This window comes from Theropithecus gelada, chromosome X (genome assembly GCF_003255815.1).
Source record: "Theropithecus gelada isolate Dixy chromosome X, Tgel_1.0, whole genome shotgun sequence".
Classification (NCBI taxonomy): domain Eukaryota; kingdom Metazoa; phylum Chordata; class Mammalia; order Primates; family Cercopithecidae; genus Theropithecus; species Theropithecus gelada.
Window position 1 is genome coordinate 3,508,692 of NC_037689.1, and position 69,565 is coordinate 3,578,256.

Here is a 69,565-nt window from a genome sequence, read left to right on the forward strand (position 1 = left end):
TGACAAGAGCAGCCAAAGAGGTGGGGGCAACTATGCTATCAAGAAAGGGAACAGAGTGTTCCAAAAAGAAGTGAGTGCTCAGTTGGCTGAATAGGAACAGCTACAGTCTGCAGCTCCCAGCGTGATCAATGCAGAAGATGGGTGATTTCTGCATTTCCAACTGAGGTATGTGGCTCATCTCATTGGGACTGGTTGGACAGTGGGTGCAGCCCAAGGACGGCAAGCCAAAGCAGGGCGGGACATCATCTCATCCGGGAAGCACAAGGGGTCGGGGGATTTCCCTTTCCTAGCCAAGGGAAACCGTGACAGACTGTACTGGGAAAATTGGGACACTCCCGCCTTAATACCACGCTTTTTCAATGGTCTTAACAAACAGCACATGAGGAGATTATTTCCCGCACCTGGCTTACCAGCTCCCATACCCACAGAGCCTTGCTCACTGCTAGTGCAGCAGTCCAAGATGGAACTGTGAGGTGGCAGCCTGGCTGTGGGAGGGGCATCTGCCATTGCTGAAGCTTGAGTAGGTAAAAAAAGTGGCTGGGAAGCTCGAACTGGGTGGACCCCATGGCAGCACAATGAGGCCTGCCTGCCTCTGTAGACTCCACCTCTGGGGGCAGGGCATAGCTGAACAAAAGGCAGCAGAAACTTCTGCAGACTTAAACGTCCCTGTCTGACAGCTCTGAAGAGAGCAGTGGTTATCCCAGCACAGTGTTTGAGCTCTGAGAATGGACAGACTGCCTCCTCAAGTGGGTCCCTGACCCCCGTGTAGCCTAACTGGGAGACACCTCCCAGTAGGGGCTGACAGACACCTCATACAACCAGGTGCCCCTCTCAGACAAAGCTTCCAGAGGAAGGATCAGGCAGCAATATTTGCTGTTCTTCAGCCTCCACTGGTGATACTCAGGCACACAGGGTCTACAGTGGACCTCCAGCAAACTCCAACAGACCTGCAGCAGAGGGACCTGACTGCTGGAAGGAAAACTAACAAACAGAAAGGAATAGCATCAACATCAACAAAAAGGTCATCCATACCAAAACCCTATCTGTAGGTCACCATCATCAAAGACCAAAGGTAGATACAACCACAAAGATGGGGAGAAATCAGAGCTGAAAATTCTAAAAACCAGAGAGCCTCTTCTCCTCCATAGCAGCTTCTTGGCAGCAACGGTAGCAGCTTCTTGGCAGCAACGGAAGAAAGCTGGACTGAGAATTACTTTGACGACTTGACAGAAGTAGGCTTCAGAAGGTCAGTAACAACAAACTTCTCTGAGCTAAAAGAGGATGTCCAAACCCATCGCAAGGAAGTTAAAAACCTTGAGAAAAGGTTAGACAATGGCTAACTAGAATAAACAGTGTACAGAGGACCTTAAATGACCAGATGGAACTGAAAACCATGGCACAAGAACTACATGACGCATACACAAGCTTCAGTAGCTGATTCAACCAAGTGGAAGAAAGGGTATCAATGACTGAAGATCAAATTAATGAAATGAAGTGAGAAGAGAAGTTTAGAGAAAAAAGAGTAAAAAGAAATGAACCAAAGCCTCCAAGAAATATGGGACTAGGTGAAAAGACCAAATCTACATTTGACTGGTGTACCTGAAAGTGACGGGGAGAATGGAACCAAGCTGGAAAACACTCTTCAGGATATTATCCAGGAGAACTTTCCCAACCTAGCAAGGCAGGCCACCATTCACATTCGGGAAATACAGAGAATACCACAAAGATACTTCTCGAGAAGAGCAACCCCAAGACACCTAATTGTCAGATTCACGAAGGTTGCAACAAAGGAAAAAATGTTAAGGGCAGCCAGAGAGAAAGGTCAGGTTACCCACAAAGGGAAGCCCGTCACACTAACAGCAGATCTCTTGGCAGAAACTCTCCAAACCAGAAGAGAGTGGGGGGTCAATATTCAACATTCTTAAAGAAAAGAATTTTAAACCCAGAATTTCATATCCAGCCAAACTAAGCTTCATAAGTGAAGGAGAAATAAAATCCTTTACAGACAAGCAAATGCTGAGAGATTTTGTCACCATCTGGCCTGCCTTACAAGAGCTCCTGAAGGAAGCACTAAACATGGAAAGGGACAAGCAGTACCAGCCACTGAAAAACTTGCCAAACTGTAAAGACTATCAATGCTAGGAAGAAACTGCATCAGCTAATGGGCAAAATAACCAGTTAACATTATAATGACAGGATAAAATTCACACATAACAATATTAACCTTAAATGTAAATGGGATAAATGCCCCAATTAGAAGACACAGACTGGTAAATTGGATAGTCAAGACCCATCAGTGTGCTGTATTCAGGAGACCCATCTCACGTGCAGAGACACACATAGGCTCAAAATAAAGGGATAGAGGAAGATCTATCAAGGAAATGGAAAGCAAAAAAAAAAAAGTAGGGATTGCAATCCCAGTCTATGATAAAACAGACTTTAAACCAACAAAGATCAAAAGAGACAAAGAAGGCCATTACATAATGGGAAAGGGATCAATTCAACAAGAAGAGCTAACTATCCTAAATATATATGCACCCAATATAGGAGCACCCAGATTCATAAAGCAAGTCCTCAGATACCTACAAAGAGACTTAGACTCTCACACAAAAATAATGGGAGACTTTAACACCTCACTGTCAATATTTGACAGATCAATGAGATAGAAGGTTAACAAGGATATCCAGGAACTGAACTCAGTTCAGCACCAAGCAGACCTAATGGACATCTATAGAACTCTCCACCCCAAATTAAAAGAATATATACATTCTTCTAAGCACGACATCACATTTATTCCAAAACTGACCATATAGTTGGAAGTAAAGTACTCCTCAGCAAATGTAAAAGAACAGAAATCACAACAAACTATCTCTCAGACCACAGTGCAATCAAATTAGAACTCAGGATTAAGAAACTCACTCAAAACCACACAACTACATGGAAACTGAACAACCTGCTCCAGAATGACTACTGGGTACATAAAGAAATGAAGGCCGAAATAAAGATGTTCTTTGAAACCAATGAGAACAAAGACACAACATACCAGAATCTCTGGGACACATTTAAAGCAGTGTGTAGAGGGAAATTTATAGCACTTAGTGTCCATAAGAGAAAGCAGGAAAGATCTAAAATCAACACCCTAACATTACAATTAAAAGAACTAGGGAAGCAAAAGCAAACAAATTCAAAAGCTAGCAGAAGGCAAGAAATAACTAAGAGCAGAACTGAAGGAGATAGAGACACAAAAAAACCCTTCAAAAAATCTATGAATCCAGAAGCTGGTTTTTTGAAAAGATCAACAAAATAGATAGACTGCTAGCAAGACTAATAACGAAGAAAAAAGAGAAGAATCAAATAGATGCAATAAAAAATGATAAAGGGGGTATCACAATTGATGCCACAGAAATACAAACTACCATCAGAGAATACTAACACCTCTGTGCAAATAAACTAGAAAATCTAGAAGAAATGGATGAATTCCTAGACACATACACCCTCCCAAGACTAAACCAGGAAGAAGTTGAATCCCTGAATAGACCAATAACAGGCTCTGAAGTTGAGGCAATAATTAATAGCCTACCAACCAAAAAAAGTCCAGGACCAGATGAATTCACAGCCAAACTCTAGCAGAGGTACAAAGAGGAGCTGATATCATTCCTTCTGAAACTATTCCAATCAACAGAAAAAGAGGGAATCCTCCCTAACTCATTTTACGAGGCCAGCATCATCCTGACACCAAAGCCTGGCAGAGACACAACAAAAAAAGAGAATTTTAGTCCAATATCCCTCATGAACATCAATCCAAAAATCCTCAATAAAATACTGGCAAACCAAATCCAGCAGCACATCAAAAAGCTTATCCACTATGATTAAGTTGGCTTCATCCCTGGGATGCAAGGCTGGTTCAACATATGCAAATCAATAAACAATGCATCATATAAACAGAACCAAAGACAAAAACCTTCCAACCCAAACGTCCATCAGTGACAGACTGGATTAAGAAAATGTGGCACATATACACCATGGAATACTATGCAGCCATAAAAAAGGATGAGTTTGTGTCCTTTGTAGGGACATGGATGCAGCTGGAAACCATCATTCTCAGCAAACTATCGCAAGAACAGAAAACCAAACACTGCATGTTCTCACTCATAGGTGGGAACTGAACAATGAGCTCACTTGGACTCGGGAAGGGGGACATCACACACCGGGGCCTATTATGGGGAGGGGGGAGCGGGGAGGGATTGCATTGGGAGTTATACCTGATGTAAAGGACGAGTTGATGGATGCTGACGAGTTGATGGGTGCAGCACACCAACATGGCACAAGTATATATATGTAACAAACCTGCATATTATGCACATGTACCTTAGAACTTAAAGTATAATAATAAAAAAAAAGACAAAAACCACCTGATTATCTCAATAGATGCAGAAAAGGCCTTTGACAAAATTCAACAGCCCTTCATGCTAAAAATTCTCAATGAACTAGGTAGTGATGGGACGTATCTCAAAATAATAAGAGCTATTTATGACAAACCCACAGCCAATATCATACTGAATGGGCAAAAACTGTAAGCATTCCCTTTGAAAACTGGCACAAGATAGGGATGCCCTCTCTCACCACTCCTATTCAACATAGTATTGGAAGTTCTGGCCAGGGCAATCAGGCAGAAGAAAGAAATAAAGGCTATTCAATCAGGAAAAGAGGAAGTTAAATTGTCCCTGTTTGCAGATGACGTGATTGTATATTTAGAAAATGCCATCATCTCAGCCCAAAATCTCCTTAAGCTGATAAGCAACTTCAACAAAGTCTCAGGATACAAAATCAATGTGCAAAAATCACAAGCATTCCTATACACCAGTAACAGACAAACAGAGAACCAAATCATGAGTGAACTCCCATTCACAATTGCTTCAAAGTGAATAAAATACCTAGGAATCCAACTTACAAGGGAAGTGAAGGACCTCTTCAAGGAGAACTACAAACCACTGCTTGACGAAATAAAAGAGGACACAAACAAATGGAAGAACATTCCATGCTCATGGATAGGAAGAATCCATGCTCATGGATAGGAAGAATCAATATTATGAAAACGGCCATATTGCCCAAGGTAATTTGTAGATTCAAAGCCATCCCCATCAAGCTGCCAATGACTTTCTTCATAGAATTGGAAACAACTATTTTAAAGTTCATATGGAACCAAAAAAGAGCCCACATTGTCAAGACAATCCTAAGCAACAAGAACAAAGCTGGAGGCAACATGCTACCTGACTTCAAACTATACTACAAGGCTATAGTAACCAAAACATCATGGTACTGGTACCAAAACAGAGATAGATACCAATGGGACAGAACAGAGGCCTCAGAAATAACACCACACATCTACAACCATCTGATCTTTGACAAATCTGACAAAAACAAGAAATGGGGAAAGGATTCCCTATTTAATAAATGGTGCTGGGAAAACTGGCTAGCCATATGTAGAAAGCTGCAACTGGATCCCTTCCTTACACCTTATACAAAAATTAATTTAAGATGGATTAAAGACTTAAATGTTAGACCTGAAACCATAAAAAATCCTAGAAGAAAACCTAGGTAATACCATTCAGGACATAGGCATGGGCAAGGACTTCATGACTAAAACACCAAAAGCAATGGCAACAAAAGAACAAAAGCCACAAATGAGATCTAATTAAACTGAAGAGCTTCTGCACAGCAAAAGAAACTGCCATCAGAGTGAACAGGCAACCTACAGAATGGGAGAAAGTTTTTGCGATCTACCCATTTGACAAAGGGCTAATATACAGAATCTACAAAGTACTTAAACAAATTTACAAGAAAAAACCAAACAACCCTATCAAAAAGTGGGCAAAGGATCTGAACAGACACTTCTCAAAAGAAGACATTTACATGGCCAACAAACGTGAAAAAAAGTTCATCATCATGGTCATCAGAGAAATGCAAATTAAAACCACAATGAGATACCATCTCACACCAGTTAGAATGGCAATCATTAAAAAGTCAGGAAACAACAGGTGCTGGAGAGGATGTGGAGAAATAGGAATGCTTTTACACTGTTGGTGGGAGTGTAAACTAGTTCAACCACTGTGTGTGGTGATTCCTCAAGGATCTACCACTAGAAATACCATTTGACCCTGCGATTCCATTACTGGGTATATACACAAAGGATTATAAATCATGCTACTATAAAGACACATGCACACGTATGTTTATTGTGGCACTATTCACAATAGTAAAGACTTGGAACCAACCCAAATGTCCATCAATGCTAGACTGGATTAAGAAAATGTCGCACATATACACCCTGGAATACTATGCAGCCATAAACAAGGATGAGTTCATGTCCTTTGCAGGGACATGGATGAAGTTGGAAATCATTCTGAGCATACAGAAACCAAACACCACATGTTCTCACTCATAGGTAGGAAATGAACAATGAGAACACTTGCACACGGGGTGGGGAACATCATACACTGGGGCCTTTCGTGGGTTGGGGGAATGGGGGAGGGATAGCATTAGCAGAAATACCTAATGTAAATGATGAATTAATGAGTACAGCATACCAACATGGCACATGTATATATATGTAACAAACTTGCATGTTGTGCACATGTACCCTACAAACTATAAAAAAAAACATTAAGAAAAAAAAGAAAAAGTGAATGCTCACCAGAGCCAGATATTGCTTTAATAGTCAAAGAAGATGAATACTAAAACGTGTCCATTGAATTTCATGGTATGGATGGCACTGGTGATCTTAACAAGAGCTATTTTGGTGGAATGGTGAGGACAGAAGCCAGAATGGAGTAGGTAGAGGAATGAATGAGAGTTGAGGAAACAGAATTGTTTTTTAATAAAACTATAAATAAGTTAGCAACTTAATAACGACGGCTTTTAAAAATAATTATGCAAGTTATCTTTTGATCTTTTTCAGTGTATACACTTAGGTGTAATTAGTACTTTCAACTCCCTGAAAGTCTAAGACTTAGTAACTGGTCATTTTCCTCTGGTACAAATTTGAATTATACAAAAGCAAGTCACCCTCCCCTCTTAAAAATAACCAGCATCCCTAACCTTTTTTTTTCTCTGTACTTGTTGTTATATAGGCAGCACTCTTATCAAGTGAGAAAAAGAATTCTTTGTGAAAAACAGTTATCAAGGAAACTTAACAAAATTGAAAGGGATTAACTTGTGTTGTGAGACAAAGCATAGGAAATACATAACTCAACAGAAATGATTCCAGAAAATAGCCAGGCACTTAAATCAACATTTTCACTTTTACAGTTCTAGAATTTTTAAGATCTCTGATGACACCCCCTCATAAATGCCAAGAGTCAGCTATGCGTATCTCCATTTATCAACTCAATCCATAGACATAATTATAAGCAGCCGCTTGTGGCAAAATCTATTTTCCTACAACAACATCCATTCTTCCCTTGCTCCTTAGTAACAAAACATTATTTCATTTGGGGAGGCAATGTACCTAACTAAAAGATGGCAGCCGGGCACAGCGGCTTACTCCTGTAATCCCAATACTCTGGGAAGCCGAGGCAGGTGGATCACTTGAAGTCAGGAGTTTGAGACCAGCCTGGCCAACATAGTGAAACCCCACCCCTACTAAAATACAAAAATTAGCTGGGTGTGGTGGCGCGTGCCTGTAGTCCCAGCTACTTCAGAGGCTGAGGCATGAGAATCACCTGAACCCAGGAGGTGAAGGTTGCAGTGAGCCGAGACTGCGCCACTGCACTCCAGCCTGGGCAACAGAGTGAGACTCCGTCTCAATAAATACATAAATAAAATAAAAGATGACATTTCTGAATCTCCCTTGTAAGTACATATGATTGTGTGACTAGATTCTGGACAGTGAGATATGAATGAGTGCTGTATGTGGTTTTCAGAAGTCTGCTAAAATATTCTGTTGGCTGAAATGTGGATGTGATGGCTAGAGTTTAAATAGCCATATTGGACCATGAGGTAACCTTTTAAAGATAACAAAGCAACAAGCTAGATGGAGCCTGAGTCTCTGATTTTACCATACAGCCAAGTCTTAGAGGATCTATCTCCAAACTTCTATTATTTGAGGAAAAAAAAAAAAAGTCTTATTTAAGCTACTCCATTTTGGGTTTAATCCTAGACAATATGATACTCTACTGTATTTCATTAAGTTGCTGCATCAGATGTACATCTTTAATCCACTGTTAGGTATTTGAAATGTTCCTATTGTTTGCTATTATTTATAATGCAGCATTAGTCATATTTTTAAAATTTTCCCTCTAAAACCACATATACTTTTGGTATTTTCTTAGGATATCTTGCCAAAAAGGAATCATCACCACATCAAAGGGTAAGAAAAATTTTGTAATACTATTTTTGCCAGATCTCTTGTCAGAAAGGACCGATTTGGAGCTTTCAGCAATATGCAAAGTATATTTCAGCAATATGCTGACAATAGCCCTGTCATTTTTTGCATTTGAATGGTACATAATAGTACCTTAAAATGTATTTTTGATAGCTGTACAGGCAATGCATTTTTTTTCTACTTCAGGATCTACTTTGTGTATCACCTCATGCATTCTCCCCTACTTGAAAGGAAGCTCCCTAATGAGGCTGAAGCAAAGCCAGTGCATCTTTGATTTCCCTAGTATATTAGTTTTTATTTCTGTGTAACAAATTACACTAAAACTGAATGGCTTAAAACAATAAGCATTTATCATTTCACAGTTTCTGCAGGTCAAGAAACTAGGTGAGGCTTAGCTGAGTGTCTCTGCCTCAAGGATTCAAGACCTTCCTGGCAATCAAGGTGTTGGCTGGGGCTCTGGTCTCATCTGAAGGTTATACTGAGGGAGGATCTGCTTCCAAGCTCACTTATGTGGTTATTGGAAGAATTCAACAACCTTGTGAGCTACTGGACCGGGGGTCTCAGCTTCTTGCTAGTTGTTGGTCAGAGGCCATCCTTAGTTCCTCAGTTCTTAATGCTGAACATGCAAGAAAAGGTAAGCTAGACAGAAGCCACAGTCTTTTTGTAACCTAATGTAAGTGACATCTCATCATTTTTGCAAAATTCTGTTTGTCAGAAGAGAGTCATTAATCCAGTCTACACTTAAGGGGAAGGGAAAATACAAATGCATGGAGACTGCCTATCACAACTACTGAGGGTCCTGGAGTAAGCATTTGTTTTAATTTGTAAACTGTCAAGTAAAATTTGGATATTAAACAGAGGTGATCATTTAGATTGTTTACCTACTCTAACTTTTACATGTGTCATACATTATTTGTCCTTTTGGTGTTTTTTTTCCTATATAAATTTATTTTAATAAATATATTAATTATATATTTTAAATAACCACTCTGTTATAACAATTTTAAGTTGAAATTTCTACTTGATGATCATGTGGAATACTTGCAATGTGTGGTTTGCCAAGTCTATTTAGAATGACTGATGTTCATAAGTTATGATCAGCCTGAAATTTTCATTTGTGGTAAAGTTATTTTGAGGTTTGGGGATCAAACCTTATTTGTCTCATCAAGCTAGACAGCACAGCATCCTTTTCTGTATTTTGAAATAGTACAATACAGGATTAACTCTTCTTGAAACAGTTGGAAAAAATTCATCAGGGTCTATTTGTGACACAAAGAAATGTGGAATTCCTTAGTAACATTTTCATATAATCTTCATTTGCTAATGATTATTCATATTCTTCAGCTGCAGTGTCCAACATGGCAGCCACTAGTCACATCTGGCTATATTAATTTAAATTTAATTAAAATTAAATAAAAAATTATTTGCTTAGTTTTGTTAGCCACATTTCAAGTGTTCAATAGCCACATGTGCTGAGTGGCTACCATAGTGAACAGCACAGATTAGGAAATTTCCATTTCCATCATCACAGAGACCTCTATTGGACAGTGCTGTCTTAGAGCAAGTTTGTATGGAAGGTATAGGTGAGGCTAGCTTGGAATCAGAACTGGGTTTAAGTGCCAACTACGCTCTTCACTAATTTGTGACACTGGATAAATCACAACCTTGTTGATGCTCAGTTGCCTTATCTATAAAACTGTGCTACTACCTTTCCTATCCATTTCACAAGATTCTTGGGAAGAACAAAAAAGACAACGTATGAGAAACTAATGTGAGAACTATAAAATATATTCACAAGACAGAATTATTATAAGTTTAGAGAGATTTTTGATTAAAGTACAAATTGGTCTCTTCATACAAAATAAAGAAATAACAATACCCATTTCATAGGGCTGCTGTGACAGTTAAGTGAGTGAATACATGTCACAACAATTAGATCCTATGCCTGGCACGTCTTAACAGATCAGTAAATATTATTTGCTATTCTTGTTGTAGGCATTCAGCCACTCAATATTAAGGACATATACAGGCCTGAAAGTAAGCTTAAGGAGTTACCCATTTCAATCCCTCACTTTTTCAGAAAATGACAATATAGTTTTGCATTGCTTAATGATGATATGTTCTGGGAAATGGGTCATTAGACAATTTTGTTATTGTGCAAACATCATAGAGTATACTTATACAAACCTAGGTGGTATAGCCTAGTACACACCTAGGCTATATAATATAGCCTATCACTCCTAGGCTACAAACCTGTACAGCATGTGACTGTACTCAATATTGTAGGCAATTATAACACAATGGCAGGTAATGTGTCATGCTACAATGTTAGATGGCTACAATGCCACTAGGCAATAGGAATTTTTCAGCTCCATTATAGTCTTAGGAAGCTACCATCATATATGTGATCTGTTTAACCAAAATGTCATTATGTGGCGCACAACTGTATATGTTCAAGAGTCTGAGATTCTACATCAGCTATCTATTCTAATGCTTGTGGCAAGCTATTTCCTCCTTTCTTTATAAATTTTAAATAACTATTTAATTATTTTCTTTATCTACACTCACCATTGAGTTGATCTCATCCAATGTCAAAACTAAATTTGAATCTGTAGCTCAACCTCTCCTCTGAGTTTGACACTCATGCATCATACTCATATTCATACTCATACTCAGCAACTCCATCTGTGTATTGCAGGTATCTCAAGCTTACCATACCATGTGCAAAACTCCCAAGCCTTGTTTTCTTCCTTAAGCCAGGTTCTCCCTCAACATTCTCAGTTTCAGGCAGCTTCATTAATCCAGTTGCTCTAGCCAAAAACGTTGAAGTTATCTGATTCCTCTTTCTCCTATACGTGTCATTAAGAAACCCTGTTGATGTGGCATTAGAAACTTAGCAAGAATCCTACCACTTCTCATCACTTCCTCTGGTACCATTCTGACCCAAGCCAAGCCACCATCATCTCTCACTTATTACTTTAATAGTTGTATTAGTCAAGGTTCTCCAGAGGGACAGAAACAACAGGAGATACACACACACACGTACTCCCCTGTGTATATGTGTATACACACATACATATGCTCCCTCATGTGTGTATATATGCTCCCCCCACACACGGGGGAGCACATTAGGGAAAATTGGCTCATACAGTTACAAGGTAAAGTCCCACAATAGGCTATCTGCAAGGTGGGGAAAGACAGAAGCCAGGAGCATGGCTCAGTCTAAGTCTGAAAGCCTCAAAACCAGGGAAGCTGACAGTGCAGCCCTCAGCCTAAGGCCAAAGGGTCAAGAGCCCCCTGGGAAGCCGCTGGTGCAAGTTCTAGAGTCCAAAGGCCAAAGAACCTGGAGTCTGATGTCCCAGGGCAGGAGGAAAGGAAGCCAAGCATCGGGCATTGCATGGGAAGCAAGAGAACAAGCAGATTCAGTAAACAAGCTGCTTTTATCCCCCTTCTTCTGCCTGCTTTGTTCTAGCAGTACTGGCAGCCGACTGGATGGTGCCCACCCACACTGAAGGTGTCTTCCTCTCCCAGTCCACTGACTCAAGTGTCAATCTCTCCTGGAAACACCCTCACAGACACACCCAGAAACAATACTTTAACAGATAGCTAGGCATCCCTCAATCCAGTCAAGTTGATACCTAATATTACGTATCACAATAGCTTCTTCACTGGTCTCCCTGCTTTTACTCTTATCTCCAAATTGTCTATTCTTTAGCTGTGATCTTTTTTAAAAAGTAAGTCTGATCACATCACCCCTCTGCTCATAACTTTCTAGTGGCTTTCCCATCTTACTGGTAGTAAATACAAACATCCTTACAATTGATTAAAGGGTCCTACACAGTCTTCTCTCCCACCCCATGTCTATCTAATTCCTCACCTTAATCTCCTATTCTTCTTACCACTCTTACCTCCACATTGGCCTTGCTGCTGCCTCTCTAAGATTCTGAGAATCCTCCCACCTCAGGGACTTTGTACTTGCTGTTTTCTCTGCCTAAAATGTTTTTTTTTTTTTTTTTTTTAACGTGCTATACACATGGCTCTCACATTTTATTCAGTTCTTTGTTCAGATGTCATCTCATGTTAGAGGCTATCTCTGATCTCCCTAACTAAATAAATCCCTGTTTTAGTTTCTCTGATGGTTAATTTTACATGTTGACTTGACTAGGCTGCAAGGTGCCCAGATTAAATATCTAGTGAAATATTATTTTAGGTGTGTCTGTCAGGGTGTTTTTAGATGAGACTAACATTTGAATGGGTAGACCGAGTAAAGCAATTGCCCTCTCTAATGTGGGTGGGCCTTATCCAGTCAGCTGAAGGCCTGAATAAACAAAAAGGCTGACTCTCCCATTAGTAAGAGGGAATTTCTCCTGCCTGACTGCCTTGAGCCAGGACATCAGTCTTTTCCTGCATTCAGACTTGAACTGAAACACTGGTTCCTTCTGAGTCTCAAGCCTGCCAGGTTTTGAACTGGAACTTATATTATCAGTTCTCCTGGTTCTCTGGCCATTGGACTCAGACTGTAACTACATCATTGGCTCTCCTGGGTCTTTAACTTGCTGACTGCAGATCTTTGGACTTCTCAGCCTCCAGAATCATGTCAGCCAATTTCTAATACATTTTTACACACACACACACACACACACACACACACACACACACACACACCCTATTGGTTCTGTTTCACTGGAGAACCCTGATTAATATAATTTCCTATTGCTTCTCTAACAAATTACCACAAACTTAGTGGCTTAAAACAATAAAAATTTATTATGTTATAGTTCTGGATATCAGAAGTCTGATGTGGGTTTCACTGGGCTAAAATGTAGACGTCAGCAGGGCTCTGTTTCTTTCTTGAGACTCTAGGTAAGAATCAGTTTCCTTGCCTTTTCCAGCTTCTAGTGTGATTGCTCACATTTCTTGGCTCATGGCCCCCTACCTCCATCTTCAAAGCAAAGAACAGCAAATTGAGTCTTTCTCACAGCAAGTCATTCTGACATTGACTCTCTTACCTCCCTCTCCCACATTTAAAGGGCCCTTATGATTACATTAGACCATTTGGATAAACCTGGATGATCTCCTTATGTTGGGGGCAGCTGATTAGTGGCCTAAATTCCATCTGCAACCTGACTTCCTCATTGCCATGCAACATATTCATAGGTCCAGGGATTAGGATGTAATCCTCCATGGGGCCATTATTCTGCCTGCCCCAGCCCCTTCCCACATTACTGCTTAAGTTTTCTTCATATATCTCTTTCCTAATATATTATGTTTACTTAATTGGTTGTCTGTCTCCTCTTCCTAGAATATGAACTCCATGAGTACAAGGGCTTTATTTTGTTCACTCTCATATCCTGGGCTTCAAAAACAGTGTCTGAAACATAGTAAGTATTGAAAAAATATCTTTTGACTAAATTAATGAGGCCAGAAATTTTGTTAGTGAGGGTTACAGGAGGGCCCTAACCACTTCTTGCTTTATAATGAAGAGTCAGGAATTTGAGCAGGAAATATTAAACTGGCCTATGCAAGGCACTGTTGGGAGAGACCTAAAAATGTTATAAAGTTACACACTTTCTCCCTCCTATTTTTATTAATAAATGGCCCCAGAGAAGTAGAGGCTATAACTGCTTACAGAAACCTAATTCAGGGACAAAACTTCTAAATATTAAAAAACTGTTTAGGTTTGACCTAAATCCTTCAAGCTGGAGGGGTTTTTGCTTTGTTTTCCTGGTGACTGCTTTGTACTGCCTACTGTGGTAAGGCTTCCTATGCTCCAGTAAAATCAGGAGTAAGATAGGTTCACGAGCATTTGCTTTACTATTTCAAAGTAGCCAAACAGTGGTAATCTCACAGTGAGGTACCACATCTGGGTGCACCTCATACTCTCCACTCTGAATAGGCCCTTACATTCAGGAAGGCCATATAACTTCAAGGTTAAGATTAAGTACATGAGCTCCGGAGTTACACTGAATTCAAATCCCAGCTTTGCCATTACTACAGTAACTATTAGCAAGTTTCTTATTCTCTCTGAGACCAGTTTCCCCATCTTCAAAATGGAGACAGTGAGTACTTATGCCATGGGGTTCTTGTGAAGATTAACTGAAATAATCCTTATAAAGCACTGACACTTGGTAAGTACTCAACTAAAGGATAGCACCGTTTTCATTTGGCAATCCACCTAACTCTTCTTGGTATCCTATTGAGTTAGCAAATAAAGCTGGATGAAACTGCAACAAGCTAGGTCGTCCCGATACAAATCAGTACCCATAGTCTCTTTATATTAGCAAGGGTTTCCACATGAACATATTACTTACGAAACACAAGCTTCCCAGGCATTGCTTTTGTCTACAACAGTGCTTCTCAAACTTACAGATCACTTTGAGAATCAGTGGTTTAAAACATATATATCATACTTGGTATAATGCCTTCACTTCATTATTGCCAAAGTGGTGAACACATGTTTTTCCCATACTTGTTTCCATGTCTACATTTCCTCTTTTCTTCCCTAAAGCAGTGGTTTCCAAAGTGTAGTCCCTGGACCAGCAGGATCAGCATCATCTGGCAACATGTGAGGAGTGTAGATTCATGAGCCTCACCCCAGACCTGCTGAATCTGACACTTTTGGGGTGGGGCAGCAATCTGTTTTAATAAGCCCCCCTCCAAGTGATTCTGATGCATGCTCAAGTTTGAGACCCACTGCCCTATCCTACTGACATAGTTAACACGGCCTATAAAAAGCATTATTTCATTGTATCATTTCATCTCTAATTTTGATTTCTATTCTCCATCTGTTTCTGTGTGCATGCCTTCACCATCCACCTGATTCCACTTCTGTTTCAAAGTGACTGCATCTTTGGATAAATAGATATCTCAAAACTCTTTTGCCTTCAGTGACAAAGACAGCTATCTGGCCATCACCATAAGAAGGATTAAGTCTAATCAGAACCTCATTTGTCTAAACTTTCAAAACATCCATGTCCAAGTTATAACTATAATCTGAGCAGGGATTGAATGAACTAAGGGCAAATAGGATAAAGATATAACTTTATGATTTTTCTGGGCTCATCTAATTTAATGTCTCTATATGTATCAATATCTATCCACCTTAAAAAGAACACATTCAAGTAGTGTGAATGTCTGATTTAGAAGTGAATCCCACTTCATTACTAGTCACAGAATATACCCCTGTTCAATGACTCTTTTCACTTTCCTGAACTCTTTTCATTTTCCTAGATGCTAATAGGGTAAAGACTCTGGAATACTTAAATCTCTCCTTCTGCAGAAGATTAACACAGCTGTTGATAGAAATACTCCCATAAAATTGTTTTACAAGTTGAGAATTTTAGTCTACATAATGCAGGTCATGTAGCAAAAAAAACAAAAAAACAAAAAAACATGTTTTTTGCTGCTCAGTGAAAACTCTACTTATCCCTCAACTGGGACTATTAAACTAAGGTGAGAAAAGGTGAGAGACCAGTGGTTTAGAAGAAGTTCCTTTATGACATGGAGAAGGAGAAATGGGATGAGTCTACTGTCAACGGTGCTGTAGATTCCCTAAATGGTTCTGTCTTCTATTTTCCTGCAAATGGAAACTGAAAAGGTTATGGCTTTGTGATATCAAACTCCATTTCTCACAGTTCACCGTGCTTCATTTTTTCCTTAGGGGACAAAATTAAAGCCAACTGCCAGCTTGAAAAAGGTTTTAATACTGCTTGATAGAATAATGAAGGTACATCTCATTAAGTGTTATGGAAATTACACCTAATTAACCACTCCTGGACCTCATAAATCCTATTTCCCGCCCCCCCCCCAACTTTTTATGCATTCCTTCTCCAGCTGCATCCTGAATAGACTTTCAATACACTTCAGGCATGGATTACTACCAGAGTTTCCCCAGCTGCCATCAGTCAGTACATATGGTCTAGCTTAACTTTCTTTCAAAATTGCTTTCACATAATTCCCTTGCTCAAAGGCCCACAATGCTTTCCTATATCCTATCACATTTAGATGTCTTATATCTGAATTCTTCTGGCTCGCTTTAAGGCCATAATCTGGCTACATTCTTCCCATCCAACTTTATTTTGTGCCTTCCCAACCAGAAGGTCCCCTTCACCTAGGATAACTGTGAAATTCCTTTACTGTTTCTTAGGACAAAGTTGAAGAAACAGGGAAAAGAAAAACAGACACTGAAATCCCTAACAGCAAAAGTTTATTTACAATTGAAGTTAAGGAATATTTTTAATGCATGCTGAGAAAACAGTAATACTCCAAACTTACAGGTTACTTACTGTCTGATAAGGAATACAAGATGATGCTGAGAAAGGCTTTGGCAAACACAACTATTGGAACCAGGTTGCCAGTACATTTAAACACTATTAGAACCTTGTTATCAGAAAACTTACATATCACCTACTTTTATGTAACACCAACTTCATGAACAATTCATCTTCTAACTCCTCAATGGCTATTTAAGTTAATAGCATTCAAGGTTTAACATTAAGACTAGGGAGTAGAGAAGAAATACAGAAGCAATAAGCATCACAACATTTCAGAGCCTACATATATGAATACAACATTAATTAGGAAACTTTTAATTTTTGTGTGAAACAACATTCATCAATGTTTAGCGCATGAGAAGACACTGCTTTGGTCCATCCACTCTTTCCAGCTTTTCAAAGTGTTTCCTGGCATTGCGGATGTTGATCAGAGTAGCTGCAGAAGCTGAGGGTGGGGGCGGAAACACCCAACAGAATTAAGTATGGGCAGCCTAAGGAATGTCTGACTAGTAAAACAAATAAACAAAAGAGAGCCAAATCCCTCAATGTATGTCAGAGAACATACAGGAATAGGAGGTCCCAAGTTATCAAGGTTTAATTTTTCTGAATAAGCAGAAGATTTATTCATATTCTAAACACAAAATTTCCAAAATAAATTTCCAAAATCTTTTGGTTTGGAGCTAACAACATAAAACCCATAAATTTATGTTATATTTTAATATTAACTTAAAGTAGCAAAAGCCAATGGATGAGAAATTAATTTAAACTCTGGGACCATCCTGAAAAATACTGCAAGAACCTTTATTTCAATGGTTGTGATAGTCATGGTTATTATGGTATGGAAGCATCAAACACCCCTTCATGCCCATAACAGAAATATGAGAATATGGTACATAGGAATATGCAATGACATATAAAATAGTTTGTCATTTAATAGTTTAAGAGCTTAGATTGACTAGTCTTTTAAAAATCTATACCAGATGCAGCATAAATCATGTATTTGGGTTCTCTTTTCTTTAAAATTCTTGGATTTAGTGACTTGCTTTTTGAAGTTCCCATGAAGAAAAACGTAATACACTAGAGGGTAAATTATTTTTAAGCTTTAAAATATAAGTGTATTAAATAAAAACTATTTACCACTAGTACTAAAATAGTTTTTTTTATTGTGGTAAAGTATACATAACACAAAGTTTATCATTTAAATTATTTTTAAGCATACAGTTCATTGGGATTAAGTGCCCTCACATTGTTGTGCAATCATCTCCACTATAAAACAGCTTTTAAGTATCTAATAAGGTACTACCTCTGGGACAATTGTTTAAAGAATATGTGGCTTTGAAGCTAGGTCAGCTAAGTTTAAACTTACGAATGGATGGATCAGACATCACAACCATCACATAAGTGTTGGATGTAAAGATGTCAATGAAAGCAGCGAAGTTAGAGTTCCTGACTTCCATACTCTGGAAAGAGGCAGCCAGCTTGCTATAGGAAAAAGAAGAAAAGTGGTTAAAGAATGAAATAATAACACTGTAACAAGCTCTTATCATTTATGTTAAACATCTTTTTTATAGCATTATACCTCAATTCACCACTTCATTAAGATTGTTAATCACTAACTCTATTTTTTCCAAGGAAACTCTTATACTGAATTTAACATGTTTTGAAAAGTAACTGGGACAAAAGTGGGCTAGGACTTGATTTTTAAAAATTTTTCAATTTCAATTTATTTTTTATGAGTCAGAGTCTCGCTCTGTCACCCAGGCTGGAGTGCAGTGGTGCCATCATGGCTCACTGCAGCCTTGAAATCCTGGCTCAAGTCTTAGGCTCCTGCCTAAGCCTCCCAAGTAGCTGCGACTACAGAGGTGCATGCCACCAAGTGCTCTGCCTAAAGCACTTGAAACTGACTGTGAAATGAAAATTGGCTTAGACCTAGATCCATGTTTAAAATCATTTTCAGAAGATTTCTTCAACATTTAATAAGCATCTTAAGTTGATATTTCCTTATCATTGAGATTAAAGCCTACATCTTTTCAGTGTTACATTTAAATTCAAGAAATGACCTTTTTTCTTTGAAAACAAACAAGGCAACTATATTTGCTTGTCATTGGCTATTTCTTCTTCAAAATGTTAGCATAAACATTCCAGAAAGTCTCAAAGTGTGCTAAGGCATAGAGAGTAAGCTTACTCCTGCTGTTCTGGAATCAAACTTTTATCAGAGTAAGGATTTTGATTATTAAATCTTTGCTAAATTATGGTGTTCAGCCATTCCTTTTTCCTAGATTCGCAATGCTATGATTCAAATTTTATTTAACAATGGCTGACACAACATGATTAAACATTTCTAGACTGTCTTTTCTGTACCATTTCTGAATCAGTACTTCACTATTTTAATTCAGTTAAATACTAAATACTTAAAGTAGTAGTTTTAGACTAAATTTTGGTATTCAGTAAGGCAAATGCTCCTTCCTTCTTCTTTTTCAAAACTCTCTTGGATATTGTGTTTCTTCCCAAATAGTATCAATCATCTCAAAAAGATATTCTGTTTGGATATTTTTCATATGCTTCTGTACCAGCTGAGTTTGCATTAAAGGACAAGGACCTGCACTTCAGTCAACTGGAGGCCCCTTAGAATTTAGCTTTCTCTTTGATTGAAGGAACTATTCTGAATATAGAAGTACAGTTAACTATAGTTACTTGAACTTCTAAAAAATGACAATAATTTTTTCAAGAGATAAACAGATCATTCATACAAGATCTCTTACCTGCAGCTCAGCTTGAACTGCTTAATAATGTTGCTTATTTTCTCAAATCTATGGGCATCACGCTGCTCTTTACACTGATAGTGAGAAATTACCTATGAAAAAGAATATTGTCCTTTGAATCCATGCAAAATAGTCATATCATCCTCTGCTACTCCTCAAAGCAGACATTTGTCAGTCCCTTGGTCACTGGTTTTTAGGGTAGAGTAGACTTGGCACCTGGCTTATTGTCTCTTTTCCTCTGTCCTGTATCTTACCAACATTCTGTGTGATTTCAACGTCCATTCAGATGGCCCATCTAGTACCGTTTGGTTATAATTTTATTAAATCATTTACGTATTGCCTATTTTGGTTCACTGCTATTTTTTCTAACTTTAATCACTAAATATTCATTTTATTTCAATATTTCACATGATAGTCTTCGATTTTTAAAAAGTACAAATCAAAAAGAAAAACATAAAAATTCCTAGCTTTTCTTGAGGTATACTTCACGTGTTTAATTTTTAAAAAGCCCAAGCTAACCAAATAGCTTTTGGAATTATATTTTAAAAGCTTAACTGGTTGATTCCAATCCCTGAGGACTATTTACAAATGAACTTATGCAGGATGGACATCCACACCAGCTGAAAATACTTTTTCTAACTTTTTCAGATTTTAATAAAACCACACAAGTATTACCTATAGGCTGAATATACAGATGCAGAGTGTCTAGTAGGAAGCAAAACTGAGTCACTCACCAGAAGAAAACTCACAGGGAAATTCCATGAGACAATGTGAAAATTTCAAAACATAATTTCTATACCAGTGGAAGAACAAATCCCCCTTGCTTGACTTCACCCCGCTCAGTGAAAATGTTCAGTCACATCTAAACTTGGTCTCAAGAGAAACAAAAACTACCTGTTACTATTAGTGAGGAACAGGGAGCTTATATTAGGTTAACCTCTACAACCATGTGTGGCAGACATAGTAGGGGAATACTGCTGAAGCAGGTTTCGGTCCTGCCACGTACATCAAGACAGAATAGCTTTCTTGCTCATGGTTACTCACACTAGCAGGAAAAACAGGCTCAGGGTAGCACAATTCCAAGCAAGTGACCTCTGTCAGTGGGCTGAGACAGAAAGATACTCTAATTAGGACTCCTTGCCCCATCTATACCAGCTAGAAGGATGGCTCCCAAATACTCTCGGGGTTACAAATAATATTTCCACAAAGGAAGAGGGGAAAATTGTACTTTAGATTCTCTGCCCTGTTGCTATAGTAGCAAAAGGAATCAATATTTAATAGTTTGCCAGCTAAATGCCAAGGCTTGCTAGGTGCTCAATGTTCCTGTGTCCCATTTTCATCTGCACAATAAATCTACGATCTAGATATTTGTAGAAGGAAAACAAGCCCCTAGAGATTAAGTATTGTTTCTAACATCACCAAGCATTGGCAGGGCCCAGAAACAAATTATTTACTGGGAAAGGCTCTTAGAGTTACATTTACCAAGGCTAATTAGCAATTACTTATGCAGTGTGTTGTGACATCTTAAATTAGTTTCTGTTATTGCTATTTTTAAAATGTATTTACAAATACAATACTGGTTTTTGCATCCCCCTTTCAGGGTTATACAAACAGTAGGCTGTAATATAGTTGCTAAGCTCAATTTACAAGAAAAATAGAAATACCAACATGCTTCTTTCCCTCTCCACTTCTTCATGTGAACTCCTAATTATGTCACTGAGATGACCATAACGTTTCTTCTACATTAAAAGTTTTCAATGAGTCTTTTAGAGAAAAGGATAGGATGTGAGTTTTCTCAAAAGGAAAATATGCCACATTTCATAATAAAAGTCCACAGGAAATAGGAATCCTTTAACATAAATGAACAGTTATTAGCATAAATAATCTGAACTCTCTTTTTTTTTTTTTTTTTTTTTTTTTTTGAGACAGAGTTTCACTCTTGTTGCCCAGGCTGGAGTGCAATGGCACGATCTCGGCTCACCACAACCTCCATCCTACCTCAGCCTCCTGAATAGCTGGGATTATAGGCATGTGCCACCACACCTGGCTAATTTTGTATTTTTTAGTAGAGATGGGGTTTCTCCATGTTGGTCAGGCTGGTCTCAAAATCCTGACCTCAGGTGATCCACCCACCTCGGCCTCCCAAAGTGATGGGATTACAGGTGTGAGCCACCGCACCCAGCCAATAATCTGAACTCACTAATAAGAAATACCTGCAAAAATCTAATTTCATTAACTTCTAAAGAGCTACACACCAAAGGGCTTCCTTCTTTCAGGTCACTTGCTGACAATACTATTTTATAAATAAGGCTGTACATGCTGAAGTTGACAAGAGGGAAAAAGGTTCTTCGTGAAAGTAGTGACATGCTGTTCTCTGTTGCTGAAAACAAAGAAGGTACAGTGTGAAGTACATCTGCAAAGCAGAAAGTTCTTACCAGAAAAGTAGCTCTCTCAAACAGAAGTACTTCATCAGCTTCGATAATTTCAGCAAAGTTCCTTAGGTTCATTTCCAGCTGCTGAACATTGGGAATCAGCTGATAAACTATGCTGGACCAAGCCTAACAGAACAGAAACACAGTGTACTATTATTAACAGCTAGTCAGTCCCAGACCTTTGAAATTAGTAAGTACACTATAACATGTGGACAGCAAAATATGATGATAATCCAGTCCCAAACAAATACTGACATTAAATATGATATAACACAAATGAAATGAGAAAATGAAGCTAGCATCTGATTTTTATCCTTGAGTTGAATTTTTTTTTAAGTTCAAACACTTTTGTAAAATGCTGGAGAAACTTATTTCCATTGATAATTGAAAGCAAACAAATATTTAATGCCATCATGTTGCCTTAGGAAAAAAGTTGAAAAATATGATCTACTCTGTTAAAAAGCTCCTAATCTAGTCACAAATATTTAAGCCCAACAGTGTAGATTTCTCTAAAGATCAGAACCTAATTATGCTATATTTAACATATACCTAAGAATCAATTTAATGAAAATAGCAGAGCCACATAGACAAATGGCCCCTCCCCTCAATAGAATAATATACCATTAAAAGATAAACTAGTGGCATTATCATTCCCAAAGGTTTGTTGTTATCTGCATAAGTTATTGATCCAATTGAATTCAAAATGGTCTACTGTGTTTTTGCCTAAAACTGACTTCATCCAGGAGTATGACTAATGTAAGCAGTTGAAATTAACCACACTCTCCCTCTATTCTTATAGGCTCTTTTATTTGTATTTTCATTATAATACTTCCTTCACTCTGACTCCAATTTGTCTGGTAAAGTGTACTTTGTTCTTCTCTCCCCTACAAGAGGGCAGGAACCTGGTCTTAGTCATTTGTGTATCCAACAGCATCAAGCAGGTATGTAATGAGTGCTTGTTGAATAAAACTTAATATAAAAATTTAAGTCAGCTCTATGCAACATTGATGTAAGAGATAGAAGTGCCATGTCTCTGTTCCAATTAGTTTTATTACTTAGGCATGAGGGTTCAGGTTCCAAGTTCCCAGGTCGGTGTTAATGTCACTGCTGAATTTACCTTGGAGAAGGCACCAAAGCTAACCACAGCAGAGACATTGTCACTCACAGCAGTGTTGTGATTAGCCAATTGTCTTTGGTCGTGTTATGTATTGCCATCCTTCACACCGCAGTTGGTTCTTATCAGTGCGTCATGTCCATCCTTATTCACGGTTACCTGTTCTATGGGAATAAGGCTTTGAGAGAAATTCGGCCCATATTAATCTAGAACAGTATTTCCTAGACAGGTATCTCAAAATGATCTGTTATTAGAGTGAGGCTAGGTCAACATAATATTGGGGAAAATGAATTAGTTAAGAAAAAAAAGCAATGGCTATTTTAAAGTCCAATGGTTTTTCTCCTTGCCACGTCAGGTTTCTGTGCTTCTGGTTGTAGATACTTGTCAGATGCCGTTGATACTGAGGCTCTAGCTACCAGTGACAGAGAAGGGTGCTTTCCTACCCAGAGTCAGACTTGTCAATGGATACCAGAAGCAGTCTGAAGGAAAGGGCTAACTATAGGAGGATCCAAAAGGACCTAGTCCTTCAAATAACCAGATCAGTAGGAGAAAGGGAGGAATCAGAATAAGGAGCCTATGTGCCAATAAGGTAATTTCAGCTTCATCCATAACAAAGCTATTGTTGTAACCTCCATAATAAGTGTAAGCAGTGTGGTATCCATTCCAGAAATGGGAACAGTACTTCTGGTTGAAAGAATGCTCATCTCCAATTTGGCATGAAAGTTGAAGCTATTATACCATATGCTAGGCATAACATGTCTGATTCTAAGATTCCTTCTCCAATCTCTTTCCTAAATATTGTCATTTTATTGCCATCCAAACTTAGGCAGACTAACTTATATCATGTAGAAGTACCTGAATACTAGATACAACTCCAATCAGCATTGAGACCACAACAGGTCAAAATGGATGATGGCCAGTAAGTGAAACCTTTGCTATCACAAAGACCAGTACCAAATTAATCATCACCAAACTGGCTAATTCAGTGTGACTCAGTAGCTATGTCGACCCAATCTAAAATCAAAACCCAAGTCTCTTAAGTTTGATATTCTTCAAACAATTTGTTGCAGATTATTTTTCTTTTTAGTACAACAAATCTAGATGGCTATGAAATAGTTTAAAATCTTTCAGTTTTGTTAACATCCTTCTAGGTTTTTTTTCATGCTCTTAAAATGAGGGAACTCAGGGAGACATACACACCTTATAGAGGGTTTCATCCCAGATAGATGTTCGGAAACAAGAACATTCCAATGGGCGAGACAAACGCCTCAAATCTTCTTCTCGCTCTTTAAAAATCTAAATTAAAAAGCCCAACATACTGATCAACATATAATAGTTCTCATATTTCAAGCTAAGATGTAGTTATTTTATCATATTTTAACCAGGAGCTTTTTGTTCCTTTCTAAGAGGAATTTTAAGTATGTCTATTTCACAAACTAGGATGGCAGAAATTGTTTCAGGTCAGGTCTAAAAGTGCAATAGCTAGAATTCTTCAGGCCTATCCTGCTTATGCTGAATACTCACTATGAGCACTATGTTTATAAATAAAGGTTATCATACAGAAGAGTCTTAATAAAATACATCGAACACTCCAAATCACCAAATCTGGGTCATTTTAAGATAGTTATACACATACCAAGAATATATAAATGAAAATATTTTAACCCTTGTATATATTTTTCTCACATATATACATATGGAAAAATATCTATATAAACATATATACACTGATATTTTCCCAGGAGTCAGTGGATTATTGTTAAATATGTACATACACACTGGGATGGCTAATTTTATGTGTCAAGTTAGCTAGGCCATGATACCCAGACATTTGGTTAAACACCAATATGTATGTTGTTGCAAAGGCAGTTTTTAGTTAAGATTAACATTTGAATCAGTAGACTCTCAGTAAAGTAGTTCATTCTGTATAATGTGGGTGGGCCTCATCTAATCAGATGAAGGCCTTAAGAGAAAAAGCCTGACATTTCCCCAAGAAAAAAGAATTTTGCTTCCAGATTGCTTTCTAACCTGAACCACAAAATTAACTCCACATTAACTCTTCCACGGGTCTCCAGTCTGTCAGCCTGCCCTGCAAATTTTGAACTTGCTAGTCTCTACAATTAGTTGAGAAAGTTTCTTAAAATCAATCTCAGTCTTTCTCAATCTCTCTCCCTAAACACACACACACACACACGTACACACATATGTATGTATATGTATATTCACATATTCTATTAATTCTGTTATTCTGGAGAACCCTAACACAGACTTTAGTACTGAGAGTGATTCTAGAGAATAATCTTAAGGATGAGTTTTCTAAATTGGTTCTGGGGTTGGTTCTCTAATCTGATTAGATTTAAAGGCCCTAATGACTCTCTTTCCAGTAGAAAACAGAGTACTGATAATCTATAGTGTGATGTGGCAGCAGAGATACACAAAATACCACCACTGGATATTCCTAAAAAAATAGTTTTAAGAGGCAAGGTTCCGGGTGACCACATACAAAATTTTGAACATTTTTGTCAAAATAACAAATATGAGATTGGCTGGCTAATCCTAAGTGTGCTGAACAAAGGAGAGAAAGGATGAGCTCAGAGATCTGAATTATCAGTGTTTAAGTACTTTGTAAATGACCAGAAAGTTTCTATGACTGCCCTGAAAAAAACCTCTTAACCCCTATAGCTGCAGAGCTGAGACTGATGAAAACCAAACTCAGAATCTCATCCTTTAAGTGGATGAATTACAATGCAAACTGAATTCACAACCTCACAGGGCATCTGCTAATAAAGTGAGGGCATTGACCAAGAAGAAGTAGGATTCTAAATTTTGGAATGGAGGTTATTTGGGAAGATCCTAATGAAGCTGGCAAAATTGAACCCTTAAATTCTCAGTCTTCTTTGCCAGTAGAAGCAGCCACTCATCCATATCTTAGATTAACTCTATTTGGCCTGAGAAAACTGCAATGGTCTCCTCTGAGGTATCTGCCATGCAAGACACTACTGATTCACCCCCACTACCCCTCTTTGCTTCTAGACCTATAACTAGTTCAAGTCTCAGCAGGCTCCTAAAGGTGAGGTGTGAAGTATGACCCATGAGGAATTATGCTATAGTCCAAAGAACTACATAATTTCTCCAATTTACAGACAAAAACCAAGGAAATATGTATGGGAATAGGTATTAAAGGTATGGGATAACAGTGGAAAAAATATAAAGTTGAATCAGGCTAAATTTACCGATAGGAGCTCATTAAGCAGAGGTTCCACACTTAATGTTGCAGCCCATGGGGTAAGAAAGAGCTTTAACAGTTTGTTTGGACGGTTGGATGAAACATAGACCAAAAGGTGGCCTAAACGACATGAAGTTAAAATGCCAGAACTGATTTGGTATACTCTAGAAGAAGAGATCCATAAAAAAAGAGACTTTAGGGACACTGTAATGTTCAAGTATTAACAGATTTATTTAAGGCCTACTCACCAAACCTGTGAGGTTCCAGAAGACACACCTTTCTTTTATCATGACTATGAAAAATAAAGTTGTAAGGGCAGCCCCAGCTTCTTTCCCCAGTTATGTGATCATTCTTCTCTGCAGGCTAGAACTTTCAGTGGGAACTGCTGCCACTGAATTGGGAAACCTAAATGCAATGGGAATAGTTGGATCCTAGAATGGCAGGAACCAAGTGGGGGCACTTAATCACCAAAGACAAGGTGAGCATAGTACCATAACTGAAGCAGAGTCAAAGCATTAATCAGAATAGTCTGACTCGTAGAGACCTATGGTGTTGGCTAGTTATCATGATGTTCCTAGAAGTGAAATGGATGGGAAGTCTACTAAATTTTTACTTGATCTGTATACGTGGAAGAATTTTAGGTCAAGTGATAAAAAATTTAATTTGAATTATTAAATTGGAGAGTCACAGCTTCTCAATCAATACCCAGACTTGTACCAGTTTACAAACCCAGACCCCTTGAATGAAGGGGAGCCTGGGTCCCTTTGAGGAAGGACACTGCCAAGTATTTATACTGTTAATCTTCCTCCCAGCCTCCTGCAAATGGACCTATGTGGCCTTTTACTAGGGTGATTGTGCGTTAGGGAAAAGGAAATAATCTACTACTGAGCATTAGCTCTGAATTGACCCTAATTCCAGGGAGACCTAAAATGTAACTGTGATCCAGCAGTCAAAGTAGGGCCTTATAAAGATTAAGTAATCAATGGAGTTTTAGCTCAGGTCTGTCTCATGTAGGCCCAGTGGGTCCTTGCAACCTTCTTGTGGGTTATTTTTCCTATTCCAGAGTACATAATTGAAGCAGACATGCTCAACGACTGGCAGAATCCCTCATTGGTCTCTGGACCTGTGTAGTGTAGGCTGTTGTGGTGGAAAAGCCAGGTGGAACCCATTAGAATGGCCTCTACCTAGGTAAATGGTAACCAAAAGCAATATTGCATATTCTTGGAAGGATTGCAGAGGTTAGTGCCACCATCAGACTTGAAAGATGCAGAGCTGGTGATTACCACCACATCCTCCTTCAAATCTCCTATTCAGCCTGTGTAGAAGAAAGATGACTCCTGGACAGTGGATTGTCATAAACTTAACTAGATGGTGACTACAATTGTAGCTGCTGTGCCAAATGTGGTTTCATGGCTTGAGCAAATTAACATATCCCCTGGTACCTGTATGCAGCTGGTTTTCTAACAAATGCTCTTTTCTCCATACCTGTCTTTATTAAGGTCCACCATAAGTACACTGTAAGTTGTTTGCTTTCAGCAGGCAAGGCCAGCAATACACTTCACTGTCCTGCTGCAGGGGTATATCAGCTCTCTAGTCCTATGTCATAATTTGCTTCACAAGAATCTTGACCACCTTCACAAGAATCTTGACCACCCTTTTATAAGATATTAGGCAGGTCCATTACATTGATGACATTATGCTGATGGGACCTAATGAGCAAGAAGCAACAACTACATTAGACTTACTGGTAAGATAGCTGCACGTCAGGGGATGGGAAATCTGACAAAAATTCAGGGGCCTTCTACCTCAGTGAAATTTTGAGGGGTGCAGTGGTATGGAGAGATATCCCTCCTAAGGTGAAGGATAAGTTGTTGCATCTGGCCCCTCCTACAACCCAGAAAGAGGCACGACATCTAGTAAGCCTCTTTGAATTTTGGAGGCAACACAGTCTTCAATTGGCTGTGTTATTCTGGCCCGTTTACCAAGTGACCCAAAAACCTGATAGTTTTGAGTAGGTCCCAGAACAGAAGGTTCAGGCTGCTATTCAAGCTGCTTTCCACTTGGGTCATATGATCCAGCACATCCAATGGTGCTTGAAGTGTCAATGGCAGATAGGGATGCCATTTGGAGTCACTGGCAAGCCCTCATACGTGAATTGCAGCACATGCCTTCAGCATATTGAAGCAAACCCCAGCTATTGTTCACAGATAACTATACCCCTTTTGGGAAACAGTTCTTAGTTTGCTAGTAGGTCTTAGTATAGACTGAGCACTTAATCATGGGCCACTAAGTTACCATGAGACCTGAGCTACTGATCATGAACTGGGTATTACTTGACCTACCAAGCCATAAAGTTGTGCATACACAGTAGGACTCCATCACTAAATCAAAGTGGTATATATGAGATCAGGCTCAAGTAGGCCTTGGATGAACAAGTAAGGAACATGGCCACAGTCCCCATTCCTGCTATACTACTATTTTATTTATGTTATTTATTTTTTTATTTTATTTTATTTTATTTTATTTTATTTTATTTATTTTTTGAGTCACTCTGTCACTCAAGCTGGAGTGCAGTGGCACAGTCTCGGCTCACTGCAACTTCCACCTCCCAGGTTCAAGCGATTCTTGTGCCTCAGCCTCCTGAGTAGCTCAGACTACAGGCGCATGGCACACACCACCACACCTGGCTAATTAGTGTATTTTTAGTAGAGATGGGGTTTTGCCATGTTGGCCAGGCTGGTCTCGAATTTCTGACCTCAAGTGGTTTGCCCACCTCGGCCTCCCAAAAAGCTGGGATTACAGGCATGAGCCACCATGCCCGGCCTATACTACCCTCTCTTTTCCAGCCTGCAACTATGGCCTTATGGGGAGTTCCCCACAATCAGCTGACAGAGAAAGAAAACTCAGGACTGGTTTACAGATAGTTCTGCATGATACACAGGTGCCATCTGGAAGTGGACAACTGCAATACTACAGGCCCTTTATGGGACAGCCCTAAAAGAAAGTGGTAAAGGGAAATCCTCCCAATGGGCAGAACTTTGACCACCTGGTTGTTCATTTTGCTAGGAAGAAGAAATGGCCATACATACAATTAGTTACCAATTCATGAGCTATGGCCACTGGTTTGCTGGATGGTCAGGGACTTAGAAGGAACATGACTGGAAAATTGGTGACAAAAAGGTCTGTGGAAGAGGTATATAAACAGATCTTTCTCAATGGGTGAAAAATGTGAAGATATTTGTGTCTCATATGAATGCCACCAAAGAATGACTTCAGCAGAAGAGAATTTTAATAACCAAGTAGATAGGATGACCTGTTCAGCCTCTTTCTCCAACCATGCAGGTAACTGCCCAATGAGCTCATGAATAAAGTGGCCATGGTGGCAGGGTTGTTATGTATGGTCTCAGCATCATGGACTTCCACTCACCGAGGCTGATCTGACTACAGCCACGACTGAGCGTTCAATCTGTTAGCAACAGAGACCAACACTGAGTCCCTGATATGGCACTATCTCCCAAGCTGATCACCTAAGTACCTGGTGGCAGGTTGATTACACTCATCTGCTCCCATCATGGAAGGGACATGATTACTGAATTACACATTCTGGATAGGGATTTGCCTTCCCTGCATGCATTTCTTCTGCCAAAACTACCATACATGGATTTACAGAATGCCTCATCCACCATCACAGTATTGTACGCAGCATTGCTTCTGATCAAGGAACTCACTTCACAGCAAATAAAGTGAGGCTATGGGCTTATCCTCATGAAATTCACTGGTCTTACCATGTTCCCCACCATCCTAAAGCAGCTGGCTTGACAGAATGGCAGAATGGCCTTTTTGTTTTGTTTTAATTAGAGATGCATCTCACTATGTTCCTAGGCTGGATTTCAACGAGGCTACGCAACCCTTTTGCCTTACCCTCCCCCAAGGAGATAGGACTACAAGCATGAGCCATCATACCTGGTTTGAATGGCCTTTTGAAGATGCACAGTGCCAACTATGTTGCAATACTTTGCAGAGCTAGGCAAGGTTCTCTAGGAGGCTGTATGTGCTCTGAATCAGCGTTCAGTAAATGGTGCTTTTTATTTCATAGTGAGGATTCATGGGGTGGAAACTGTGCCACCACTCACTCCAGTGACCCACTAGCAAAATTTTTGTTTCTTGCCCCTGTGACCTTATGCTCTGCTAAACTAGAGGTCTCGGTTCCAAAGGCAGAAATGTGTATACCAGGAGACATAGTGATTCCACTGAACTGGAAGTTAAGACTACCAACCAGCCACCTTGGGTCCCTGAAGCCTCTGAATCAACAGGCAAAGAAAGAAGTTACTATGCTGACTGGACTGACTGATCCTGACTACCATGGGGAAGCTGGATTGCTCCTCCACAACAGAGGTAAGGAAGAAGAGTATTTCTGGAATATAGGAGAGCTCTTAGGATGTCTCTTAGTAATACCATGTTCTGTAATTAAACTCAATAGAAAACGACAATGCCCAATTCAGGAAGGTCCACTAATGGTCTTTGGGTCACCCCACCAGAGAATACAACAAGCTGAGGTGATTGCTGTGGGCAAAGGTAATAAGGAACTGAATAAGGCAGTTATAAATACCAGCTAAAAATCACATGACCAGATATACAAATGAGAATTGCAATTGTCAAGAGTACTTCATCTTGATTTTGTTATGAACATGTATCTATGTATATAAAGTAAATGTCTATTTTTTCCCTTTTAATCCCTTATCATGAACATATCATATGATATATAATATTTAAGTATTGTTAACTTTATATTATAATGTAAAAGAAGAGGAAACATTAGTCAATAACTTTGCATCCTCTTCTGGGAAAATGATTAGTGCATTTTTGGTTATATGCAGGATTACTGTATCATGTTAAGTGGAAGTATGACCTTGTTATTGTTTTTATTTGAAGATTAAGTATGGTTTCATAGATGTGTATGAGTGCCAAGTTGACAAGGGGTGTGACTGTAATATTTAGTTTTACGTGTTAACTTGGCTAGGCCACAGTATCCAGACATTTAGTCAAACAGCAGTCTAGATATCACTGTGAAGGTATTTTTCAGATGAGAGTAACATTGAAATCAGGAGACTTTGGGTAAAGATTACAACCTATAACGTAAGTGGGCCTTATTTAATCAGTTGAAGGTCTTAAAATAAATACCCCTCTCTCTGCATGTGTCTCTTCCTGTCTTTCTACGCATGGGTGCATGTGGGAGTGCAAGCGCACACATAAACACACATACACACACAATTAGTTCTGTTTCCCTGGAGAACCCTAAGATACACACATAGAAGAAAATAACTAGGTGCGGTTTTTGTATTGTTGAAATTTGCCATTTGACATTGGAATACATTCTTAAGTAAATGTGGTTATGTGAGACATCATTTTAATGTCCATTTCTCGCTTTATGTTTTTTTGCTAATGACTTATTACTTGCTGTTTATTTTATATTTATTTTAGACTATGGAAATGATGTTAGACAAAAAGCTAATTTGAGCGATTTTCTTATTCGAGTTCAAATGGGTCATAAAGCAGCGGAGACAACTCACAACATCAACAATGCATTTGGCTCAGGAACTGCTAACGAACCTATGGTGCAGTGGTGGTTCAAGATATTTTGCAAAGGAAACACGAGCCTTGAAGATGAAGAGCATAGTGCTAGCCATCAGAAGCTGACAACGATCAATTGAGAGCAATCATCAAACCTGATCATCTTACAACTACACGAGAAGTTGCCAAAGAAATCAACGTCGACCATTCTATGGTTGTTCAGCATTTGAAGCAAATTGGAAAGGTAAAAAAGCTCAACAGGTTTGCTCATGAGCTGAGCAAAAAAAAAAAAAAAAAAATCATTATTTTGAAGTGTTGTCTTCTCTTATTCCATGCAACAACAACAAATGATTCTCTCAGTTGGATTGCGGTGTGCACCAAAAAGTGGATTTTATATGACAACTGGTGACAATTGGCTCAGTGGATGGACTAAGAAGCTCCAAAGCACTTCCCAAAGCCAAACTTGCACAAAAAAACTCATGGTCACTGTTTGTTGGTCTGCTGCCGGTCTGATCCACTACAGCTTTCTGAATCGCGGGAGAACCATTACATATGATAAATACACTCAGCATATCAACGAGATGCACCAAAAACTGCAACACCTGCTGCCAGCACCAGTCACAGAAAGGGTACAATTCTCCAAGACAACACCCGACCGCACATTGCACAACCAACACTTCAAAAGTAGAAGGAATTGGGCATGAAGTTTTGCCTCATTCATCATATTCATCTTACCTCTTGCCAACCAACTACCACTTCAAGCATCTTGACAACCTTTTGCAGGGAAAACACTTCCACAGCCAGCAGGATGCAGAAAATGCTTTCCAAGAGTTTGTTGAATCCCGAAGCACGAATTTTTGTGCTACAGGAATAAACAAATGTGTTTCTTGTTGGCAAAAATGTGCTAATTGTAATGGTTCCTATTTTCATTAAGAAAGATGTGTTTGAGCCTAGTTATGATTTAAAATTCATGGTTCAAAATCACAATTATTTTTGCAGCAACCTTAGCTGAAATGGATATTTAGGGAAGTACACTAACCATTTTACCTAAAACTTCTAAGTCTATATTTTTAATAAAATAAAGAACATACTTTTCTTAACTAAGCTTAAAGTATCTTGAAGAATATTAATCTATCTTTGGAAATCTTTATATACGCATTTAGAAAATAATAAGATGATTAATCAAAATTACAAGTGATTTTTTTTTCCAAGATGATAGACTGAAGGCTTTGTTAGCGGGCCTCACCTGCTTGGAAACAGCAGAGTGGTGTGTAGAGATTCACAGTGTAAACTTTTATCCAAGAAGGAACACAGGAACTCAATAGAAAAACTGAAAGAAACTTCAGACACTTTGAAAGAAGTGGTGGGCAGCAACCTACACCATGAGCCAGGCAGACCACTGTGAGTCTCCAGAGCATGAAAGCGGGAGAGAATGTCTCCTTGATACACATTCCTACTGAGGAGTTGAGCAAGCCAGACCACAGGGGAGCACCTTAACCCTACCCAGCACTGGAGTTGATCTGGTGAGCAGTGGGAAGTATATGAAAAACAGCAGTACTTTGCATGTACCCTGAAACCCCAGTGGGGACAGAAGGAAACCATTCCTGATAGAGGAACCTTACAGCTAACTCAGGCAGTGGTCACAGGATGCGAGAAGCTCCCAACTGAGATGTGCACTCTAATCTCTCCAGTGGGGACAAACTCCCTTGGCCAGAACTGAGGGGCGAGTGGGAAGTATGCTCTTGCCACAGGAGCAGCAGCCAAGTGTCCCAGCTTTGTGAACAAACAGGGAGAAGTGAGGCCTGAAAGGCATGGTTTCTGTCTCAGGCAGCAGGAAGGCTTATGGCCTGGGGCAGTTCTGCATTCTGAACACAGACTGCCTGGGACCCAGCTAGCCGTTGCCAGCAGAAGACTGTGGGTGTGAGACCCACCTTGTCAAGAGTGTGGGAGTTGGGTGGGTCTCACTGACACCTGCTACTCCTTCTCCCAATGTGGATTCTTTTGTGCAGCAGAGTCAGTTGTGCTTCTCCCTGGAACATTACCCTAGTGGCCAGGGAACTGCCCTCCAAGCCCCATTGGGACCACTGCTTGTGCTTACACATGAGGAGCCAGAATGCAAATCTGTTTGACCCAGCCCAAACCTGGGTTTGCCCCTCCACCTGCCTTGGTAGCATAACACAACAGACAGGGACTTTTGGGAGTTTCATGGCCTTGCCCATCGCCTGAGACACAAGTACTTCCCCTGGGCATCATAAGTCAGGCACAAATCCCATGGCCACCATAGCAATTGGCTCTCTCCTGCAAACACCACCTCCTGGCTAGAGACCAATTGGTGCAGCCCATTACAACATCTGCTGACACAACAACACACCACTTGAGAAGGAGAAAACTTCTGCATGACCTCAGCTAACATCATTTACCCACACCATCCCAGCTAATCAGGAGGTCTTGAGCCTATTCATCTGCCCAGTACATTACTACTATAGCTGGGATTTGAGAAAGCCATCACAGTAATGCTATTTTTAGCCAGGGAAATCTTTCAGAGTCTATGTCATTCCCCTGCTACCCTTATCATAGCTTGTGCTTACACCTGCTGCTGGGAGACCAGAGGGCAGGGCAGCTTGGTCCAGATCCACCCAACACTGTCCCCCTCTGAAGCTCAGAGCAGAGCCTAAGCCACTGCACATCCTGCAGACCTGTCCACAGCCTGAGGCATCAGACAGCTTCTCCACTTGGCTAATAAGAAGCATCAGTGACCAATTCTCCTCAGAAGGAAGAACGAAAATTACAGGTGAATAATCGTAGCCCAAACGGAATGTTAAGCGGAGAGTGCTGGAGCTTATCAGAGAGTTCACTGGAAGAATCTGTGACACACCAAAAAAGAAAAAAGAAAGTAACAAGAAGCTGGCAGAGATCAAACCCTGAGAGACTTAGTAATCTGTGGACAGGGGAGATGGGAGTGCTCTTGGCCTCTCTGGCCCTTGCAGCAGACTGCTGGTATCCAAGCTCAAAGAGGGCTTCTCTGCACTCGTGAGCACAAGTACCAGAGTGAGCTGTGATTTATGGACTCCTCAAGGGCATTACCTTGCTAGCACAAGGTCCCTTCACTTTCCCTCTGGACCGGAGCTATAGCAGTGGGTGCCATGCTGGATGTGCACCCATTGTGAGACTTTGTTTTGCTCAGGGACCTTCAATCCTTGTGTCTTCACATCACTGGATGATTTGCACATATTCCCCCAGCAACAGCTTAGAGTGTGGAAGCCCCACAAGGTGGCTAGACCAGATGAGCAGCAGGATTCACAGCTGTCTGGCCCTCAGGGACTGCCACACCTATGGGAGCAGAGAGTGCACCACATCAAGGGAGCACCCTGTGGGACAAAAGAAACCAGACTGCAGGCCTTGAGTCCCAGAAGTTTCTACTTGTGGGAAGTTTCCTTCAGCAGAGGCACAGGTGCAAGGCCATGCTCAGTGGTGAAAAACTGCAGTTCTACCCCAGCAGTCAGGCAGCTCCAGGGCTCACGAAGGGACCTAGAGAAGGAAACTTCTCCCCCTTGCCCAGCACTTGCAGATACAGGTGGGGCTTCTCTTCCAGGAACTCAGCATGAGTGTGCCTATAGACAGTCTTTCTGGAGCACTTCAGGGTGACTACATCTCCACAAGAGGAGTGCCTTCTGGGTTCAGGCTTGCATAAGAAGTAAAGTCACAACTCCTCTTTACACGGAATGCCAGCATTCCTGCAGATGGACAGAGGTCCTTGTCTGATCTGAATATCCAGAACACTGGGACAAGGGCATGATGAGGAAGCAGATGGCTTTCCTGCTGGCCTGGGAGAGGAGCTGAGATGGCTCCCTTCTGTCCCCTTGCAAAGACCTCAGTACATTTCAGAGAGCTCCCCCAGCCAGCTCAGTCAAGGCTGGGCCTTCTGCCCACAAACGGGATATACCCACCTATATACCCTATATATATAAAACCTATATATGGGTAAACTGCATATACCCACCTGCTTCAGCTGCAGCTGGTTTTCACCTGTGGGTGCCTATACTAGCATGAAGGCTGAACTATTCAATGGCAGAGGTCTCATGAAGCTTATCTCATTCCCCAGTGGTATGCACTTTGTTATTTTTTCCCCAGTATACTTCTCACAAAAATAACAAAATGTACACCATGGGGAAATGAGATAAGCTTCATGAGACCTCTGCCATACTGGCCCATGGGAGACAGTAAGCCTTCTCACACACCCAGCACACTGCTACTATAACCAGCAGCTAAGAAAGCCATTGCACAAAGATTCTGTACAACCAAAGAGCTCATACACAGTCTTTGACACTGAAAGCACCCAGAGCCAAAGCTAGGTGACCATACACTACACCCATTAAAGTCACATCCTCAAGGAGAGAAAAAAATTTAAAAACCCAGTAAAATCAGAAATAAATTTAAAAATAATAAGAGGAAATTATCTACCCAAATGAGAAGGAACCAGAAAAATGATTCTGGCAACGTGCAAAAACAGAGCTCTACAACACCCCCAAAAAGATCACACGAACTCTCCAGTGATGGATCCAAACCAAAATGAAATATTTGAAATATCAGATAAAGAATTCAAAATGTTAATTATTAGGTTGCTAAATGATATCTAAGAGAAAGTTAAAAACCAACATAAAGAAATAACTGGACCAAGTAGAAGAAGAATTTCAGAGCTTGAAGACAAGGCTTTCAAATTAACACAATCAGATAAAATTTTTTAAAAAGGAATTAAAAGAAATGAACAAAGTCTCCAGTAAATATGGGTTTAGGTACAAAACATCCAAATCTAAGAATCACAGGTGTTCCTGAGGGAGAAGAAAAAGCAAAAAACTTGGAAAACCCATTTGAGGAAATATTTGAGGAAAATTTTCCTGGTCTTGCTAGAAATTTAGACATCCAAATACAAGCAGCTCAAAGAACTCACAGCAGATTCATTATAAAAAGGACATTACCAAATCATCAGGCTATCTAAAGTCAACATGAAGGAAAGAATTCTAAGAAGAGTGAGACAAAAGTATTGGATAACTTATAAAGGAAAAACTTATCAGACTAACAGCAGACTTCTCAGCAGAAATCTTACAAGCCAAAAGGGATTGAGTCCTATCTTTAGTCTCCTCAAATGGAATAACTGTCAGCCAAGAATTCTCTATCTATCAAAACCAAGTTTCATAAATGAAAGAGAAATGAAGTCTCTCCCAGACAAGCAAATGCTGATGGAATTTGTCTCCACTAGACCAGAACTATAAGAAATGCAAAAGGAGTTCTAAATATCAAAATGAAAGGTCATATGCACCAGTATGAAAACACTTGAATGCAAAAATTTCACAGGACTTATAAAACTGTAACACATTGAAGAAAATCAAGCAACTAGGTAGCAGCACGATGACTGCAACAGTACATCACATGTCAATATTAACATTGAATGTAAATGGTCTAAATGTGCCACTTAAAAGATACAGATGGACAGAATGGAAAAAAACACAAACCAAATATCTGCTGTCTGCAAGATACCCAGTTAACTTGTAAAGATGCTTATAGACTTAAGGTAAATGGGGAGGAAAAATATTCCATGTTAATGGAAACCAAAAGTGAGTGGGAATAACTATTCTTAGATAAAACAGACTTTAAATCAACAACAGTAAAAAAGACAAAAAATGTCACTATACAATGATAAAGAAATCAATTCAACAAGAAGATACAACAACCCAAAATATATGCACACCTAACTCCAGAGCTCCCAGATTAATAAAACAGAAACTACTATACCTAAGAAAAAGAGATAGAAAGCAATACAATTATAGTGGAGGACTACAACACCCTATGGACAGCACTGGATAGATCATTGTGACAGAAAGTCAACAAACAAACACTGGACTTAAACTGGACTCTAGAACAAGTGGATTTAACAGACATTTACAGAAAATTCTACCCAAAAACTGCAGAATAGACATTCTTATTGTCAGCACATGGGACTTTTTCAAGATAGACCATATGCCAGGCCACAAAACAAGACTTAATAAATTTTAAAAAATCAAAAGCATATCAAGTATCAAATCAACCCAAAGCAGAATAAAACCATAAATCATTTCCAAGAGGAACTCTCAAAACCATACAAATATATGGAAATTAAATAGTCTACTCTTGAATGATCTTTGGGTCAAAAATAAAATCAAGATGGAGATTAAAAATGTTTTTGAAATGAGTGAAAATACTGACACAAGTTATCAAAATTTCCGGGATATAGCAAAAGCAGTGCTAAGATCAAAGTTTATTGCACTAAATGCCTACATCAAAAGGACAAAAAGATCACAAATTTACAACCTAACATCACACCTCAATGAACTGGAGAAACAAGAACAAGCCAAACCCAAAGCTAGCAGAAGAAAAGAAACAAGAAATAACAAAGGTTAGAGTAGAACTCAAGAAAACTGAAAATAAATTTAAAAAATACAATGGTCAATGAAACAAAAAGTTGGTTCTTTGAAAAGATAAACTAAATTAATAAACCACTAGCTAGATAAAGTAAGAAAAGAAGATTCAAATAAGCTCTATCAGAAATGAAAATGGAAACATCATACTGATAACACAGAAATACAAAGGATGACTGAGACTACTATGAACACTTCTATGCACTCAAAGTACAAAATCTAGAGGAAATGGATAAATTCTTGGAAATACACAACCACACAAGCTTGAATCAGGAAAAAAAAAAAAAAATAGAAATCCTGAACAGAGCACTAACAATTAGTGAGACTGAATCAGTTAAAAAAAAAAAAAAAAAAAAAAAAGCCCAAAATCTCCCAACCAAAAAATCAAAACAAAACAAACAAACAAACGAAACACCCAGGACCAGATGGATTCACAGCCAAATTCTATGAGACAAAGAACTGATGCCAATCCAACTGAAACTGCCCCAAAAGATTGACAATAAGGGAATCCTCCTTAACTCATTCTACAAAGCCAGTGTCATCCTGATACCAAAGCCACAAAAGGACATAAAAAAAGAAAGCTACAAATCAATATACTAATGAACATAAATGCAAAAATCTTCAACTAAATATTAGCAAACCTAATCTACCAGCACATCAAAGAGATCATTCACCAAGATCAAGTCGGTTTCATCCCAGGGATGCAAGCATGGTTCAATATACACAAGTCAATAAATGTGATTCACTATATAAACAGAATTAGAAACAAAAACCATATGGTCATCTTAATAGATGCAGAAAAAGCATTCAATAAAACAGAGCATCCCTTTATGATGAAAAACCTCCAACAAACTAGGTACAGAAGAAACATACCTCAAAATATTAAGAGCCTTTTATGAGAAACCCACAGCCAACATCAAAATGAATGGAGAAAAGTTTAAAGCATTCCCCTTAAGAACTGGAAAAAGACAATTATACTCACTTTCACCACTTCTATTCAACATAGTACTAGAAGTCCTAGCCAGAGCAATCAGGCAAGACAAAGAAATAAAGGTGATCCAAATTGAAAAAAGGAAGTCAAACTATCTCTTGTTTATAACTCAGGAATGGAAAACCAAATACTGCACATTCTCGCTTGTAAGTGGGAGCTAAGCTATGGGTACACAAAGGCATACAGAGTAGTATAATGGACACTGGAGACACAGAAACGGGGAGGTTGTGGGGGGTGAGGGAAGAAAAATTATCTACTGGGTATAATGTACACTATTCAAGTGATGAATGCACTAAAAGCCCAGACTTGACCATAGTACAATTCATCCATGTAACCAAAAACCACACATAACCATAAAGCTACTGAAATAATAAAATAAATAAAAATACTAAAAAAAACACAAAATTACAAGTGAATAAAACACTTCTAAATGTTTAAAGGAGCTCATTTATTGGAATGCTGTAAATTTTTCTACTGCAATTTTGGCTAGGAAATAAAGTGATTCTTAAAAGCAAACGAGAACAAAACAGCAAGCGCAGTAACAAGGCCCTCACAAACTCAAGACCCAAGTTACACACATGATTTTATGCTGAATTAAAACCATATTAATTATTAGGTATTAAATAGTAATTAATACTTAATGACAGAAGTTGAGGAAGAGCTAAAAAGACTACTAAATAATCAAAAGCAGTTTTCTGAGTCAAATATGGAACCCTTCAAATGGTTTTGAAAGCCTATAAGCTAACCTATAAATATCAAAACACTAGAACAGTGGAGGCAATCCTGTAACTAGTCATATAAAGAAGTATTCCTTACCAGAGCAATTACCAAAACATCCTTTCATTAAAGGATTTCCTTAGATTCTTATACTCCAACTCAAAGAGTAACTGTATTCCTCTATATGACCAGCATATCCCAAAACTGCTTTCCTTAGTTTCATACCCTTAGAAATAGAGAAGGATCTTCTCTTTCAGCATAGACCTTAAAATCCAATCCTCTTATTTTATATTGAGCAAACTAGACAGACTATATTGAAGCTAGACTATATGACTTGCCAATCCTGTAGTCTCACAGCTAAGCAGGAGTTTACCCATTTTACTATGTCTTTCTATAATGGGCCTTTGAGCCTTCTCGGGGCTATTTTGGTTTGTGGATAACTATCTATATTTGTTTTTTTGTAGGGGAATGAAGACTGGTTATCTCCTACTCCACTATCTTGGTGACATCACCTGCTACTGTGCCTTCTCTGGTTTAAATTTGTATGTACTAACTCCCACGTCAGAAAGAGAAATTTACTATATCAGTGCAATTATGAGGGACCTGGCATAGTGCCTAACACACTGTGGTTGGCACTTGAACTGGTATATACCAGTTTCCTAAGTCAATCTAATGAAATCAGCAACCTCTCTTCATCTCACTCCTAGTGGGTCTTAACCTTGACACTACCTCCCTGCTTTGAAGGACAATAAAACTGGGGCAGCAAATATATTTTAAAAATAAATAAATGCTGCTTAATGAGATCACTTGGACAGATTTCTTGCCTAATTCTGAAAATTATTTACTAATAAATAATATCTTTCCCTTATCATTGAAAATGTGTTTAAAAGAGTGTTTTGTCAAAGCAAATGACAAAACTTTACTTTGAAAACTTCTGCTGACCTTTTATTCCTGAAAAAAATGGTACAAATTAACCTATACCTCTACAAAATAAGTTTGCAAAGCATGTCAAGCATTTGGTGCAGCGCTTTTTCTGTTTCTTACCAGGTCCCGTTGATCCTCCTGTACCAGATCCATTTTGTGTACCAAGCAAAATATTTTGGCATCTGGAGAGTTCTGCAGAATGGCCTCCAGGCATGATTGGTAATAGTGCATGTCCTTTTCCAGTTCGCGGCTCTCCACATCAAAGACATAAATCAGAACCTCCACATTTCGGAAGATGTTGTCCCGTTGGCTAGTAAAATAATTTTCCATGAAGGTGTCTTGCCTGGTAGAAAAAAAATATATAGTAAGCAAATCCGCAGTTCAATCACTCCTCCTTATGACCTATTTTTGTTGGCTTGATCAATGTGAAAGATAACCTTAAGGCTTCAATCTAAAGGGCAAATCATAACAAATAAGTCTGGCCTTACCTTCTTACCTCTTGAGGCACAACTTGAGCCAACAAAAGAAGTTTGCAAAGCATGTCAACCATTTGGTGCAGCCCCTTTTCTGTTTCTTACCAGGTCCCACTGATTCTCCTGTACCAGATCCATTTCTCTGCCCCTCTCCTTATATTCTAAACACACTGACTTTTTCTCAATTCCTCAAGTGACACATGGTTTATCCCTATGTAGCCTTTACACATGCTGTTCACTCTGTCTCAGATGCTACCCCCCACCTCTTCATCTAGTTAACCCCTGCTTGTCTCTTTAGATTTCAGTTCAATCCATATTTCCTCACAGAAACTGCCCATGGCCTCCTGATAGGTCAATCCACTAAGCATAGGCTCTTATATCAATACATTCCTCTTACTTCTAACACTTACCACAAGTTATTACACTTGTTTGTGAGAGTTCTTCATTAATACCATTCACTTCCCTAGACAGCAAGTTCCATGTATGTTACTATTCTTCATTGTTTCCCAGCTTCTAACAGTGTTAAGTACTCAATGAAAATTTGCTGAATGAATAACTCAACAGTCAAATATTCTAAACTACATTAAAATGACTCCAATGGTAACTTTTTTTTTTTTTTTTGAGATGGAGTCTCGCTCTGTCGCCCAGGCTGGAGTGCAGTGGCCAGATCTCAGCTCACTGCAAGCTCCACCTCCCGGGTTTACGCCATTCTCCTGCCTCAGCCTCCCGAGTAACTGGGACTACAGGCGCCCGCCACCTCGCCCGGCTAGTTTTTTTGTATTTTTTTTGTAGATGTTGCTCTCTGCTCCTTAGGCTAAGTGCTGCTTTCCAGGAAGCTCTCAATTACCACTTGGCCAGCAGAAAACAGTAGCATCCGGTAGTAGGAGAAAAAAATCAGCAACCTAGGTTCTAGTCCTGCACTTTGCTATTAATTAGCTGTGTGAACTCAGCAGAATCATAATCTCCCCAGGCCTCAGTTGCCTTATCTGTAAAAACGAAGATCATCACATCTTAGTGCCTAAAAGCAAGGGACTTGGGACTAATGTCTTAACACGGATTCGAAAATTAGAACCAATGATAATGAGGAAGGATTTGTATGGAGATAGGTGCTAAGATGTTAAGTGATCCATCTGCTATCAGGAATGGAGTCATTTTCTTATAGAGTATTTAGCTATTGCATTATTCTTTCAACACATATTCACTGAGCACCCACTCTATGGCTGGCTCTATGCTAAGAGCTGGGATACACTGAGCTAGCAATATCTATGCATTTTGTGAGGCACTCTGCTATGCAACTTTGTATAAATTATCTTAATCATCAAAACAACCCTATGAGCTGGTACCATTGCCTTCACTACTGTACAGATGAAGAAACTGTGGCTCAGAGAGTTTAAATGATTTACCCAAGATAACACAGTTAACAGAGCTGAGGTGCAAACCCCAATCTGACTCCAAAACCTATGCTCCTATCCACTGTGCAATGCACACTGCTCCTTCAGCACAGAGATGCAATGGCCATAGGGTAGGGAGCAACATCAGCATACATCCATAGGGTGTGTACAATTGTGATGGAATATGTGGTGAATACTTTGCTCATAAGAGGAAGAGCTAACTCCTACTCTTCCAAAAAGTAGGTCACTTAGCTAGAGAATGTGTGCTCAGTGTCTGATCTACAGTATTGAGACTGCCTGGAGAAAATTATTGATGTTTTATTACTAAGAACAAAGTAGTATGGTATGACAGCTAAGAGCTCAGCACTGGTGTCAGGATGCCTGAGACAGAAACCTAATTTATTCCTCCACAAAAGGGGATAATCTATCCCAAACTACAGATACCTAGATAGAGCTTGGATTAGTGCTATTTAAACATGTCACATACAGAGGGCATTTTCACAATTCCATAAAAGTCAGAGATGTTTATTGACTCAAGTGTCAATTTTGAACTAATTTCTATCTAATCTATTACAAATGATAGTTACTCTAGGTGTATTCACCATGCTGATATGCTAGATGCCATGATTACTGACATCAACTTCACAAACAAGTAAGCAGATGGTACTTACCCACCACAATCCCACAGGTTCAATACCAGGTTTCCCAGAAATCGAACATGAGAATGTTCTACATCAACTGGAAGACAAATATGACAGATCTAGTAATTATAGCAGGTGAAGTGAAATTCAAAATAAGCAAAGCACTAACCCATGAAATTTAGAAGGACCAAAGTGGAGTGAAATGCTCAAAGCCACAACAAGAAGGTGATTTTCAGCTGAGTAGTGTGGTTTAGTGGCAAGGTGGGCACCTAAACTACCCTGAGCTACAGAATTGGCTCTCATGTAAGTCATTTTACTTTTTAGTAGTTTAATACCTAGAGCAGAAACAATCTCCAATTACAATACTTATGTTAAAATTTCAACATGTAATAGATATATACCATTTAATCAGCCTTCCCTGTCCCACCTGCCCCCACCAACCTCACACACACACACAAATTTTAAAAAAAAGTAACAAAAAACAAACATAACACATAACCAAATGAACTCCTGCTATTGATTTCCTTTCCAGTTAATGACCCTAACTTTTTCCCACTTTTGACTCTTCTATCCACATTCAATACATTGCTAGTCCTTTGTAATCTCTCTTAATTCCATTCCTTATTTTATAACCCACCACAAACACTAAGGAAGCCCCTTATCATCTGTCTACACTACTACAATAGCTCCATAACTGACCTCCCCACCAAAAAGCCTTACTCACTTTTACTTCATCCTACAGGCTACTGTCAGGCTCATCTTCTTAACACTACTTTGAACATGTCACTCCCCATTCAAAACACTTTCAATGGCTCCTCCATGCCTATGGGGAGGCATTCAAGGTCCTTCACAATTTGGCTTCCAGTCTACCTATACATTCCCCAATGATCCACATTAATAAAGCCTTTCACTCCAGCCCAATTTGGTTTATTCACAGTCCTCCCAAACCCCACTACCTCCCCAACCCCCAAAATACTTTACACCAGGGGTCGCAAACTTGCTAACAGGGGCCAGGCCAGTAAACGTATATGAGCAAAGTTGGCCACATATGGAGGGTAAACATCTACCCAATGGGATAGTAGAGTGAGCAGCAGTTACTCAGCTCTGGTTCCTTTGCCATGCAGGAATGGGGGCTCTGGGTTACCAGACCTTTAAGTTTTTCAGCAGTAGTGGGAAATCCATATTTTTATGAAAACTTTTACATGTTGATAACTAATTGCCATTTTTAGAAAACATCACATGGGCCAAACAAAACACATCTACAGGTCTTATCCAGGATACAGGCTGCCTGTTTGCGACCTCTGAGTTACACTTCCCTCCCCTCTATTCTTCACCTACTCTGTTCATCTGCCTGGAAAGCCCTCCCCATCTTTCTTTCAAACTATATTCATCTTTTAAGAGCCAGCCTAAATCCCACCTCCTCTAAAAGCCCTGCCTGGCTACCCCCACTTACCGTCATCTCTCCCTCTGAATTCATTCAAACATTTATTAAGCATCTACTCTCTGCCAGGCACTAAAAATCCCAAGGAGTAATAATGAAAGATTTTATCCTGAAAATTTATCAAAGTCTAGGAATTATAATCTATACAATTTGTGATAATCACACAGTGATATTTCTCCTATGACTATCTCAAAGCTGTTGCTTAAATTGACTGCTATCTAACTTTTGTGCAATTTTATCTTCTTATAAACTACATTGTAAGCAGCAGAGCATTATTTTAAAAAGCACGGGCTTTGGAGTCGAACAAATCTTCATTCAAATATCATGGCTCTACCTCTCTGTGTGACCTTGGGCAAGTCACTTAAGCTCTGAGTATTAGTTTCCTCTTCTATTAAAAAAGTAAGTGGGCAGGGGGGCGCGGGGCATAGCATTGACCTCACAGGATTACTATGAGGATTCAATGAATTCTCATACATAAAGTGCCTGGCACGTAGTAGGTGCTCAAACTACTTCCCTTCTCCCCTTTACTTCCCCCTCCTTGGAAAAGGAATCATATCTTACATGTCTTTGTATTTCCAACAGAGTCTACGAGAGAGTAGGTGCTCAAACTGCTATTAATTTGAAGACTATGTATACGGTCTAGTACTAAAAAAAAATGGAAAGAAGTGCTACTGAGAAAGGGAAAGACAATAACAAAAGAAGTGACAGGATTCAGTGACTGTTTAGACATGGGGCACATGGGATAGAAATCAGGTTTCTACTCCCATATCATAGAAATTATTCTCATCAAGTGACCAATGGCCCCATAACCAAATCCAATGGACCTTTTAGTCCTTGTCTTACTTTCTGCAGCATGACACTGTTGACTACTCTCTTCTCAAAAAATTCTCTTCTCTTGGTCTCTGATATCATATCTACAACTTCTCTGGCAGATCCTCCCTTACAATTCCTATTCTTCTTTCTGTCCCTTAAATGTTGGGAGTTCTTCAGGACTCCATCCTTGGCCACCTTCCCCAAGGCAAGCTAGTCTATTCGTATTATTTTATTTGCCATTTAGACACTGATGACTCAGAAACAGGTATCTCTAGGACAGACTTCTCTCCTACCTTTCTGACATATATTACAGATCTCCATTTGAATAAACCACAAGTATACCAAACTCAACGTATCCAAGTATATGTAGCTCATCATCTCCCCTTTCTTCCTACAAATCTATTCCTCTTTCAGTCTTCTCTATCTCAGTGAATTCAACCAGTTGCCTAAGCCAAAACCTCAGTTTCATCCTTCAGTCCGCTTTTTTCCTCATCATTCTCCCTAAATCTACCAGGAAGTCTGGCTGACTCTATCTCTTAAATAGATCTCAAATCCATTTGCTTCTCGCCATATCCACTATCATCACCCTAGCCCAAACTAAGCCCCCATCATCTCTCACCTGGTCTACTAAAATAGTTTCCTAACCTATCAACCTCTTTCTAACCTTGCCTCCCTCCAATCTATCCTCCATATTACAGATAGAGTGATCTCTCTCCAAAATGCAGATTTTCATTCTTCTTTAAACAGAAAAAAAACCATGTCTCTCTGCATATGCACAATTGTATACACCCAGAAAAGAAAGGGCCAGAAGGATAACCTCAAAACTACTAATTGTGGTTGTCCCTAGGAAGCAGGCCTGAGAGGGAGAAAAGAGGCTTTTCACACGTCTGTAATGTTTGAATTTTTCACAAGTACTACTTTTGTAATTAAAACTGAAAATTAAAAATATAAAATATAAATCTGCTCATGTTGCTTTTTTTTTTTTTAAACATTTTCCCTAATCCCCGGGACCTGTAAAATATCGCTCTTCTGTTTAAAACTCTCTCTACCCTCAGGTCCTACTACCTAACTTGGCTTACAAGACATTTTATGATCTAACCACCCACTTCCTGCTTCCCTCTTTAGTCTCATGTCTTCCATATATGGCTTTCTGGCTCTCCTAGTCTTCCTACCCTATTATCACAAGAACAACTAAAAAGAACCAAGAACAGAGCTTTGGGGAATGACACACACTTACGGGGCAGAAAGAAGAAAATACTATGATAAAGATTTTTTTTAAAGAGAGATGGGATGGTTAAAGATAATGGAAGAAAACCAGGGTAACAGAGCATTAAATAAAAGCCAAGGGAACAGAGAATTTTGAGAAGGTAGGAAATCTTGGAGCCGTCAACAGTGTTTGAGACTAAAATACTTCATAATCATTTTTATTGACAAGTTTACTGTTCCAACAAATACATTTTAGCAGCCCCCTAATAAATTAATAATATCACAATCATGTACTCTTACTTCAAATTTCAAAACACAGTAGGCTCTAAGTTTAACAAAATAAAACTGGACTATTTTCAGCAATGAGAAACTAGAAAAACACTAAAACATTAAAATCAATGTAATATTTTAAAAGTACTCTTACTACTTTTAAAGAAAATCAGCAACTACATAAAGAGGACTATCAAGCAAAAAGTAATGCACTATATATGTATTTTGAACTTGTCTGTAAGTTTAGCAGTAGAACCCAGGTATTTCTTTAGCAATGACAAACTAGCTAATGATGATATCCTAAAACATAGTATTTTAAAGTATACTTTCACTATCTGTAAGGAGATACAGTGATTACTAACAAAGTATTAGTAATAAAGGTTCTGCTTGAGATATTCTAAGGACAAGAGCTCTGTCCTGTTCTCTGTGCCTCCTACATAAAAAGTTCCAGAAAAGCACTTGCTAAATAAATGGTTTGCCTTAATGTATAGGGTTCATATAATTCGCAAAATTCTGTTCACAATAAGGCTGCTAGGTTATATCAAAACTATTTCAAGCAGTTTGAATAGCTCTGAAATGTTGGTTGCAAGACTGTTCTCTGGATTCAGGGTAATAAGTCAACTCTGATCAGCTATATAAAAACAGCAACAGCAACTGGACTAGAAAAAGGTGCTTCAACAAAGTGTGCAGAATTTAAAACAGAAATAAAAATACGTCTGCCAGGAATTGTTAGGAGAGGGTAAGCTAGATAGAATGTGGCATAAGGAATAAGGGAAGAGCATAGATTGACATTCCAGCTCTGATACTTCCTAGCTTAGTGATATTAACTTCTAAGTTGTACCTCCTTCTTTATTCCCTATAAAAATGAAGTTAAGATGAGAACTAAAGTAAATAAAACAGTACACAAAAGCCTGACAAATAACAGTTGTTCAGTAACTATTAGCTTCCTCTAATCTACTGAAACCATAAGGGTAATTAGGCCCAAATATTTAACTTGAAAGAAAAAAAAAAAGTTTTAATCTATCAAATCAAGACAGAGAGAAGTTTGGACAGGTAGACTTTCCAGAGGCCAGAGCTACAGATGTCAATTAAAGAGGCATGACAGGCCATGGGACATTATCCTGACCAAAACTTTCGACCAATGACTTAGATGAAAACTAGATGAGATATTCATCAAATGTACAAACTCCATGGAGTTAGGAAATATAGCTAATATATCAGATAAGAGAATAAGTAGCTAAAATGAAAATAGGATCCAATCCCTTTTTTTATGGATGAGAAAAAAGGGATTGGACTTGTTCTGAATTTCACAGTTAACAAACAAAGGGTACAGGAACATATCATGGGCTAAAACAAACAAAACTAAATAATTTAATAGAAGTAAGCATTTATTCTTTGGTTTAAAATATTAATTGCCCAAAAGCCAGAAGGGTATGTGTTTTAATAACAACATATTTGAAAGGGAATTTGAATATATTTGAAAGGGTTTTTTGGTAAGACTCCTCATAACAAAACTTACTCCAGAAAAGGAGGATACATGTTAGACTGTGCTAACAGCAATGTAATGTCCAGAATAACAGATGTGATAGGCCCACTCTGCCCTGATCAGACTCCACCTGCATCCAAGTCTCAGTACCATAAGAAAAATGTAGACAAGTTTGAACAAGTCCTTAAAAATGTTTCAAAATATGTCAAATGAGAAATAGATGGAAGAGCTGGACATTTTTAACTTAAGGAAGACATGATTTGTGAAGCAAGATGGCCGGGCATGGTGGCTCACACCTGTAGTCCCAGCACTTTGGGAGGCCAAGGCGGGAGGATCACCTGAGGTCAGGAGTTCGGGACTAGCTTGGCCAACATGGTGAAACCCCATCTCTACTAAAAATAAAAAAAATTAGCTGGATGTGGTGGTACACACCTGTAGTCCCAGCTACTTGGGAGGCTGATTCAGGAGAATCCCTTGAACCAGGAGGAGGAGGTTGCAGTGAGCTGAGATCATGCCACTGCACTCCAGCCTGGATGATAGAGCAAGACTCTGTCTCCAAAAAGAAAAAAAAAAAAAAAAAGATTTGTGAGGCAAGAGATGGCTTGGACAAACTCAGACAATGACTATCCTCAAATTTTTGTAGAGGCTTAAGAGAACAGAAAGAGAACAAGCTAACAGGAAAAAAAAAAAAGAAAGAGGCCAGGCACGGTGGCTCACACCTGTAATCCCAGCACTTCGAGAAGCAGAGGCAAGCAGATCACTTGAGGTCAGGAGTTAGAGATCAGCCTGGCCAACACGGTGAAACCTTGTCTCTGGTAAAAATATAAAATTAGCTGGGCGTGGTTGTGGGTGCCTGTAATTCCAGCTACTCGTGAGGCTGAAGCACAAGAATCACTTGAACCCAGGAGGTAAGACTGCACCACTGCACTCCAGACTGGGCAAGAGAGTGCAAGACTCCATCTTAAACAATAACAACAAAAAATACATTCAAGAAACAGCTTTCTAGTCATCAAAGCTGCCCCAATTATGAGAGTCTACACTTACACTCCAAGCACCATAAGAACAGAAATGAGGTTTCCTTCTCTTTTATTTCCTAGGGTCTGAAACATACTGTGTTTTTAAAATGCTGTTGTTTTTGAAACTTCAGGAACTGTATAGAGTAGTGGGTGGCCTGTCCCTAAAAATAAAGGACCAAGCAGAATCCAGAAATGCTTGAATGCTACAGAAGGAAATGGCAGTACAACCCAGAGACAGAAGGGCTCTCCCAGGATCCTACATTCACTGTCCATGGCAGCCCAATTAGTACATACTAACACTCAAACTATAAAAGGCAACAACATATTCCCTAAATCAGAACCAAAACTCTAATGAGATCATCTATGTGTATCCAGGAAAAGAAGTAGCAGAGTACAGATCAAGTTAACCTCTTTCCTTCCCACCACCGTAATTTACCTTTTAACGAAGACAAGGTGTAACTACTGCTTTAAAAAATCTTAGGATATTTTACTGTTATGCTTGTTAATACCTATGAATTTCCCTTTGTATAAGAGTTAAAAACACTCTCCCCACAAGACGAACAAACAATGCTTGTTTAAGAAATAGCAGGATAAACAAAAAGTTGGATAAGGGCAATCCACTTCATAAACAACCTAGAAAGAAAAGAACCTCCCTGAAGAGAGCAAGCAGCAGTAACTGGAATTAGGCCATACCTCTTTGAGAACCAATGCAAAAAGGGTAAACATGCTCCATAACAAATCCCCCAACCTTTCTGCATCCCCAAGCTACTGCAAACAAGTGTGTTATGCAGATTATTAAGAGTTAAGATCACCTGACTTTACGATAAGATAAAACATCTTACTTGTTGCGCCAAGACGACGTGTGTCTCTGGCAATATAATTTGCAAAGATAATAGACCTCATGCTGGTCTTACCAGATCCACTTTTACCCATCAACAGCACCTAAGGACAAAGTAGGGAAAAGGAAAGGAAAAAAGTTAGCAATCTAGAGCAAATCAAGTCTAAAGGGATCTATTTCTCTCCTGGATTTGATATTTTCCTGAACTGACAGTACCAACAACCTGGTGTGGATACTCACAACTAACTAAACTCTTCCTAACCAAGGGTGAATGCAGAGATACTTAGAATTCCAGAAGCCAGACACTTACCTGTCACAGGACACACATCCTTTAGGTGACAGAATTACACTGACTCTATGCTATTAAGATGCACTGTTAATATGTTCAGAAACACATTAGAAAAATACCACGTTTAGAGGAAACTAAACCCTGTTCTATCATAACCCAATGTTTTGTTATCTGAATTACCTAGCAGAGGATTGCAATATAACTGAAAGTTCTTCCTCCTCCTGCTCAAGGTCAATCTTTCCACCTCTGCCTTTGATCTCATCCCTTCCACTTACCGCTATGCTCTTGTTCCATTTATTACTATCCTTCCTTTTTCTTTTCAAAAGCTTCCCATGGCCTGCAGGATGAAGTCCTCAGACTACATATAAGACCCTCCTTGATCTCGTCTATCTACTTCTCATCCCTCATCTCCTGTCCCTCTTGGCCTGAAAGTTTTAGCTTACAGCCACACTTAATTGAACTGCTGGTAGTCCCTCTGATTGCTCCCAACCCTCTGGAAGGTCCTGCATCTGTGCCATTGTTTCACACAGTACTATCTGCCAGTAAACTATCCATTCTCCTTCTTCCTTCAGCTCAATTGCAGTTACCCTTCAAGACTTGGTTCAGTAATCATTTTTGCAAGAAGATATTCTGAGTCCAATGCTCTAGGCTGACTTAAGTGTCTTACCTCTGTCCTCCCATGGCACTGTTATTTCATTGCAAAGACTATAATGCACTGCAGTTACTTATTTTGGGGGGGTCTGTCCCTCTCTCTCAGAAGACTCTGAGCTCTGCAAGGGGAGAGAGAGTCCCCTCATACCTCCAGTGCCTAACATACAACAGATGCTCCAAGTATGTACATCAAAAGGACAAGCAAGTTATCAAAACAAATATATAAAGCAAGAGAGTATCTGACAGTGAGAATTGTCCAAGGGCAAGGGTAGCCTCATGAAGGTAAGCAGCCTTCCTGTCAATGTCAGCATCTCACACAGAGAGCACTTGTCAAAGATGTTGTATACTCTTATACTAAAAGGAAATTTAGTAAAGTGACTTTTGAGAGTCCTTTCAAATCTAGACTTTACGAAATATAGTTCCAATTACCTTGCTTTCCTTTTCTTTCTTTCTTTTTATTTTTTTTGAGACCAAGCCTCGCTCTATCATCCAGGCTGGAGTGCAGAGGCATGATCTCGGCTCACTGCAACCTCCGCCTCCCAGGTTCAAGTGATTCTCGTGCCTCAGCCACCCCACTTCAGCCATCCCATGCCTGGGATTCCAGGCATGCATCATCACGTCCAGCTAATTTTTTTTGTATATTTAGTACAGACAGGGTTTTGCCATGTTGGCCAGGCTGATCTTGAACTCCTGGCCTCAAGCGATGCACCCGCCTCAGTCTCCCACAGTGCAGGGATTACAGGCATGAACCACCGTGCTCAGCCTTACCTTGCTTTTCAAATGAAGAGAATCTATATTCTACCTTCAATCCTAAGATATTTTATTAAATTTTTTAATTACAAATATAAGGAGTATTGATGAAATATACTACACTCAGGCTTGATTTAATCTAACAATTTTAGCTACATAACTTTATCTCACTAAGGAAATGTCACTGCTGAGCCAGTCTAAAGTTGCCACAAAAAGTTTGCTTTTGTTCTTTAAAATGTTAATTGAAAAACAATATATTTAGGAGGTACAACGCGATGTTTTGATACATGTATACAATGCAGAATGATTAAATCAAACTAATTTTTGTTCTTAATCATGTAGAAATTTCTGGTATTTTTAGGCATTCTCGATGAAAGCAACTTCAGACAGGCTCATCAAGAACACTCCCTTAGCAAACTGTAGTTACAGAACTGAATTATTAGATGAAGCTAAGGCAAAATATGGTACATTTCCTTCAGTTATTAATTTATACAATGTACCTCTTTTAATTGCCTATGAAAGACTTACCAAGGCTAATCATGTTAGGTACTGATCTAAGTGTTCTACAGGCATTTACTAACTTAAACATCACAACAATCCTATGATACAGTTAATATTATTACTACCATTTTACAAATTGGGAAACTGAAGCCCCAAAAGGTTAAGAAATTAGCTTGAGCTGCACTCTTAGCAATTCTGCCTAAATCCCAACGTAGGGCACAGTACTATGACAGCACAAAGGAAGGTGTGTCCAATTCCATCTGAAGAACTCACATAAGACCTTATAGTGGTAACATTTGAGTTAGATTAAAAATAAATGTGCAGACAGAGGCCTGTATGGTGTGTGGTATATGGCTTACACAAAGTGCAAATTAATTTGTAAATCTGGAGAACAATAAATTCTGTATGGCTGCGAAAGGGTGCGTAAGTGTGGCAGAGGGTTTGGTCAGGAACAGATTTTTAAAGGACCATGAAATCATTTGGATTTTATTCCACGGGCTTAAAGAAGTTACTAAAGGTTCTTAAGTATGTAGATGACTCAGTCAGATTTTCATATTAGAAAAATTAAACCAGATAGCATACAAGGGGAAGAGAGTCAGAGAGACCACATAGAAGGCTCCTGCAATAGTCCAGAAAAGATGGTGTATATATATCACAAACTTCCTGAATATCAACTTCTTACCTTTACCTTCATGGTTTTGACGTATCTAACACGTCTTACCTTTTTCTTCATGGCTGTATTTGGTAGCACCCACCTGCAGATATAAACCAAAAAACAGTTTCTATGATCCAATTCCCTTAGAAATTGAAATTAATGAAATATAAACAAACACGGAGGTACAAAAGAGCATGTTTAGTACAACAGCTGAGTACAGCTGTGTGGGACCTGAGATGAATAGAGGCCTCATTTTCCTAAATTATAAAACTGTGTGTATGCTCCCTATCTCCTAAGTAGAAGTTCAAGAGAGAACTCCTAGGAAGATGTATTTAGGAATACAAATCAGTCATTAAAATTCAAGATTCAATTTCTCATCATCTTAAATTAATCAAAACAATGCAGCTGCTTTAATCAAACAATATTTTCTATTTCTAAAAAATAGAGTATATTGATATCCTCTATTTGAGGACTGAATATTGAATATCCTCTATTTATAAAAAGCATTCAGCCTCCTAATTTTAAAAGCTGGAAGTATCTTTTTAGTCCTTCAGCTGTCCTTCCAAGCCCTATTTCACTCATCACAGGCACAAAGTAGATATAACATAAGTCTCAAATTCAGGTACAAATTGGCACAGAAAGCACCCTGAAGCCACTGGTCTCTGACCTGGAAATGCAAATCTTCTTCCTAGTCTTTCCATCCCCAACGTGGTGACAGCAAATCTCCTTTACTGATAATTCAAAGCAACTCAGAACTGCTTTAATTAGAACACTCCCCCAGCACCATCACCAGGAGTATCAGCCCCTTCCCAAGGGTTGTTTCTGCCCAGTTAGCACCAATTCGCTTTCCAGTTTATCCTATCGTCCAAAGCATAATACCAATCAACATTACTGGTAAATCAAAGCAATTTATCATGGGGGGGGTGGGGAGAAGTGTTCTAATTCACAATACTCTCTTCAATTTGAACACCCCCACTTCCAAGTTTGACATAATACCCTTCACCCACCCAAGCGATCCTTCCGGTTCCCCTAGTGGTGGATCCATTCTCGGCCCCACATTTTCTTTCTCCATCGTTTTCTCAGAGTCAGATTCTTCCATTGCGCAACAAGTCCTTTCCAGTCCCTTCTAAATCTTCAGTAGTCTTTAGGGTTTTTTGTTGTTTGTTTTCTTTTTCACCCCTCAACCGCGTATTCTCATCCCTATGGCCCCCAGGCTTGCTCTATTCTTGCCTCCGCCTTTGTCCACTGGGGGGCCGCTTTCCCCACGGTTACCTCTATCTCCCCAAACCTGGCCTCAAGGCACAGCCGAGCTGGCTAGCTCTAAGGCCAAGTGATTCCGTGGTACAAAGTAAGAGTTGGAGAATGACAGGAAAAGAGAGGTGGGTTGGGGTTCGTCCCGAGTTTGGGCCTCAGGCCCCAAGGTCTGGCAACCCAAAGGTAACTTCACCCGCAAAGAGGTGAGGACCGCGAAGGCGGAGGAGGCAGAAAGAGCTGACCCGTGCCGTAGGCACTAAGCGGTGAAAGCCTGAGCTGGCTCGTTGCTTCTGAGCCCGGCCGCTCGGAGAGTCGGCCAGCGGAGGCGGTAGTTACGACCTAACCGCTCGCCCTTCAGGAACCCAGGTATCTCACCGCAGCCACCCGACTGCAGGCCAGGATCACGTGGGCATCTGCCGTAAACCCGGAGTCTGTCACGTGACTGACGCTACCAAAGGGATGGGTGGGCTGGGAAGAATACCATAGAGACTGCTCCGGGAAAGCCAGAGTGCCGTCTGTCATCGTCACGTGGCCTTGGCTCAGGCTACGCGCCTCGGGCGGGGTAGGGCGCTGGGAGGCTTCAGCCTGTTTCCTGTGGGTGCGCCTGGCACCACTCATCCGCTATGGAGAATTAAAGGAGCCGCTGGCAATTTCAGTGCCTCTGAGCTTCTCTCTTTTACTGCTGGTTACCGGTAATGGTTTTTGACGGGGAAGACTCAGCATTCTTTGCCTTCCCGCTTTTTATTAATTCTTGCAATGGAGTTTGTAATTAAATGATTAATACATCCAAAGCGCTAAGAACTCTGTCTTCCACATAGCAAGTGCTGTATAAATTATCGTTATTGCTGAAACCAGGGATTCATCAGGAATTTTAACACACGCATTCATCTTCCCACTTGTTTAAAACAGGAAGTACAGAAAATACCATAGTAAGAAGTCAATAAATAAAGTCTAGGGCAGGGGGTGGTGGGTCATGCCTTTAATCCCAGCACTTTGAGAGGCTGAGGAGGGAGGATCACTTGAGGCCAGGAGTTCAAGACCAACCTGGCCAACATAGCGAGACCCCATCTATAAATAAGTAAAGTCTAGAATTGATAACAGAAAGACTACTGGTAGGGGTATGCACACCAGGAAAAATGCCCAAAGGGGTTCAAAGATGTTGCTTTTGGAGAGTGGGGTAGGGGATAGGATGTGATATATCAGGGGACTATTATTTTTTATCTGAAGCCCTTCTGTGCTATATATGTTTCTATAATGTATAAATGATATATAATAAGATAATATGACAATTATATTTAATATAATTAATACTTAATATGTTATAGATGCTATTTTTAATACATGTGTAGTTCATTATATTATTTATAATTAATATATATGATATACTACTTGTATTATTTATACATAACTGTGTACATATATTACTTTGAGAAGAAAAAATGGGAAGGAAGGAAGAGAAGGGTACTATTATTGAAACTGCCTTTGCAAAAACTGTAACTGAGGAAATTATGACAGCGAAAGAGATCAGACCTAACCGACTCTATCTTACATCTAACCTTTAAGGTGTCCTTGTTCATTCCTGTGTATAGGCCGAACTAACCTTGGGAAGGAATTTAGTTTATAGTTTAACTCTGATACAAAATTGATAATAGCCCTTCGGTCTCCTCCCACCCCCCCAAAAAAAAAAAAAAAAAAAAAAAACCTTGGGAACCAGTCAGCCTTTGCAGGACTAACAAATTAACTACAAGATTAGAAATTACAGTTTAGGGGCCATGCAGCCTCCAGTTGCAAGGGTCTGAACCTCCCCAGATTGCTCCTGGGAATAACATCACTGTTGTAAAACCTAAGATCACTGTTTGATATATTTTGCAGCCCCTGCATTCTGATGCACCAGCTTGTGATACACGAGCGGGGTAGGGAAGTGCTGGGCAGAGAAAGGCGGGTCCCTGGCTAGGGCTCCACCCTCGAGTCTGTGCCCAGGGACCTAGGTGAGGATAGGCACTCCTGCCTTCCCACCCCTAGATGTTGCCATGGGGTCAGAGCCCCACAGCCTGCCTGTCTGCATACTCCCCCTAGAGATTCTGAAGAAGCGAGCCATTCCCCCTGTGGCATGCCCTGCAAGGGGGATAGGGGAACTTTCCCCATTTCACTTACAGCACTCAGACCAGTAATCTGGCCCAGACAGTTCTGTGGACCCACCCAGGAACAGAGGATAGCAAGAAAAACTCACTTAGAGCCCCCTATGATTCCATATCCAACTCAACCAGTCAACACTCCCTACTTCCCAAGCCCCTACCCACCAAATTATTCTTAAAAATTTCAATGCCCCGAGACTGATTTGAATAATAAAACTGCAGTCTCACACACAGCTGGCTCTGCATGAATTACTCTTTCTCCATTGCAATTCCCCTGTCTTGATAATCAGCTCTGTCTAAGCGGCAGGCAAGGTGAACCTGTTGGGCAGTTACACTGTCTGCTCCCACACTTTCCACTTGAAGTCCTGTGTGATTCGTTTTCTCCACAACTGCCTTGCCTCAAGAAAAAAGCTATTCTACACGGATTAGTGATCCTTCACTCTATCACTAGCTAATTTTTTGTTTCCTTCCAACCAACTACCCCCAAACAAGCTTCCATCTGGCTTTCCTTGTCTGATGAAAGATCCTGAGTCCAAAATCAGGAAGTCACTTTAGATTCACTGTCCTCCATATGTGTCAATGAGACTAGGTCATGATCAGTCTGTTTTCTACTGTCTGCCTGCTCTTATTCTTACTGTTGCTCTTTTTGTTCCAGCTATCATAATCTCTGGCCTAGACATCCACAATAGCCTGCTAAGTGATTTTCCCACAGTGGCAGCTCCGAAGGGATTGGGAGTGAGTGAGTTGATCTTGATTAATCATCTCATCCCCCCAAAAATTTGATGTAATTAATATGTGCTTGCTTTCTAAAGGCAGCTTTTAAATATGTCTTCCAACACCTACTGCCCCCAGGCTTCACCAGCCAAACTGGTCCCTTAAACCACTCTTTTATAAAAATTTACTGTCTCGGCTAGGCATGGTGGCTCACGCCTGTATTCCCAGCACTTTGGGAAGCCGATGTGGGGTGATCACCTGAGGTCAGGAGTTTGATACCAGCCTGGCCAACATAGTGAAACCTCATCTGTACTAAAAATACAAAAATTAGCCAGATGTGGTGGCATGCACCTATAATCCCAGCTACTCAGGAGGCCGAGGCAGGAGAATCACTTGAACTCAGGAGGCGGAGGTTGCAGTGAGCCAAGATCGTGCCACTGCACTCCAACCTGTGCAACAAAGCAAGTTAAAAAAAAATTTACTGTCTCCCTGTTGCTGCCAGTATCCTTTTCCCCCTCCTTCAAACCATCCATCCTCCCTAAAAGCTGCTCAAGTGATCCTTTATTTTAATTAATTAATTAATTAATTAATTAGTTTTTGTTGAGACTGGGGTCTCACTTTGTTGCCAGACTCAAACTCCTGGTCTCAAGGGATCTGCCCGCCTTGGCCTCCCAAGGTGCTGGGATTAAAGGTGTGATAAAATTTCTTATTGTCGTCTTTGTAGTTGTTGTTGTTGTTTTTGAGACAGGGTTTTGCTCTATGACCCAAGCTGGAGTACAGTGGCACAATCATGGCTCACTGCAACCTCAACTTAAGTACTCTTTTAAGCCACAAATCAGAGGAGACTACTTCTGTACTTTAAAATCCTCCCATAACTTAAGGAAAAAGTGTGTCAACACAAGGACCTTCAAGATCTGGCCTATAGCAACTCATCAGCTATATTTCTCTACCCACATTCACTACCTCACAAGCTTCATAAGGAACTGCTGGTAGTTGCCTCAAAGTGCCAAGAGGCAAGAAGTAAGAAGAGGAGGGAACAGATAAAGAAGGGGATGGGAGGGGAGGGATGAAGAAGAAAAGGGGGAGAAGTGGGGAGATTGGAAAGAGGGAAGGAATAGAGGGGTAAGGAGAAGAGGAAAAAGGAGGAATAGGGATAGGAGGAGGGGAATGGAAGAAAGGTAGTGGAAAAAGATTGAGGAACTAAATCAAATAAGTATAGATTCCAAATAATGGTGAATAGGGCCAATGTGCAATGCATTCCTATTGTAAATCAAAAATAAAATACCAAGGTTCCTCAACCATTTGAATGTACTTTCACCTCGGCATCATTCTTAGCAAACTATCACAAGAACAGAAAACCAAACACCGCATGTTCTCACTCATAGGTGGGAACTGAACAATGAGATCACTTGGACTCGGGAAGGGGAACATCACACACCGGGGCCTATCATGGGGAGGGGGGCGGGGGGAGGGATTGCATTGGGAGTTATACCTGATGTAAATGACGAGTTGATGGGTGCAGCACACCAACAAGGCACAAGTATACATATGTAACAAACCTGCACGTTATGCACATGTACCCTACAACTTACAGTATAATAACAATAAATAAATTTAAAAAAAAAAAAAAAATGTAAACTGAGAGACTTTCTGGCCATGACAGGAAGTAGGGATCGAACATGCCTCATTATATTTCTCCGGCTTTAACATCAACACAGACCTTTAGATCTGATAAGAAGCATTTACATTCTATTCTCTCGGAACCTGCAGGCTTCATCTGCATGATTAAACTTTAGTCTCCACAACCTCTTATCTTAACCCAGACATTCCTTTCTATTGATCCCAGTTCTTTAAACTCAACCAATTGTCAATCAGAAATTTTTTCAATCTACCTATAAGCTGGAAGGCCCCCTCCTACCCTACTTGGAGTTGTCCCACCTTTCTGGGCCAAACCCATGTATTTCTTACATGTATTTGACTGAAGCCTCTTGTATCCCTAAAATGTATAAAACCAAGCTGCTCCCCAACCACCTTGGGCACTTGTTCTCAGGATCTCCTGAGGACTTTGTCACAGGCCATGGTCACTCCTATTTGGCTCAGAATAAATCTCATCAAATATTTTCCAGAGTTTGACTCTTTTTGTTGACACTATATAGTCTATCAGTTAAGATTCTGGTTTCTACCCAGGTACCTTTGGCTACTTATTTTTCACGTTTTTATTCTTAAAAAAGAAACCTTACATACATAGGAAGCAGAGATCACTTTTTATTTTTGTAGAATTAATTTTTAAACTTTTAATTATAGGTTCTTTTCAGAAAGAGTGAACTAAACTCTATTACTCACACATTCATTCAACAAATGTTTATTGAGCAACCATTCAGTGCCAGGAACTGTGTTGGACAACAGGGATACAAACATCACTCTATTTCAGGTTCCACTGCCTGTCAGATGCTTCTGTCTTAACACTTCAGCTCCACTATATGCACACGAACATCAGCATTCCCTTTGTCTAGATCCCAACACGTATATTTTTTTAACCATCCATCTCAGCAAGAAAAAGTAATACAGGCCCCCGACAAATCCTTTAATAAGTTTCCTTTTATGCCCTAAATTCAATCTAGTTACCTGTATCTGCAAACATGCTCCTGAGTCTCCAGTACTCAAACTGTCACTTGTAAGTTGCCTGCCCTTCTCCTACTCCACCCTTCCCTTCTTCCTCTTTTTCCATAGCTCACTGCTACTTCCCAGAGCACCTTAAGTTTATGCCTACATACTGCTAGCAACTCTTTTCTCCCCATTCCCACATCATGGCTTAAAATGTCACAAAGTGTTCTATTTAACAAGATTTAAGGACTTGATTGATGAAAACTTAAGGTGGGGCCTTTCAGTTTCCAATCCTACATATAAGGAGCTTAGAAGTCAACACTCCATGTTAACAATAAGTAAAAAACCGAACAAACTGAAAAATCAACAATTATTCTTAAATCCTTTAGAGAAGTGAGGCCACAGGACAAACAGCTGCTGCCAGAATTGGGGAGAGAGGCAAATACAGATAATGACAAGTTTCCAGAGCAAAATTCCATGAGCAGAAGCCTCCCTGGGAACCATTACCTAGGTAGAAAAACCTGAACTGTCAGAGGTGTTTGAACCACAGCAACTCCATCTTTAGTAGGGGCTGGGTAAAATAAGGCTGAGACCTGCTGGGCTGCATTCCCAGACAAGGCATTCTAAGTTACAGGATGAGATACAAGGTCAGCACAAGATACGGGTCATAAAGACCTTGCTGATAAAACAGGTGGCATTAAAGAAGCCAGCTAAAACTCACCAAAACAAAGATGGTGACGAGAGTGACCTCTGGTTGCCCTCACTGCTACACTCCCACCAGCACCATGACAGCTTACAAATGTCATGGCAATGTCAGGAAGTTACCCTATAAGGTCTAAACAGGGGATGCATGAATAATCCACCCCTTGTTTAGCATATCATCAAGAAATAACCATAAAAATGGGCAACCAGTGCCCCTTGGGGCTGCTCTGTCTATGGAGTAGCCATTCTTTTATTTCTTTACTTTCCTAATATCTTCCTTTCGCTTTATGGACTTGTCCTGAATTTTTCTTGTGAGAGATCCAAGAACCCTCTCTTGGGATCTGGATCAGGACTCCTTTCCAGTAACATCTTTCTGGCAACCACCAAAGGGACTATACTGCAGAAACACCTAACCCAAAGGCTAACTTTGGGCAAGTAATAGGATCCAGTAACATCTTTTTGGCAAACCTCAAAGGGATGATACTGAAGAAACACTCCAACCCAAAGGAAATAAACTGCAGCACTGATTGTCCCATTTTGGGTAAGTGGTGGGGTACCCAGGTAAAGGATGCGATTGGGTTAGAGGCCCAATTTAGAGGAGTTAGAGTATCTCTTAAGACAGAGTAGGTTAGAGGCCCCTCTTAATAAAAGGCAAGGACACTTGACCAACCTTGGGTTAGAGGCCCAACCTAGGAGAGTTAGGGTCCCTTCTAAGACTTAGAGGGTTAGAGGCTCCTCTCAGTAAATTCTCTTTTGGCTAAGAATGGGTTTGGCACTACAGAATGTTAACTGCTATTCTCTTTGGAATAATCTGCCTTGCACCTTTTGCTGTGGGTGACAGGATCAGGCATGTACAGGACAGTGGGATATGGGGAGCCTTTTTCTTCCCAAAAAGGAGAAAGTTGAGAGCTGATGGGACTGCTGGAAAATATCCCTTCACAATCGAAAAGTGGCCATCTGAACTTTTGATTCAGTGTGGCTGCAAGGGATGAGTCTTTCACTTCACCTCCCTGAGCTCTTCGCCTTCCCCACCCTGCCACAGGCAATACTTTTCTTTCTCTCCTTTCTCTTTCCTATCTTTTCTATTACTCAGGGTGACTGTCTTGCCCAGAGACCACGAGTTGAAACTCCTGGTCAGAGGTTGGATTAATGATGATGGGGCCCAATCAGGGGCAAGTTTGGGCCTTGCCAGTTTGATATTGGGTGATAAGCACAGTGGCTAATGTCTACGTTTTGTCATATGTATTTTGCTCTGGCCAGAACAGAAAATGATAATTTTCCTTTGTGTTGCAACTTGGCCCCCAGTGCTATGGTGCAGCAAATCGGTTCACCAGGTTGAATCAGGGAAAGGAAACACAGAAGCCTGGGATGCTGGCAAAAGGGCAAGAATTTCTTACAAGTCAGACTCCTGGCCTCTCTCTCTCTCTTTCCCTTCCTCCCTCCCTCTCTCTGTCTCTGTCTCTGCAAACCAGTTGAAAGAATGGTAAAAATCACTGTTTATTGCCTGTGTAATGTTTGATTAATGGATAAAAAGGATTTATGAGGATTTGTGAGGCTAGTCTTGAGCTGTAGCAATTCTGGTGTTCTTCATGTGTCTTTCTGTATTGTTCTGTCATGAAGGAGGGGTACCTTAGGACAGAACATGGGCCTAGGACCCCAGAGCCCACTATCCAAGATGGCCCAGAAAACTGGTTACAAACTTTGCTGCAGTTCCCTGAAAAAAACTGGATGAGGTTTCCCTCTTGCCTTGTATGTTCTTGGAAGCTTGACATTGAAACAATGTGGCCATGCTTTCTCTTTTTACAATAGTAGCCCAGGTTCAGGTTTTAATTCCTGGTTTGCAGAATAAGTCGTTTATCTTCTGTCTGTCTGTGTAGTTATATGTGTTATGTGTGTTTAATATAAAAGTTTTAATTAATTGGTTTAATAATAATAAGAGCTTAAATTAAATATTTTGTCAGGAAAGTAAAAGTGCAATGCTTTTTATTTAGTTCATGTAACTTAATCTTTGGGAAATAAAGACAGTTTTAAAGGTTATTGGTAAAATAAAAATATCTTCTAAAATGTAAGCATTTGGTATAAATTAAGCAGGTTAGATATTAAGTTTGCTAAATGCTTTAAGGCCATAAACTGCTTCTTTGACTTTTAAAAATTGTTCAATTTACCTAGCTTGGACATTAGATTCTAGATAAGGCCTGGGGGCAAGTTGAATTAGCCATGCTCCTTAGCTATGCAAAGAAGATTATAAAGAAAAGACATTTTATAAAACAAAGGATGTTGTATGGTAAATTCTTGTCCTAAAATAAAATGAATGTTTGTTTGGCAAGAGCAATGTTTAGGACAAGTCAGAAAGTCCAAGCATGTCATAGATGGTCTGTATAAGTCATGAAAGAATTTGTCAAAGGGAATTTATGCAAGAAATGTGCAATTTAAAGGTGATTAGCCCTCCTAAATACTTCATAAAATGCCACTGTGACTCTTAACTGTACAACTTGCCTGTTTTACAGCTAGGTAAGGCCTGAGACACATGAAATTAGAGACTAGAGAGAGTCATACCTTATCTACACTTCTGTCTGAGTCCTAGGCTCCACACCTAGTACATAATTAAAATCCCAAACTTACCAAGGTTTTCATAGAATATAAAAATTGCCAAAAGTTAACATTGTAACATGTAATTAAGACTATTAAAGAAACAGTCCTACATGTAAGACTTGTAAGGAAAGTGAATTGTGGTTTTGGAAAAAAAAAAAAAAAATTATAAAAAGTCATGGGAACGTGGATTTTTTTTTTTCCTAAAGGGTTAAAGGATTGTTTTAAGTTATGATAAAACTAAAGGTTTAAGCAAGTTGTGGAAAGTTCATGAAAAACTAATTGTAAAAGAGATTCTGTATGTGGACATTGCCTAAAATTAAAAGAGTATTATTCAGTTTTTCTGTAAGTTTAGCATTGGAATAAAAGCACAACAGGTTTTTCTTAGAGCAAAAACATGCTTATGATCTGCTCTTAAAAATTTGTAAAGGTTTTAAAAGGTTTATGAAAATCTTACCTTATGGTCAAACTGATTAAGATTGATTATATTTGTCTATAAAGTTTTATTAAGAGTTGGGTTTGCATCATTCTCAGCAAACTAACACAGGAACAGAAAATCAAACACCAAATATTCTCACTCATAAGTGGGAGTTGAAAAATGACAACACATGGACACAGGGGAGGGAACATAACATACCACGGCCTGTCGGTGGGTGGGAGGCAAGGAGAGGGCTAGGATTAGGACAAATACATAATGCTTGCAGGGCTTAAAACCTAGATGATGGGTTGATGGGTGCAGCAAAGTACCATGGCATATATACACCTATGTAACAAACCTGCATCTTCTGCACATGTATCCCAGAATTTAAAGTATGTTAAAAAATAAAATAAAGTAAAATAAAATGAAATAAAATAAAATAAAATTGGGTTTGACATCAATAATGCACTAATGCAATAGTGACATTTGGCTTATTTGGTATAAAAGTTATACAGGAAGCACTATCAAATACAAAATGGTATTTGGTTTTCTTTGGGCTGTATTTCCCTATAAATGTGTTTTAGGCATGTTATGAAATTATGGAAAACTATAATTCTGATATGACTTTGTGTATGTTATTAATAATTATAATTGTTACATAAAATCATTGTATGTCACAGAGGTAACCAAATTTCTTTGTGAATTGTGTTATTGTATTGTCTTTTTTAAAATGTACATTAAGTTCTGTGGTACATGTGCAGAATGTGCAGTTTTGTTACATAGGTATATACATGCCATGGTGGTTTGCTATACCCATCAACCCATCATTTACTTTAGGTATTTATCCTACTGCTATCCCTCTCCTAGCCCCCAATGCCTGGACAGGCCCCAGTGTATGATGTTCCCCTCCCTGTGTCCATGTGTTCCCATTGTTCAAATCCCACTTATGAGTGAGAACATGTGGTGTTTGATTTTCTGTCCTTGTGATATTTTGCTGAGAAAGATGGTTTCCAGTTTCATCCATGTCCCTGCAAAGGACATGAACACATGCTTTTTTATGGCTGCATAATATTCCATATTGTATATGTGCCACATTTTCTATATCCAGTCTATCATTGATGGACATTTGAGTTGGTTCCAAGTCTTCACTATTGTGAATACTGCTGCAATAAATGTATGTGTCATGTGTCTTTATATTAGAATGATTTCTAATCCTTTGGGTATACACCCAGTAATGGGATTGCTGGGTCAAACGGTATTTCTGGTTCCAGATCCTTGACGAATCACCACACTGTCTTCCATAATGGTTGAACTAATTTACACTCCCACCAACAGTGTAAAAGTGTTCCTATTTCTCCATATCCTCTCCAGCATCTGTTGTTTCCCGACTATTTAATGATTGCCATTCTAACTGGCGTGAGATAGTATCTAATTGTGGTTTTGATTTGCATTTCTCTAATGACCAGTGATGATGAGCTTTTTTTCATATGTTAGTAGGATGCATAAATATCTTATTTTGAGTAGTGTCTGTTCATATCTTTCACCCACATTTAGATGGGGTTATTTGTTTTTTTCTTGTAAATATGTTTAAGTTTCTTGTAGATTCTAGATATTAGCCCTTTGTCAGATAGATAGATAGCAAAAATTTTCTCCCATTCTGTAGGTTGCCTGTTCACTTTGATGAGAGTTTCTATTGCTGTGCAGAAGCTCTTTAGTTTAATTAGATCCCATATGTCAATTTAGGCTTTTGTTGCCATTGCTTTTGTTGTTTTAGCATGAAGTCTTTGTCCATGCCTATATCCTGAATGGTATTGCCTAGGTTTTCTTCTAGGGTTTTAACAGTTTTAGGTCTTATGTTTAAGTCTATAATTCACATTGAGTTAATTTTTGTATAAGGTGCAAGGAAGGGGTCCAGTTTCAGTTTTCTGCATATGGCTAGCCAGTTTTCCCAACATCATTTATTAAATAGGGGATCCTATTCCTATTGCTTGTTTTTGTCAGGTGAGTCAAATATCAGATAAACATGACACCATTCTCAGTTGAGAGAAATGTAAACAAATGTAAAGATGCAGAATCAAATCATATCTGCATAAAATTAGTTGTGTTGCAATACTGTACTACTATAATAATTTCATAGTCACCTCTTGTTGTCTTTGCAGTGGACTCAAGTGTTTTGTCACTTAAAATGCCCTGTGACACTAATTATCTCTGCATAAGGAGTTTATCTCTCCAGAAAATTGGGTAACAAAGTAAAAAGTGATCTGTCAGAGTTCTCACTTATTTTTTTTTAATCGTGTTTAGTGCAGTATTGTGTAACCACCTGACAGGTTCTTCCTGCCCACTGCACAAAGACCACAGCACCACAATAAAGAAAAAGTTTAATTCACATGCCACATCAGAAACTGAGTTATTACTCAAATCAATCTCCTGGAAGGCTCCTAGGTTAGGGGTTTTTCCAAGGCAGTTTGGGGGAAGGGGTGGAGGTGGCTGGGAAATAGTTGTTTGCTGCTAATTGGTTGGGGTGCAATTACAGGGGTGTGGGAAATGATCCTTCTTCAGGCTGAATTTCTTCTGGATAGGGCCACAAGAACCATCATTTGGTGAGTCCACGTGGAGTCACGGGTTCCAGACATACACAAAACCTGAAAAGATATCTCAAAAGGCCAATCTTAGATTCCACATTAGTGATGTTATCTTGTGACCTCTGGAATAATGCCTGGCAATCTTTTATGTCTACACCTTAGCAGAATTCAGACTCCTTTCCTCCTCCTAGCCTAGTGGTCTCTCATTAGGTTTACAAAGGCAGTTGAGTTTTGGGGAAGGGCAATTATCATTTAAACTATAACCTATATAAACATACGTGTGCATGTGTCTTTATAGCAGCATGATTTATAATCCTTTGGGTATATCCCCAGTAATGGGATGGCTGGGTCATATGGTACTTCTAGTTATAGATCTTTGAGGAATTGCCATACTGTTTTCCATAATGGTTGAACTAGTTTACAATCCCACCAACAGTGTAAAAGTGTTCCTATTTCTCCACATCTTCTCCAGCACCTGTTGTTTCCTGACCCTTTAATGATCGCCATTCTAACTGGTGTGAGATGGTATCTCATTGTGGTTTATTGCGGCACTATTTACAATAGCAAAGACTTGGAATCAACCCAAATGTCCATCAGTGACAGACTGGATTAAGAAAATGTGGCACATATACACCATGGAATACTATGCAGCCATAAAAAAGGATGAGTTTGTGTCCTTTGTAGGGACATGGATGTAGCTGGAAACCATCATTCTTAGCAAACTATCACAAGAACAGAAAACCAAACACCGCATGTTCTCACTCATAGGTGGGAACTGAACAATGAGATTACTTGGACTGGGGAAGGGGAACATCACACACTGGGGCCTATCACGGGGAGGGTGGAGGGGGGAGGGATTGCATTGGGAGTTATACCTGATGTAAATGACGAGTTGATGGGTGCTGAAGCGTTGATGGGTGCAGCACACCAACATGGGACAAGTATACATATGTAACAAACCTGCACGTTATGCACATGTACCCTAGAACTTAAAATATAATAATAATAGATAAAAAATAAACTATAACCTAGATGTTTTCCAAAGCTAGCTTGGCAGTTTGAAGGCTAAAGGCCAGAGGAGAGTTGGCTAGATCAGATCTTCCTCGCTGCCATAATTTTCTCACTGATATAATTTTTACAAAGGCAGTTTTAATTGTAAACCTTGAATAATGACAATGGGCCTATACAAAGTTCCACTAGTGATGCTGGAAGTGCTCCCAAGAAACATAGAAAAGTAATTACATTACAAGAAAAAGTTGACTTGTTTGATGTGTACCATAGATTGAGGTCTGAAGCTGTGGTTGCCTACCATTTCAAGATTAATAAATCCAGCATAAAGACCACAGTAAAAATTTAAAAAAGAAAAGAAATTTCATGAAGTCGTTGCTGGAGCTATGCCAGCACGCATGAAATCCTTGCACCTTTTGCAAAATACTTTTTTATATTGTATTGAATACAGTTTTTATTTGGGTGCTGTGTTGCTATAAGCATTGCATTCCTACAGACTTCAATATGATCTGAAAACTTAAAGCAAAAAGAATGTGAAAGACCTAAAGCTGAAGAACTTAATGCCAGTAATAAATGGCCTGATAAACTTAGAAAGAGGTTTGCCTTCTAAAATGTTCAGATAGCAGGAGAAGCAGCTTCTGGCAATCAACAGACACAGAGGTCCCAGACACCATTAAGAAAATCATTGAGGAGAAAGGATATCTGCCTGAACAACTTTTACTGCAATGAATGTGCCCTATTCTGGGGGAAAAAGCCACAAATGATATTTATTAGTAAGAAAGAGAACCGGGGGGCGGAGCAAGATGGCCAAATAGGAACAGCTCCAGTCTCCAACTCCCAGCGCAAGCGACACAGAAGACAGGGGATTTCTGCATTTTCAACTGAGGTACTGGGTTTATCTCACTGGGGAGTGCCTGACAATCTGTGCTGGTCAGCTGCTGCAGCCCAACCAGCGAAAGCTGAAGCAGGGCGAGGCATCGCCTCACCTGGGAAGCGCAAGGGGGAAGGGAATCCCTTTTCCTAGCCAGGGGAACTGAGACACCCAACACCTGGAAAATCGGGTAACTCCCACCCCAATACTGTGCTCTACCAAGGATCTTAGCAAACGGGCACACCAGGAGACTATATCCCACACCTGGTGGGAGAGTCCCACGCCCACGGAGCCTCCCTCATTGCTAGCACAGCAGTCTGCCATCTCTCGGCAAGGCAGCAGCGAGGCTGGAGGAGGGGAGCCCGCCATTGCTGAGGCTTAAGTAGATAAATAAAGCAGCTGGGAAGCTTGACCTGGGTGGAGCTCACAGCAGCTCAAGGAAACCTGCATGTCACTGTAGACTCCACCTCTGGGGACAGGGCACAGCTAAACAACAACAACAACAACAACAACAACAAAAAGCAGCAGAAACCTCTGCAGACGCAAGCAACTCTGTCTGACAGCTTTGAAGTGAGCAGTGGATCTCCCAACACGGAGGTTGAGATCTGAGAACGGACAGACTACCTGCTCAAGTGGGTCCCTGACCCCTGAGTAGCCTAACTGGGAGACATCCCCCACTAGGGGCAGTCTGACACCCCACACCTCACAGGGTGGAGTACACCCCTGAGAGGAAGCCTCCAAAGCAAGAATCAGACAGGTACACTCGCTGTTCAGCAATATTGTATCTTCTGCAGCCTCTGCTGCTGATACCCAGGCAAACAGGGTCAGGAGTGGACCTCAAGCAATCTCCTACAGACCTACAGCTGAGGGTCCTAACAGTTAGAAGGAAAACTAACAAACAGGAAGGACACCCACACCAAAACCCCATCAGTACGTCACCATCATCAAAGACCAGAGGCAGATAAAACCACAGAGATGGGGAAAAGCAGGGCAGAAAAGCTGGAAATTCAAAAAATAAGAGTGCATCTCCCCTGCAAAGGAACGCAACTCATCGCCAGCAATGGATCGAAGCTGTACGGAGAATGACTTTGACAAGATGAGAGAAGAAGGCTTCAGTCCATCAAACTTCTCAGAGCTAAAGGAGGAATTACGTACCCAGCACAAAGAAACTAAAAATCTTGAAAAAAAAGTGGAAGAATTGATGGCTAGAGTAATTAATGCAGAGAAGGTCATAAACGAAATGAAAGAGATGAAAACCATGACACGAGAAATACGTGACAAATGCACAAGCTTCATTAACCGACTCGATCAACTGGAAGAAAGAGTATCAGCGATTGGGGATCAAATGAATGAAATGAAGTGAGAAGAGAAACCTAAAGAAAAAAGAAGAAAAAGAAATGAACAAAGCCTGCAAGAAGTATG

The 69,565-nt window shown here is 39.7% G+C and overlaps 1 protein-coding gene across 4 annotated transcripts; it reads right to left on the minus strand.

The window, feature by feature from the left end:
- Positions 1-16,572: 16,572 nt before the first annotated feature.
- On the minus strand, positions 16,573-55,034 carry RRAGB (Ras related GTP binding B). Of its 4 annotated transcripts, none has more exons than XM_025373502.1 (11): positions 54,274-55,034; positions 53,333-53,366; positions 50,425-50,524; positions 45,353-45,436; positions 43,381-43,447; positions 40,966-41,188; positions 24,165-24,260; positions 21,854-21,976; positions 19,419-19,510; positions 18,023-18,138; positions 16,573-17,101 (listed from the first exon to the last, which is right to left on the minus strand). In XM_025373502.1, exons 1-11 carry the CDS (start codon positions 54,363-54,365, stop codon positions 17,004-17,006), a joined length of 1,125 nt encoding a protein of 374 aa, XP_025229287.1. In that variant the 5' UTR covers positions 54,366-55,034; the 3' UTR covers positions 16,573-17,003. The 4 variants fall into 4 exon arrangements, with proteins under 4 accessions (XP_025229287.1, XP_025229289.1, XP_025229290.1 ...); XM_025373504.1 differs by having other exon boundaries at positions 54,896-55,008; XM_025373505.1 differs by lacking the exon at positions 45,353-45,436 and having other exon boundaries at positions 54,896-55,008.
- Between the last annotated feature and the right edge of the window lie 14,531 nt (positions 55,035-69,565).

Coding starts and splice junctions, on each gene's coding strand:
- RRAGB (XM_025373502.1), bottom strand. CDS start 54,365: ATGGAAGAATCTGACTCTGAGAAAACGATGGAGAAAGAAAATGTGGGG. Junction 41,189..43,380: donor AACCTGTGGGATTGTGGTGG/GTAAGTACCATC, acceptor TTTTTCTACCAG/GCAAGACACCTTCATGGAAA. Junction 17,102..18,022: donor GATGTCTGATCCATCCATTC/GTAAGTTTAAAC, acceptor CCCCACCCTCAG/CTTCTGCAGCTACTCTGATC.